The sequence below is a fragment of the Asterias rubens genome, chromosome 13 (assembly GCF_902459465.1).
Source record: "Asterias rubens chromosome 13, eAstRub1.3, whole genome shotgun sequence".
In the NCBI taxonomy this organism is placed as follows: domain Eukaryota; kingdom Metazoa; phylum Echinodermata; class Asteroidea; order Forcipulatida; family Asteriidae; genus Asterias; species Asterias rubens.
The window spans coordinates 10,111,487-10,183,020 of NC_047074.1; the positions used below are offsets into that span (position 1 = coordinate 10,111,487).

At 39.1% G+C, this 71,534-nt stretch overlaps 3 protein-coding genes across 5 annotated transcripts; 2 read left to right on the plus strand and 1 right to left on the minus strand.

Annotated features, from left to right (window-relative positions):
* Positions 1-351: 351 nt before the first annotated feature.
* Positions 352-17,982, plus strand: LOC117298400 (laccase-15-like). The gene is made up of 8 exons (XM_033781653.1): positions 352-496; positions 11,417-11,628; positions 12,777-13,200; positions 14,199-14,666; positions 15,230-15,561; positions 16,092-16,236; positions 16,862-17,001; positions 17,693-17,982. The coding sequence occupies exons 1-8, from the start codon at positions 403-405 to the stop codon at positions 17,918-17,920; spliced, it is 2,043 nt and encodes a 680-aa protein (XP_033637544.1). The 5' UTR covers positions 352-402; the 3' UTR covers positions 17,921-17,982.
* A 3,188-nt stretch (positions 17,983-21,170) lies between these two features.
* On the plus strand, positions 21,171-29,423 carry LOC117298478 (bcl-2-related ovarian killer protein homolog B-like). Its single transcript, XM_033781756.1, has 4 exons — positions 21,171-21,519; positions 23,322-24,126; positions 25,249-25,361; positions 27,680-29,423. Exons 2-3 carry the CDS (start codon positions 23,431-23,433, stop codon positions 25,357-25,359), a joined length of 807 nt encoding a protein of 268 aa, XP_033637647.1. The 5' UTR covers positions 21,171-21,519; positions 23,322-23,430; the 3' UTR covers positions 25,360-25,361; positions 27,680-29,423.
* Positions 29,424-31,491: 2,068 nt separating this feature from the next.
* LOC117298530 (aprataxin-like) lies at positions 31,492-39,338 on the minus strand. 3 transcript variants are annotated; one of them, XM_033781833.1, is made up of 7 exons: positions 39,255-39,338; positions 37,506-37,764; positions 36,901-37,019; positions 35,543-35,602; positions 34,156-34,259; positions 33,435-33,516; positions 31,492-32,423 (listed from the first exon to the last, which is right to left on the minus strand). In XM_033781833.1, exons 2-7 carry the CDS (start codon positions 37,686-37,688, stop codon positions 32,345-32,347), a joined length of 627 nt encoding a protein of 208 aa, XP_033637724.1. In that variant the 5' UTR covers positions 37,689-37,764; positions 39,255-39,338; the 3' UTR covers positions 31,492-32,344. The 3 variants fall into 3 exon arrangements, with proteins under 3 accessions (XP_033637724.1, XP_033637725.1, XP_033637726.1); XM_033781834.1 differs by lacking the exon at positions 39,255-39,338 and adding an exon at positions 38,563-38,844; XM_033781835.1 differs by lacking the exon at positions 39,255-39,338 and adding an exon at positions 38,169-38,300.
* Positions 39,339-71,534: the final 32,196 nt, after the last annotated feature.

A 71,534-nucleotide genomic window follows, 5' to 3' on the forward strand; every position in this document is an offset into this window, starting at 1 on the left:
TATGTTTCCCAGATAAACAATGAAAAACAAAATATAAGTTGTCTTTCAACACTGCATGAACTCGAACTTTTTTTCTAGGTGATTTCCTCCTGTCTGCGGCTCAGATATTTAAACAATCGTCTGTGGCTCTCAAATTGTAAACCCATTTCAGTCAGTTCTGGTTAACCGGCGCTTTACACAAACAATAATCAGAGTCCATTTTGAAATGGTGACTCGTGGGTCATGTCATGGACGAGTTAGGATATACATGTACTTACAGAAAAACACACTATAATGTGATTCTCTCATGCGTTAATTCATTGGCCTCTCCTCAATTGAGGCATATGCGCACGCGAGAGGGGTAACAATTTTGATGTGACACACACCTTACGCCCCTGTTAAAGTTTTGTTTTCTCAACGAAAATGGCGTCCTCACGCTTTGCACTCGACGCCATCTTGAAAACATCGTTGATGTACTTTATCCTGCTACGTATTGGAGTTGATTCTCGCACCGACGGTAAGTGAATTAACAATATTAACTTCTAGAGTTGGATTTGAAACTGTGCATGGTGTGGGTATATAAAGAGGGGCTAATGACGCCGTAGGGAAAGGACGTGCACTAAAAGAGCTCCGCGTCTATTGAATACAATCGGCCCAACCGTGCTCACTGAGTACTCACACTAGTAATAGCCATGCCGCCTAAACTACGAGGGGGAAAGAGGACCGGCCGTGTAGCAAGCCCTGCCGCCAAGCTTCCAGTAGCCTCGGAAGGCGAGGACAGCGACACTGTCGGTGATAACAACGACGACCACCTGGAGTTTGAAAACTTTGTGAGGTCTACCCTCTCCAAGTTAGTGGAGGGCCAGCAGCAACTCGAGGCTCGACTGGCTGCGTCAATAGAGTTTAACAGCGAGAGAATCGTTGTTCTAGAGAAGGCTAAAATGGGCCTCGAGATGTCCGTCAGCGCCCTCGAAAAGGAACTTTCTGAGGTGAAGGACCGTCTGTCCAAACAGGGAGAGGAAATCAACAAGCAGGAGAGGTTTGCAAGACAAAACAACTTTCGCGTGGTGGGAGTGACCAGGTCGGAGAGCGAAAACTGTGCAGAAAAGATTTCCAACATCTTCACTACTAAGTTCGACTGGGACTCAAACCCCCCGCGAATCGAGCGTGCCCACCGGGACGGACGGGACAACAACGGTCGACCACCCCATATACTGGTTAAGCTGCTTTCGTACCAAGATAAAGTGAGAGTAATGAAGGAATGGCGACGAGCTCTGGAGGGGTCACAGCTACACATCCTGGACGACCTCACATTGCAGGACTGGCAAGAAAAGAAACGATGGAAAACCGAGGTCAAGGCTCTTTACGATAAAGGTATAAAGCTGCGATTTTTCGCTGGTAAATGGCGATCGAGTAACGGTGAGGCCTTTCACATTTCGAGATGAAAAACCAGTCTATGTTCTCCACTTTGGTGGGGTTTTTCTTCATAAAGAAAACTGTGACTTTAGTTGAGTACAATTTTTTCCTCAGTACTGCCATTCGGGGCGATTTTAATGTTCGTTTTATGCATTTTGGAAAGGAGCTCTTGTGTATTAGTAGGTTCAATCCCAATGATCCATCTTTTGCGGGTCATTCGTCGACCTAGAAGATTTTTTTTCAGGGGGGGTTTGGAGGGAGGATTTTTTTTCATCCTCTGTTTGCGGGAAGGGTTTTTGTGTCTTGTGGGATGCAAGGGGTTTGGAGAGTGGGTGGGGTCAATGCAAAAATCCAGGGTAGCATATATTCTTTTCATATCGTCGATTCACTGTGATATCTCTATCTTGTATTTCGTTTCTTTAATTAAAGAATTGTTAGTATGCACATGAAAAGTAAGTTTATAATGATTGCCAATACACTCCTTTTTTCCTCACGTAAATACAACTGCGATGGAAAATAGTCAGTTTTCGATAGCCTCGATGAACTGCCGAGGGTTGGGAAACTTAGCCAAGAGAAGAGATGTTTTTCATTTTCTTAAAAGTAAAAAATATTCTGTTTATTGTTTACAAGATGTTCATTTTGATAAGGGCATGGAAAATCTTGTCCGGAATGAATGGGGTTTTGAGTGTTTTTTTAGTTCTTTTAGGAGTAATTCCAGGGGAGTTGCTATCCTTTTTAATAACAATTTCGAGTATAAAGTCAAGCGGTTCAAAAATGACGACAATGGTAACTTTCTAATTTTGGATTTGGAAATTGGAGAGTACAATATCTCCCTGATTGACCTGTATGGGCCAAATAATGATGACCCTGGCTTTTATGATGATATATGTACTGCCCTGAATGATTTGGATAATACTCATGCTATTTTATGTGGGGACTGGAACTTGATATTAAATGATTTCCTCGATTGTGTTAATTACATTAATTTGAATAATCCTCTGGCTAGAAACAGAGTGCTTAGTTTATGTAACGACTTTGATTTAATAGATGTTTGGCGAGTTCACAATCCAGATTTTCGTAGATACACTTGGAGACAACACCAAACTCTGAAACAATCCAGGTTGGATTATTTTTTAATTTCCTCGGAGCTTAACTCTAAAATTATTAGTAGTGATATTAAGCCAGGGTACAGAACTGATCACTCTTTGGTTGATATTAAATTGGATCTTAGCGACATGGAACGTGGTAAAGGGTATTGGAAATTTAATAATTCACTTTTGACTGATAATACTTACTCCGATTTAGTTAAAGACACTATTGGGGAGTTGGTAGATGAATATGCCGCTTGCCCTTATTTACGCTCCAGCCTAAGAAAAATGCATCCTCGTGACATTCACTTTGTTATTAATGATCAAGTTCTTTTTGAAATGTTATTGAAGAAAATTAGATCCAAGACGATCTCCTACTCCGCTTGGAAGACGAAAGAAACCAGAAAAGCAGAGTCCAAGCTTGAGAAAGAGATTAGTGTTTTTTCTGTTAAAGTTTCGGAGGGTGATCTTGAGTCGGTTGATCTTTTAAATGCTAAGCAGACCGATCTTGTTGCTCTCCGTAAAGCTAAGATGGAGGGTGTTCTAATTAGGTCTAAGACTCGTTGGATGGAGGGTGGTGAAAAACCCTCAAAGTACTTTTTAAATTTGGAGAAGCGTAATTTCGTCAACAAAGCGATGAAATGTGTTATTAATGACGCTAATTGTAAACTTACTAGTTCCAATGACATTTTACAGGAGGCTAGGAATTTCTACCAAAAACTTTATTCTACTCGGAGAGTCGATGATAATATTGATTTAAACTCTATTTTTGCTGCGGCTGACAAGAGTATTCTTTCTGACAACATGCGTGATAGCATTGAGGGGCCCCTGTCCCATGAAGAACTAATGCGAGTGTTAAAAAGGGCGAAAGGGGGGAAGTCCCCAGGCTCAGACGGTTTTAGTTTTGAATTTTATAATTTTTTTGCTCCCGACCTTTCATGGTACCTTTTACGTTCATTAAATGGTGCCTATGTTTCAGGTCAACTTTCGGTCACTCAGAAATACGGGATTATTACTCTCCTGCCAAAAGGGAACAAACCTCGGCAGTATTTGAAAAACTGGCGCCCCATTTCGCTGCTGAACACATCTTACAAAATTGCCTCGGCATGTATTGCAGAGAGAGTGAAATCCTGTCTTCCCTTTATCATTCATGAAAGTCAGAAAGGATTCATGGCAGACCGTTTTATTGGAGAAAATATTAGGTTGATGTATGATTTACTGAACCTCACTGATAATAATAGTATTCCGGGTTTACTTCTTTCTATTGACTTTGAAAAAGCATTCGATTCCATTTCTCACGATTTTATTTTTAAAGTGCTCGATAAATTTAATTTCGGTCCCTCAGTTACAAAATGGATCCGGGTACTTTACAACCAAGCCTCGTCATCAGTTTTAGTGAATGGGTTCCTTTCAGAATCATTCCAGATCGGGAGAGGTTGTAGGCAAGGAGACGGATTAAGCCCTTACTTGTTCCTTTTGTGTGCAGAAGTTTTATCCATGTTGGTATGCAATGACAAAACTCTTGAAGGTATTAAGGTTGAGGGTACAGAATTTCGAATATCCCAGTATGCGGATGATACGGTATTGTTTTTGAATGGCACCGAGAAGTCTTTGCAAGCAGCGTTTAAAATTCTTGACCTATTTGCAAGTATGTCTGGATTGAAAGTTAACATTGAGAAAACGAACGCCATTTGGGTTGGTTCTAAGAAGGGTTGTGGTGAAAAGCTTTGTGAAGAGATTAAGGTGAACTGGGTTGAGGATGAGCACATTTTTAAAATTCTTGGTATTGAGTTTTCTACTGACCTAAATTCCATGGTTTTGTTAAATTACAATAGAGTTATTTGTTCCATTCGTGGACAAATCTTCAACTGGTCTAAGAGACACTTAACCGTTCTAGGGAGAATTGCCGTTGTCAAATCTTTACTTTTGTCTAAACTTACTTACCTTGTGTTAACCATCCCCGACCCACCCTGTAATAATATTATGATCAAAGAATTAAACACTATGTTCTTTAACTTCATTTGGAAAGGACACGACCGTGTTGCTAGAAACCAAATGCTCCAAGATTATGGTCTGGGTGGGTTGCGGATGGTTGATGTCCGTGCTCATATAGACGCTTTAAAAATCACCTGGTTACGTAGACTTTACAAGGCTAACTAGTCGTCAGACTGGTCCACTTTATGTAATCATATTTTTGGCATTACTCGTTTGTTATTATTGGAAGGTGGCTCAGCAAAATGTGTGGGTACGCAAAGAATTTATAATAATTTTTGGCTCGATGTGTTCAAATCGTGGTCTAATTTTACTCGGGTCCACTTACCCAAAACTACAGTGGAGGTACTAAAGAGCACGCTTTGGTTTAATGATAAAATTAAAGTTGGTGGGAAGTGTATTTATTATAAACATTGGGAAAGCAAAGGAGTTAAGTTTATTTGTGATCTTATTGACGAGAATGGGGATTTTCTCCCTCTTGAAGATTTCAAGAACACATTTAGTGTCCACACTAACTTCCTGGAGTATAGTGGGGTGTTAAGAGCTATTAAGTCGTCCTTTAAGGACATCTTGATAGAACACTCGCATCTTAATTTTCCTTTTTTACCTTTCAACCTTGAAGTCCTTTTAAAGGACAAAAAGGGGTCACAAAGAATCTATCATGTTTTAGTCTTATCTAAACAGGTCAAAAGGAAATTTATTGACAAGTGGAACGTCAAACTTAATACCAACCTCGATTCTTCGAAGTGGTCTTTGATTTTTAACATTCCCTACTCATGTACTGTGGACAATTTAGATTAATCCATCGGATCCTGGGCACTAATTCATTTTTGTTTAAAATCAATAAGATCGACACTAATCTCTGTACATTCTGCAAAAAAGAAGAAGAGACCATTTTCCATCTTTTCTGTTCCTGCACCCATACTATTTCTTTTTGGTCCTCAGTGTTTTCATGGATAAAAGAACAGACTAATTTCTCCCTTGCAATGGATAACGAAGTCTTTCTTTTTGGTAATACCAAAAATAGCAATGTGGTTAACTTGATCCTGTTGATATGTAGATTTCATGTGTATACAATGAAAATGATCGGGAAACGCCCATCACTTTTAGTTTTAAAACGAGAGGTGAAAAAGTACTATTCAATGGAAAAAATTATGTTTTTTACTAATGGAGTAAACTTCAAGTTTTATCAGAAATGGGACTCATTTTTGATCTTAGGCCAAGGTTAACTTGCTTTTATTGTTAATGGTATTGTATATTGTACTTGTCATGTAAGAACTGTTTGTACGAATATTGAGACAAGTGACAGTGGAAAATAAATGAGAATCCCTGGGATTAAAAAAAAAAAAAAAAAAAAAAAAAATATATAAACAGGGGAGGTTTGCGCAGCGGTAGCACCAATTATATTACAGCTATCTGATAAATATCACTGTATTGGGGAGTGTCTGTCCTTACTTTAAGTTATCATTCATTATTGACAAAAGTCACTATTGTGATGCCTTTTTATAATAATGTGCTAGATCATACTTTGAGATATACATTATAGATTATATGCTTTAGCGTCCTTTTGGTAATCTTGCATTCATGTTCCAATATGTACTCTGAAACCTTATGCTTTTACATTGCAAAAAGAACGTACGTGTAGAGTTCGCGATAATTTACCATACTCTTTGAAGTATAGATTATTCAAACTCGCCAGAGTTAAAGAGTTTCAAATTAGTACATTGTATTACTTAAAGGCCCTGTGAAAACCTTTAATAGTAATATGAATAATAGTCCAGCTGCTAAGGCCCATATGTGGACAAATTGTGCACTTTGTGGTAAAAGCATGAAACTTCCTACAGATGTTACATACACCCTAAAGATCATTTTAAGACTTGGACCCATCTTGGATCTCACCCATTTTAGGGGTGGGGCTACGTTTTAAGAAAGTGGGGGGTAACAAATTTAATATGTCAGTTTTGACTATTTGAAAAACAATTCTGCTCATTTTTTTAGACTAAAATACATGATAACAGTTAAATAATTATTTGAAAATTAATAACTGTCTTGAATTCTGCCCATTTTGTGGGCGGAGTCATATTTTTAAGAAAGAAGGGGGGTAAAAAATGTAATAATGTTAATTTTAACTAAATTTGCTTTTCTCTGCTCATTTTTTTTTAGACTAAAATACATGAAAAACAATTCTGCTCATTTTTTTAGACTAAAATACATGATAACAGTTCAATAATTATTTGAAAATTAATAACTGTCTTGAATTCTGCCCATTTTGTGGGCGGAGTCATATTTTTAAGAAAGAAGGGGGGTAAAAAATGTAATAATGTTAATTTTAACTAAATTTGCTTTTCTCTGCTCATTTTTTTTTAGACTAAAATACATAAAAACAATTTAATAATTATTTAAAAATTAATAACTGTCTTGAATTCTGCCCCTTAGTGGGCGGAGTCGTATTTTTAAGAAAGTGGGGGGTAAAAAATGTAACATAATGTTAATTTTGACTAAATTTACATTTCTCTGCTCATTCTTTTAGCTTTTCGACTAAAATACATAATAACAGTAAAGTAGTTATTTAAAAATTAATAACTGTCTTTATTCCTGCCCCTTTTGTGGGGGGAGTCACATTTTTTTAAAGTGGGGATAAAATAAAACATGCCATTCTAGCCCCTTGATTGTTATACTGATACATGCAAAACCGTGTAAATACATGTATAGACATTTAATTACAAAATTTCTACATTTTCAGTATGCACTACATAGTTGTTTGCAGTAACAGCGTTTACAATTTACTCACAGCACTTCTTTGCTCCCTCTTGAGAGTAAACGATTGGGTGCTAAACAAATCGAACCAGCAGTGATGCCTTAATGTTGAGTATTCTTATACAGGTTGTGCCTCTCCAAATTCCCACAAGAGCTCATTCGAACTGATGATGTGGCCCGACTCTACCCATCAGCCCCCAAAATGCTATACAGATACCTCAACCAGCAACACCCAAGCATCAAGTTCACTGTGTTCACCATGGGACAAGGGCAGTCTGGCAATAGCTGTCTATGCCTGATCCCCACCACAAAGAAACAAGACAACACCCTCCACCACAGTTTTCAATGGAAAATAACCAACATTGACCGTTGTACACCAGTTCTTCTTTCATTACCCTAGCATCTAAACACACCCTCTTGTTCAAGGTTCCTACAACTTGCGTCTATGGTGTTCAATATATAGGACAGGATAGCCTTTGTCGGAGTTGTGAGTTGGTCTGTTGGAGTTGTGGGTTTGCCAGTCTGAGTGATTCAATGCCGCCGTTCTGCTTTCTTTTGTCATGTTGCTCGCCTGGCTGACAACACCCCAGCTAAAAACGCTCTTTGCATCGCCAGCAACTCCAGGGGAAGCCTAGCACCAGCTCCTGGCTGGAAAATATCCAGAGGCCGTCCAAGATCATCTTGGGGTAAACAACTGCCTGGCCTAGTGAAATCGACCACAAAGCTCTATAGGACGTGGACACAGGAGATCGGTGCGACTGACCTTTGCTGTCTCTGCAGTTGATTAATTGAGTCAGAGTGAAGAGAATTGGCTAGTTGGAGTGACGAGTTTAATAGTGCGGAACCGGTTCAGGAGGTACATTCAGGGAAGGTCTATCCCCGGGAACTGGATGGTGCGATCCTTTTTCATCAGGAACTTGTGCCGTCTGGACCTTGCCACTGCGTGCGCCGCTCTTCTGCTTTAGCTTTAGAGAACCATCACTGATATGGCACACTCTCTTTGGATCATCTGAATAGGGAAATTTGCCTTACTTAGGACTGGTTGCCAATCAGTCTTTGTGCAGCTAACAGCACCAGCGATGGTCCTCATGGTGCTGTTCAATTGAATATCGAGTAGGCTTGAGAGTTTCTCCAAACTGGATCACAATACTCAGCCCCCAGTGGCAGATAGCTAGCGCCGATGAGCAAAGTGTTTCGGCATTTGCTACCAAGAATTTACCAGTGAGATTGTGGATCATATTGTTTCTGGTCCCAATTTTGACAGTCACCTTCTGCAGAGGAGTTTTAAAGGCAACTGTAGGGTCACCGCAATGGTATGGACAGCTACAGTTTCAACCAGATTAACACCACCAAGCCGCCCCAAACTTAACTATAATTATGTTCCCATACCCAAGGTCAACCACATACCACTACTCACTTTCTTCCGTGTATGTTTCATCAAGCAGGCGTAAGGCCAATATACCCTCCGCTCACAAGAAACTTCATCATAAAACGAGGGATTCTTTAACCGACCACCGAATTGACTATAGTGCTGCAGAGCTCATCACTCTCATTCAGCCTTTTATCTTTGTCATCGAGAAGCCAAATGCCAACTGAACGTCTCCTGGTCTGGGGCTCTTCTTGAAAACTGTGACCATACAGTGTACCTAGGTGTCACCCTAGACCGCTGCCTCTCCTTTAAGACCCATGTTGCGAAGACCAAAGCCAAAGTCTGTGCAAGAAACAACATTGTCAGCAAACTTACTGGAACAAGATTGAGTGCCAGCCCAGACACTCTTCGATCAACAGCCTTAGCCCTTTGTTTTTCATCTGCAGAGTATGCATGCCCAGTCTGGGAAAGATCTACCCACGCTAAGAAGATTGATCAAGCCATCAATGCTACATGCCGACTCATCACTGTATGCCTCAGACCAACACCAACTGATAGCCTGTACAAACTTTCTGGTATAGCCAGACCACGAGCGAAACCCTCCATTCAGCCACACACCTGCTAAGAATAGACTCGGTCCAGGAAAAGCTTCCTCAACAAAGTCAAACCAAGTGCAGAAGCCGGGGCTCTTCGAACTGTCATGTGACATGAGAGACTTGGTAAACTTCCACCTAGAACATCCATGGACATACGTGCTTCGGAAGAACTCCCCCCTGATGCTGACTCAGGTTGGGCTGAATAGAAGTCCCTCAACAGACTTGGAACATCAACTGGCCGGTGCAACGTGTCTCTCAAGAAGTGGGGATATCGAGACTCTGAAGACGTTACCTGCATATGTAAGACAGAGCCACAAACTATGGAGCAGGAATACAGAACAGGACCTTGCAGAGTACAACGATCTTGCTAGGAACTGTGTCCAGTTCTGGCTGAAACACAATATATAGTGTGTGTGGACACGATAAGAAGAACAAGAAGCCTTGGCACCGCGAATGCATTAGAGGACATTGCAGTTACCAGCACGACACCCTTCTTCAAAACATCAGCCTCCACCTAAGTGACATTTGGCTCCTACTCTTCCTGACCAATGGATATCGACCCTCTATCCACAGCACATTTCCTAAACCCCCATTAACTTGGGTCGTACTGGTAGATTTCAATGGCCTCTCTAATGGCCTCATCAAATACCAACTCACCACTTTTCCTTTTCCCTGTACATGTTACCTATTTCAGTATTCCGACATGTATGCTACAGCTCAGTGATCATTCCAACACATCCCAACCGAATAACTACACTGTATGAGTGGATTCTTCGCCATATGTTTAACTGCAAACCTGTCTCAAAATTGCAAAAAAAAATGCTAATATAAATGTTACTTATTGTTCTCGCCTGCATGGCATGGTGCCAGATCACACTGTGCGGGTATAATGGAGTGATTTGAGAGCTTGAGTTTGCCATAGCCATAGTATACATAACCGACGATTTTACAGTACATGTATTGATGTCATAACTATGACAGAGTATCAGATTTTGCCGGCCCAGGACATACTTTTATTCCTGTATTGTTGATGAGATTGTTGACTGCTTGTGCATTCTTGGCTGTATTACACATGTGTAATTTAGCGAACCGTCGTTTACTACTCTGGCCCCGCCCACAAAAGAGGGGATAAATAAAGAAACTATTTAAACTCATGGAAAAAATGTATTCTTTTATAGTATTTCTATTCAAATAACATAAATCAGCTTAAAAAAACAATTAAAAAACACTAATAGTTCACTAAAGATAACACTTTGTTTTAAAAACGCCCACTTTTAGAAATATTGAAACTCCGCCCACAAAAGGGCATTTTTTTTTACTAATTTATGTTTTAACTTATAATTATGATTTTCAAGTTTATATTTCTGGTCAAAAGAACAACAAAAAATTTATTCTAAGTATGATTGTGCCCAATATTAATATCAAAGACCCCCCTTTTTATGCAAATGAGGCTCCGCCCCCAAATAGGAGAGACCCAAGATGGGTCCAAGTCTAAAATTGATTATTAGCCCAATACCAACCATCATAGCAAATTTCATGCTTTTACCACAAAGTGCACAATTGTTCACCTTAGCAGCTGCACTATAATAACAAATTCTTATATAGCGCATTTCATTATAACCGTATCAATGCGCTTTACAATAGTGCCTTTGGTAATTGTCAAAGGTCAGCTTTCTCACTTGCTGTATTTCCCAACATATGCAACAAAACAACAAATCGGTGCCAATTTTGACCCAGTTGTTCATCGAAGTTGCAAGAGAAAAATACAACAAAAAAACACCCTTGGTGCACAGATCCGTGTGCTTTCAGATGCCGAATGAGGGCTTCAGGCCTGAAGATTTTAATAATTTAAATGAGAAATTACCTCTTTCACAAAAACTACGTTTCCCACAGAGGGAGCCGTTTTCTCACAATGTTTTATACTATCAACAGCTCTCCGTTGCTCGTTACCAAGGAGGTTTGTTTATGTAAAAAAATATTTTGAGTAATTACCCAAAGTTTCCAGGGGTCGATTTCACAAAGAGTTATAGGATTAGTCCCAACTTAAGACTAGTCCTAGCAGATATTACAAACTTAAGGCTAGTCCAAGGCTAAGACGAGTAACTAGTCGTAACTCGAGATAAGACTAATTCAAACTCATTGTTAAGTCCTCCCCAGTGCCTTGAAAATGTTCACTTTTGAAATGTTCAAACATTTTGAAAACCCAAACTCTTTTACAGCTCACGAATGTTTCCGAACATGCGAGTGGCCACCGAACCCAATGATCTGCCGCTATGAGTTTACTGTGGAGTGGTATTACAGCATGTCCACATCGTGTTTCGACTGTCCGTACAACAGGACCGACTGCACTAGACCGCAATGTATACCCATTAATGGAGTGCCTCGTGGAATTGTCACAATCAATAGGCAGTTTCCCGGACCGAGTATTCAAGTAGGAAATCTAAAATACACGAAATATATACATTTATTTTTAAATAAAAGGTTATTATTTCTATAATTTGTGGGTAAATAAAGACAACCCTAAAAGGGGGAACAGTATTGGAAACATTTCCGCATAATTGGAATTGCAAATTTCCAGTTTGTACATCTGAATTTCTTCAAAACGGTTAAAATTATGCTCATATTTTTCGGTTCGTTTCAAAGTTAACTTCCTTTAAAGACACGGGACACTATTGGTAATTGTCAATTGGTGTGTCTCAACATATGCATAAAATAACAAACCTGTGAAAATTTGAGCTCAATTGCACAGTGGTTTAAGACCCAGACATCAGGTCCGATTTTTTTTTCTGCGATAACTACATATCTTTGATGACTTGAACAAGAAGAACTAATTTGTTGAAGAATTTTTATTTTTTTTGAAATTTATAACCCTTGTTTTTTAAGGAGTTGTAGTTCGTAAATTCAGTGACATACGTTTATATTCAGCAAAAATCACAAACCCTTATGTTAAAAAAAATACCTGGGTAGGCATATAAAAATTGTTTGAGTAAACAAATATTGCTTTTAAATTACCTGTATAAGTGACCTTTCGCACTGTAGAAAATTAAATACGGACCGAAGATTTGATGATACGGAAAAATGCTTTGAAATCTTCGACTAAAATGTCAAAAAATGCTACTTATAAAAAAAAAATACCGCCACACATCTTTAAAACAAGCCATTAATTACCAATAGTGTCCACTGCCTTTAAAAGGGACAGTTTTGTTTCTCTCATAAAATAACAGAGTTTTTAATGTAGGGCATACTTACAGATGAAGGGAAATCTCATAGATAGAGTTCTCGTGTTGGTGGGAACAAAGTAGAAGTCTCTTATAGCTCACGTTAAAATGGTGTAAAAATAGCCATTGCATTTGATACCCTTCCGTGGAAAAAACTTGTCAACATCCTTAAAAAAAAAATAGGTCGGTACAACTCTTGCATTCATTTCCATTTCCGAGCAGCGTGGGGGGGGGGGGGGTTAATATCTAGGGTGTATCAAAAGTTTGGAGAGATAGCGTTTAAATATAAGCCAATTGAAATGCTGGTACCTCTACCAAAGGTTAAAGGTTTTACCAAAAGTAACTTTTTATTAAATCACAGGTGTGTGAGTTTGACACCATCGAGGTCAAAGTCAACAATGAAATGGTCAACGCAGAAAGTATCGCCATTCACTGGCACGGCATTCACCAACGAGGAACACCCTACATGGACGGTGTTCCGCTAGTCACACAATGTCCCATACCCTATCGCTCGAGCTTCACCTACCGTTTCCAAGCCGAAACGGTCGGTACTCATTTCTGGCACGCACACGGCGGGCAAGCCCGTGCCAATGGTGCCGTGGGATCTCTTATCATACGGCAAGCCGCTCCTGCCGAAATACACAGCCAGCTGTACGATTATGATTTGCACGAACATGTGATAATCGTGCAGGATTGGATCAATCAATTGATGATTGATAGAATCACCAAGATCAACTATGGTGTCCTAGACCTCTTACCAGATTCTCTTTTGATTAATGGAAAAGGTAATGTTAACGGCGTGTCATAGGTAGTGCTTTCTGCTGTACCAGCCAAGCCTAGCCGTATTGACTGAGAGGGGTGTAATTCCGTTCCAGCCTCAAATATTATAGGTGGCTGTGGCCCCTGGAAAAAGTAGCCCACACTTTGAAGTGGCCTCAGGCCTTGTGTGTCTGGCAACTTGTATAAAAAAGTGCGTTTTTACTGTTTAAACGCAGTGGACACTATTGGTTATTACTCAAAATAAATTTTGTCAAAAAAAATTTCTTGATTACGAGTAATGGGGAGAGGTTGATAGTATAAACCATTGTGAGAAACGGCTCCCTCTGAAGTGACGTAGTTTTCGAGAAAGAAGTAATTTTCCACGAATTTGATTTCAAGACCTCAAGTTTAGAATTTGAGGTCTCGAAATCAAGCATCAGAAAGCACACAACCTCGTGTGACAACGGTGTTTTTTTGTTTCATATATCTCGCAACTTCGACGACCGATTGAGCTCAAATTTTCACAGGTTTGTTATTTGATGCATATGTTGAGATACACCAACTGTGAAGACTAGTCTTTGACAATTACCAATAGTGTCCACTGCCTTTAAAATACCCGTATGGGTTTTTGTTTATTTGTTTGTTATTTCTCTCTTTTCCTTAATGGGGTATTTCCTTAATTTTTACCAGTTGTTAGCTTGCTAATCACTGATAACAATGCACTTGTGTAAATTTTATGAAATGGGCGCAATATAAATTCAATGGGCGCACTGTAAATCAATCAGAGCATTTTCCAATGTAGAACCAAACTTTTGGAATTCACTTTCGAGACCTCAAACTAATTATTGCACATTGGGCCTCGCACTCTCTTCCAGCAGAAACGTACAAATCCCAACAATTTGACAATACTTTAACCTTAACTTCTTCCAGACCGGTGCCTTTGAATGTTTTCATTAAAGTGCGCCTTATAAATGCTGTATTGTGATGTATTTATAAATTATCATTTTTATTTTTTTGTTTAAAGGTAGATACCGCGAATTCATCGAAGCGTCTTCCAACCTGAGCGTCTATACGCCCCGAGAGGTCTTCCACGTCCAGAGGGGCAAGAGATACAGAGTTCGCACCATTGACAATGGCCTGTTGGAGTGTTTGTTGGAGATGTCCATTGACCATCACAATCTGACAATCATCGCCAGCGATGGGGCTCCCATTCAACCGGTCGAAGCCGGGGCGTACGGTATGACAACCGGTGAAAGATTTGACTTTATCTTAGACGCCAGTGCCGAGATTGGAAAGTACTGGATGCGGATTAAGGGGCGTGGCTGCCCCGGCCCCGGCTTCGAAGAACTGGCTCTTCTCGTCTATGAGGGAGCAGCGGGCCTACCTGACCCACCGGAAATAGAACAGCCTTATCCATTAGAAGTCATAGTGAACCCTTTCAATAGGAAGAGCTCTGAGTTCGTGAAGAATATAATGGACTTAAGCGCAGCAGGTAAGCACCTAGACTTGATTCAAGTCCCGCAGCAAACAACTCGTATAGCATCACGCGCTCGCCGTCAAAAAACAACAACACAAAACAAAAAACAAAAGGTTTCTGGCGATTGCACGGGATTGGGACTCGAGTCTAGTAAGTATCTAGAATTGTGTACATTATAGTATCAACTGCATCATAGAGGTGCCATCTTAAGAAGGCATCTTTAAACGCTTTGTACACCTTTAGTTTTTAGAACTGTTAGATTTTTAGAACCGCGTATAACAAAAGACAGTGACAGGACGCGACAGACTGTAAAAAGCATACACAACTACAAAAGACTCATACATCACACTGCATAGGCCCATAGCACATGACCAAAGGGGCAGAGAAGCAAAGACTGTGAAAAGGGGATTAACTACTTGAAAGGAAGGACACTTTGAGTTCATCAAATGAAATAAGGGGTTGGTAACGGCCGAGTCACTAATCGCTGGTGAAAAGGTATTCCAAAGTCGAAAGTCAAAGTCGGGGAAAACTACGAGAGGGTGAGTGAAACAAAGATATTATTGTCTCTTCTTGTCAAGTGAACGGCACTGAGCAAGTTCCTGTTCCAGAGGCAGATGAAACTCACTACATGGTTACTGATCTTGAACTGGTCAACAATAACGACTACAACCATCCCGTGTACAATCCAGCCTTTGGGGTCAAAGGTGATCTTTCAACCTTTAGAGGAGTCCCATCACCGCAGATAAACCGCGTTTCGTTCAAGCTTCCATCATCGCCGCTTCTCACGCAGTACCAAGATTTGTCTGAATTTGAAATGTGCAGCACGAAGAGTGTGTTGGCGCATCATCAGGAACGCTGTAAGAATGAGCACTGTCAGTGTACACAGGTTCTTCATGTCGAGCTCGGGAAGGTATGTTAGCAACACCAGGTGCCGATCTCACAAAGATCTAAGAATGATCTTTACTGCAAATGAAATGTAGTTGCTAAGTAAAGTGTGATGTCACAATACAAATCACTATGGTGATACTTAATTGTCTTGCGATGAATTTTATTGCTTTGTGAAATCGGCCCCTGTTAATACCGCCCGCAATAATTATATATTTTTGTTTTCCCGCCCAGCTATGGCAGAACAAACTGTGGGTAGTTTGCGAGTGATTTCATAAAAACAAAAACAAAAAAATGAAAGTTATGATTGCATGTTTAAGTGTTGAACGCTGAAAGAATCGCCTTTCACCATATATTCCTTGCGATATAGCCAGCGATGCTGACGACAGTGCAGAACAATCACAACATGCATTATCTTTCCCATGATGAAATCCCCGCAAACAGCGCCCCCTGTTGGTGATGCAACAACTGAGCAGAACAAAAAATCTCGTCCTAACGTTTTTCTATGATTTGTATTCCGAATGTGATAACTACGATTCTTTCCTTTTTCTATAGGTTGTTGAAATAGTACTTGTTGACCAGGGTAATTTTAAATTGGCTCATCCGATGCACATTCACGGCTATAGATTCCAAGTAGTGGCCCAAGGTAAGCTGGGAGAGAAGACGACACTTGACGAGGTCAAGCGACAAGATAAAGCAGGTATCCACATTTTTTACTTAGTACATCATTTGGTTTTATGACATTAAAGGGACACGTTGCCTTGGATCGGGCGGGTTAGTCTATGAAAATCATTTGAAACCGTTTTTATAGAATGCATAATATTATTGTTAGAAAGACGTTTTAAAAGTAAAATTTATATCCACACACAAAATGCCTCAACAATGCACTGTTTTCCTTTTACGTCGTGAACTAACACGGCACGCATTTTTCGCGAAGTTTTTGATTCCACAAAATGGCCGACCGTGTTAGTTCGCAAAGTAAAACGGAAACCATGCCACTTCGAGGCATATTTGTGTGGATTCGTATATTCTACTTTTAAAACATCTTTATAACCATACGCATTTTATAACAAACGGTTACAAACGCTTTTCATGGACCAACTCGCCCGATCCAAGGCAACATGTCCCTTTGTACAGGCAAAGTGTGCTTCTGGTAATGGTCAAATACCAGTATCCTCATTTTACTGTTTCCAAACATTTACAATGCGTTGCTATAGTTACTGCACTGAAACATATTGTTTGTAGTTTTCTTTCCCTCTCCTTGAAAATAATGTATACTAACTTATAAGGTCGAGTTGACTCAGATTGATTTCCTTTTTTTTCAGGCAACATCACTCGCCGCACTCATAATGTACCCCACAAGGACACAGTATTCCCGATATATGGTGGGTACGTCATTGTACGTTTCGTGGCAGATAACCCAGGATGGTGGCTGTTTCATTGTCATGTATCACCCCACGTCACGGTACGTATGTTTTGAAAAATTATTTTAGACTGGTAGACAGGCACTGGTCTAACGCGTCCAATGATGTCATTGGATAACAACAACAAAATTGGATAAACGTGCAGTGACGTAAGCTTTTCATATATGTTTTTTTTTTATTGGTCTGGGGTAATGTTTGTCAGCTTCACTTTCGGTTGGCTGCATGCACGCTGTGTGCATAATGTTTGTATGCACATACATGTACTGCGATCTTCAAACAAATCCCTTCTCACTCCCCCAGTTATCAAAACCAAGGCGTACGGTTCCCGCTCTTTTCAATATGCAGCAGTTCAGTTATGGAAAAGTCTTCCAGAGGTTGTCAAATAGGCTGAGACATCAGAACAGTTCAAAACCCTCTGGTGATGCTAACTTGCTCGCCGTTCCACCTTCCAGGTTGAAAGCTTATGGGGATAGAAGTTTCTCGGTTGCAGTCCCCCGCCTGTGGAACGGTTTGCCTCTAACCCTTTAGATCACAACCTGACATTTTCTTCATTCAAATCCAAACTCAAAACTTACCTCTTCAGTCAAGCCTACCATTATAGTTCCCTTGGTCTTATAGCGCAGGGAATACTTTGTTCTAGCATGGAGGTAGAAATATTTCTACCTCGAGTCCATGGTTCTAGATACAAGCGCTTTAAAGATGTAATTAAATTTATTTATGTATTTTTATCAGGCTGGCATGACGATGGTTATTCGAGTTGGTTCGGATAAAGACCTACCACCAGTTCCACGTAATTTCCCTCGATGTGGCGGTGACTGGCACCAAGATGATATCGGGTCCACTGTTCCTATTAAACCTGCCCCCGTCCCGAATTCTGCTTGTTATAATGGAAGATACCCGATGTTGTCACTCGCTGTGGCAGGCTGTGCTGTGTCTACCATTATCGGGATGTTGGTTTAAAGGGAAGGTACACGTTTGGTAATTAATACTCAAAACAAATATTAACTTAAAAATTACTTGGTAACGAGCATTGGGGAGCTGTTGGTAGTATAAACCATTGTGGGAAACGACTTCCTCTGAAGTAACGTAGTTTTTGAGAAAGAGGTAATTTCTCACTAAAATAATAAAAGACTTCTAGCTAGAAGTCTTTTATTCCTATCTGAAAGCACATCAATTCGTCCAACAAGGGTATTTTTTTCTTTCATCATTTTTCTCGCAACTCCGATGACCAATTGAGCTCAAATTTTTCACATGCTTGATATTTTATGCTTATGATGGGATAGACCAAGTGAGGACACTGGTCTTTGACAGTTACCAAACGTTTACCTTTCCTTTAACTGTGCTCCAACTTGTCCCTATCTGTTTCATGGACCCAAACTTCATAAAGCTGTTAAAGGCAGTGGACACTATTGGTAATTACTCAAAATATTATTCACATAAAACCTTACTTGTTGACGAGTAGTTGGGAGAGGTTGATAGTGAAGAAACGTAGTTTTCGAGAAAGAAGTTATTTTCTACGACTTTGATTTCGAGACCTCAGATTTAGATTTTGAGGTCTCGATATAATATTCTGATGAAAGCACACAAGTTTGTGTGACAAGGGTGGTTTTTTCTTCCATTATTCTCTCGCAACCCTGACGACCAATATTGAACTGACATTTTTCACAGATTTTTTATTTTGTGCATAATTATGTTGAGATGCACCAATATTGAGAAGACTGATCTTTGACAACCAATAGTGTCCAGTGTCTTTAAACAGAAATTACTGCTTAGCAAGTTTATATGCTACGCAAAAAATGGGTGTGGCACCACAGTCACAGCATTAGACGGTTGATGTACTTTTGGCTATAGATTAGTCTATATATTTTTTCTGCTAAGATTAGTCTGTGCTTAGCAAGTTTTTGCTCCTTACAGGCTTTAAGAAACTGGATGGGTTTAAAGGACAGTTGTTTCGTTTTTGATAATGTGTGTAGGTGTTTTTGGTGTGATTACCATCGTGTAATCGTGGGTAATCGTTTTTAAAAAATAAAGGCATTTGGTACAGACAAGACACAAGCGTCCACGGATTTACATTAGTGCCACGGTTTGAAGATAATGACGGAATATAATATGCTAAAGCTGAGGCGATTTATTTTTTATTTATTTTTTACTTTTTCTTCTTCTCATTTTTTAAAAAACTACAGCACCTCAGCAAGTAATATTTTAAGGGAAGCATTCTTCTACCATTATCTTCAAACTGTGAAGTTTTATGTAAATCTGTGGACATTGTGTTTTGTGTTACGAACGGTACCCAGACTCTTTAACTGTTCTTCAATGTGCCCCACCTCCTCTCTGATATGTTTGAATTAAGTAGTTAGCTTATGGGAATAATTTTTTTTTTTTAGTATAAAATAATATTAAAATAGCAACAATACGTTTTGAGAAATGCCCTAAACTATTTTTCTTAATAATATTGTTTGATAAGGTTCATAAAATGTCTCGCGGGAGGTTCAAATGTTCAGGGCCCAAGCTCATGAGCTGCTAAAAAGAATAACGAATGTATGCTTGCCAGAATGAGGTTACCAGCTAAAATAACATTTTATGTGTACAAAATGTAACTGGTATCCTGCTTAGTTGCGCTTAGCAGACATTACTATGTTATGTAGAAGAGTTTGCGGTAACACCATGTAATAATCTCTAAATGAGTTGAGGTGGTTCTGAAAAGAACCGTTGGTTTAACTCGACGTTTCGATCAGTATGCTCTGATCGTCTTCTGGAGAATGCGTTCTGGAGAGCGTCTTCTTAAAGACACTAGACACTATTGGTAGTTGTCAAAAACCAGTCATCTCACTTGGTGTATCTCAACATGCATAATATAAGAACAAGCCTGTGAGAATTTGAGCTCTCGTCGATCGAAGTTGCGAGATAATAATGAAAGAAAAAACACCCTTGTCACACGCAGTTGTGTGCTTTTATATGCTTGATTTCGAGACCTCAATTCTAAATTTGAGGTCTCGAAATAAAATTCGTGGAAAATTACTTCTTTCTTGGAAACTACGTTACTTCAGAGGGAGTCGTTTCTCACAATGTTTTATACCATCATCCTCTCCCAATTACTCGTAATCAAGTAAGGTTTTATGGTAATAATTATTTTGAGTAATTCCCAATAGTGTCCAGTGCCTTTAAAGGCAGTGAACACTATTGCACAAAATATCAAACCCGTGAAAATTTGAAATCAATTGGTCGTCGAAGTTGCGAGATTGTCACACGGGGTTGTGTGCTTTCAGATGCTTGATATCGATACCTCAAAATCAAAGTCTGACTAGGTCTCGAAATCAAATTCACATAATTTTTAGTGGAAAATTACTTCTTTCACGCAATACGTTACTTCAGGGGGAGCCGTTTCTCACAATGTTTTGTACTCAACAGCTGTCCATTGCTCCATATCAAGTCTTTTTTGTAGGCTAACAACTATTTTGAATAATTTAAATAATCTCTACTTGTAGTCGGCACAAACGTCATTTTAAGATATTTTGTAGTTGATACATTTTGCGAATAGTTTCTTAAGCCCATGCTACAGCTGACAGCATTTCTGAGTTGTTACTATAACTTGTATAATGTAGACGTTTGGATGCTGAACGATTAAAACAGGATTATCAACCAAACTTCCACCTTTTGCATTTTGGTTGTCACTGGTATTCCGCTGTCGTTTGCTTATCCTCGGAAAGTTGGTTGGTAATCCTGTTTTTATTAAAAGAAATAAATTTCATGCTTAGCAAATTGTTGTGCTTAGCAGCTCTATGAAATAGGGCCCAGGGCGTAAACCCTTACCCTAAACCCTCGGGTCTACAGGTCTGTTAGGCTTCGCCAATGTACAATAATTATACACGGGGACAGGGTTTTATTAAATCAGATTTTCATGAATCAACTATTATTATGTCCATGAAGTGACACTGACAACAAGAGAGCAAAGCCTACACCGGGATACGTTGCCTTGATGACTCAGAATGGCCGGCCGAGCGGTGTCGCACTTGGACTTGAATCACTTTTTCCTCTAAGACCTTTCTTTTGCAACTTCACAGCTCGAGTTTTTGCCAACCCAGATTGGAAAACTATGGAAAGCCGTAAGTGCAAATCAAGAAAAGGTCGCTATTTTGGGGTAACAATGTTACAAAAATTGTTGATTTTGCTTAAAACAAAACAACGTACCATGCGAGGTATTTTATTTGATTGAAAATTTGCAGAAAATGTTGATTTTTGTTAAAACATTTGTTTTTACGATTTAGTGTTTACTAACATTCAGCCGACCATGCCAACCAAGGCGGTTTGTTTATCATCAAAAGAACGGTCTATTCCAGCTCGCCCCAAAAACTTCTTGAAAATCATGAACAGCGCCACCGCTTGACTCAATTCAAGTTAGTGATCCCGCCATTCAACAACAGTCAGACGACAGTGTTCAATAGTTATTGTATGTACAGAGCAGTACACATCATATCATACTGCAGCAGTGAATGGAAGTGGGCTGTGATGTGGCCCAACCACTGACTGAACCTCTCTCTACCACACAACGAACTTTGAAGGTGGGTGTTTTACGTTATACTTTCTTAACAGTAAGCCATATTATGCTGAGACCTATGTGTCAATGATGAGAGAGGGGATACTGTAATATACCTCATGAACTAAATCGACTGTGCTAATCTTTTTTTTTTGTGTGTATGACCCAATTAATTTTGTTTGGTTTGATTGACAAACAAATCCTCGCTGTGTCTGTAAATAAATTGGATAACTTTCCGTTTGGCGCCACCACTTTTTCACTCATTTTTACAAAAAGGGATATATCAATCGGGTAAATTAGATACTATATTATTTTATTGCGAATGAAAAAGTGGTGGCGCCATACGGAAACTTTTCCAATAAATTAGTTGAACCATGGAGGGGGGACCAATTTCCTACCTCTTTTACATGATGGTCACGATATGCCGTCGGCAGGATGGTTTCGTTATGGCAACTACAATTTCATAATATTTAAGTGCTTCAAACGCTAGTTAATCACTGGCCAATGACTGGTACAGTTATTGTTTACAACATTCCAAACACACCCCTGATGTTATAGACCTTTTCGCAAATACCGGGGCGCGCGCGTAAAGCTTGGAATTAGGTGCATTGTGGTCTAGCTGGTATCCAAATTTGATCCATATATATCCCACAATGCACCTCATTCAACAGTCTGCGCTTGCGCATTGGTATTTGCGATAAGGTCTATGGACAGCTACCAATCCGCACCTCATTATCTTCAGGGTTGTTCTAAAACCCCCTCGACCCCCACGACCCTCCGACGTCCGCCCCATGTTCGAAGAATGTCCCAATTTCAAATTTATAAAATGTCACTACTCGGCCGAGTAAGAATTAAGTCCCCGATTTAGAATTCACAGTGTGTGATCCGCGACGCAAATTCCTTCCACGACTAGGCTTGACTTCAAGTCTGAGACTGCGGTAATATTTATCTGCATCAGCCACACAGAAGTGGGAGTATTTACTCTCCGCTTCCGCACGACAAGTGCACACCGCGCCGATTGGTTGGGGACCCCAAAACACGTCCGTGTTGAGCTCCGCTTAGAGCAACTAGTAGTACCATAGTACACAGGACGGGAGCGATCGGCCGGAAATGGGTCCGCCTGATCATCACGTAATGAGTTGGCCGTAATCAAACTCGGGCGGTAAACGCAGGTTTCCAGTTGGGATAATAATCTCGGAATGGCCAAGAGATACACGTGGAAATGCCGCGGTTTTTTATCTGTACATCATAATTGCCACAGGCCCGATCTCGGCAGCCAATCACGCGAAGTTTGCTTCGTGCATACTACGTGTCTTGTACGCTGTGTTGTTGTGATGTGCGAGGCATGGTACATGTAGTCGATGTCAGCATACAAAATTGTGTGCGTGATTGGCTGAGGTTGTGAACTGTGGCAATTTCGGTGTACAGAAAAAAAGATCGCACAAAAGTCGATGGTCGAGGGGGTCGGGGGTCGAGGGGGTCGTAAGGGTTTTAGAACAACCCTTATCTTCAAGAACTCCTTCATCCATATGTACCTCATAGTACCCTCCGCTCCAGCTCTACTTCTCAACATGTCCCATACATCACTCGCACAAAGTCATATGGCCACCGCTCGTTCTCATATTCTTCACCCTCACTCTGGAACAACTTGCCGCACAACATCAGAACTGCTCCAAACGAGAACATTTTCAAACATCTGCTGAAAACGTACCTGTTCACTCATTAATTTTTGTTATTATTATTATTATTATTATTATTATTATTATTAGAGGATTTTTGTACAACCAGTATTGAAGTTTCAGGCTTATTCTTTTTATTTTTACACAGACGTCTTCCATTTCCTGTTTACAAAAAGAAGAGAAGAATGTAAAGTAAGTCTTCCTAAGAACTGTGATGTGGAAGTTCAGTCGGAGTGAAGCAATAAGATCATCCCACCATGTCAAGCAATGTCAAGAAACTCGCCAAGACACGGCGCATCAGTCGCAGTAGTATGTCAGCATCCGTCTTGATTAAAGAACGCTGGCGCTCAACATCGGAACGTCTCTCGGAGGCTGCCGAGCTTGTGTCGGCATTCATCAACAGAAACACATACACCGCTGCTACTTTCCTCGGACTGGGTAAATTCGTTGATACCCCACACACTGAAGAGATGGTGGTGCAGCAGACAAGGGTGTTGTGCCGCGACTATATCTTTGCTAAACTCCGAGAGCGTTCTCTTCTTAAACACGATATCTACCCTCCCGGTCTGGAAGCGAAGGATGTCGTCTCTGCCTGCCACCCCAGGGGCCACAGTGTTTCCTGCGGGGCATGCGACGTTTCCCGAGAGCTCGTCTCCATCACTCAAGAGTTCGACAAGATGTATCCGTACCTCTTCCGCGACGTCTGTACCTACTTACGCATTAATTTCCAGACAGGCACACAGCTTCAAACGGTCTTTGTAGCGGTCGCCGCTGAACTGTTTAGACGTAACATCACATGGGCGCGGGTAGTGGCACTGTTTGCCTTTGCTGGGGCACTGGTTGTGGAATGCGTTGAAAATGGTCATGTGAGCTATGCTAACGTGGTCGTCGACTCGATGCAAAAGTTCACACGCCGGAGATTGGCAGCCTGGATTGTCAAGCAAGGAGGATGGGTTAGTACAAAACATTAATACAATGTTTTTAAATTCAATTTGCATTGAATAATTTGTATCAGTTGAAATGTGCTCAACTGCAGCGAAACATTTTCTGCCAAAACAGCCATAGGAGGTAGAAATTCACTTCGCGTTCACTTTCGCAGGAAGTATAAACCGGGCTTAACTGAAAGAACAACTTGTCATCAGCAGTTCTCGGACTTCATTCTTGAAAAGGCGCAGTAATTTCCTGAGGAAATATTGTATTGGGACTTTTTAAAGGGCACCACAACAAAAGCACGAGGCACCTCGCCAGTTCTTCTGGGTGCGATAGATGGGTTAGTTTGAAGCCTGCATGAAGTCTGGCAATGACGTACGTATATGTCGACAAAACATCATTACTGTATGAGCACCAGTTTCCTTAATGGGACTGGGCATGTTTTTTTTTGCATTCAGATGCCCCGCAAAATCATCATTTTGCTTTTACATAGTGGAAGTGAATAATTTTGAACTTCAATTTAAACTGTTAGAGCCCCATTCCTTAAAGGCAGTGCACACTATTGGTAATTACTCAAAGTAATTATTAGCATAAAACCCCTCTTGGTGACGAGTAATGGGGAGAGGTTGATGGTATAAAACATTGTGAGAAACGGCTTCCTCTGAAGTGCCATTGTTTTCGAGAAAGAAAATTTTTTCCACGAATTTGATTTCGAGACCTCAGATTTAGAACTTGAGGTCTCGAAATCAAGCATCTTAACGTACACAACTTCGTGTGACAGGGGTGTTTTTTCTTTCATTATTATCTTGCAAGTTCGATGACCGATTGAGCTCAAATTTTCACAGGTTTGTTATTTTATGCATATGTTGAGATACACCAACTGTGAAGGCTAGTCTTTTACAATTACCAATAGTGTCCACTGCCTTTAACTCTGACCAACTCAAAAAACATGCAAATTCTGACAAGTACAGGAACCTTTTAACACAAATCGGAAAACACTGCACAATGTGTTTCTGCGCCTTGAACACCCAGCAGGGTGGATATGTGCGCATTACAAGTCTTATTATTATTATTATTATTATTATTATTATTATTCATTGATAATTGATTAATAATTACATTATTTTTTTAAAATTCTTTTGCAGCCTGCCTTGGTTCATCACATCCAGAGTTATCGAGTGTCATCAGCAAGACTCTGGTTCCTCACCATCATTGGAGCAGCTACTGGAATAGCTGTCTCACTGGGCTTCCCTTAACGGTACATACCCGACCCATCAAAATCAAGCAGCTACTGGTATAGCTGTCTCACTTGGCTTCCCTTAAAGTCACCTGGAAGTGGTATTTTGTCGAAATAAAGCTTTTATCACTAAAATGTGTGAATAAACAAATAACTAAGGTTCTAAAAAATTAGTTTCCATTTTATTTACAAAATTAAAAATAGGCCGACCGGAGAGGGCGCTGTTCGTGACGTCAATCGAGGCGCGATATTTGAAGAGAAAATGTATAGTATGGCCCCGTACACTCATCTGGGTACCTGATCGGCATGATGCCTACGTACAGAACTATACGGTCACGGAGCAGACTGCACGCACTGTATGGCTGCTGTGTCCGGACGTTCTACTCGGATAACCCAGCACGGTGAATCGCATGCAGTGCCAACACAAGATAGTGACGCTTTGGCGCAAGTTGAAACAATTCCCGATTTGTTTAACGTTAGGCAAATGCCCTTTAGGTTCGTCACGTCTTTCAGGTACCATCTTCGACTTCCCACTAGCTGGAACAAATTTTGGGATGGCGTCATGTTTTAGAAAAGCACTTTTCTCTTCATGTCAAAGTGTGTGGTGTATTCCAGAGTTGCAAGTGTTTGCTGCACAGCGCTGGAAAAGACGTCGGACCGGACCACTTTGCAAACTGGCCCCATCTTTAGTTGTTTTGCTGCATACACCTGGTCAACACTGCGGGAAAAAAAGTTTTTTTCCGAAACGTATAAATTAATGACTAGGACTTGCATGTACTTGCACATAGGTGTGTTCGTTGTTCGATCGAGGCAAATGTTGCCTCGATTGACGTCACAAAAGGGGATAGGCGGAGTCAACCCCCACACAACTTTATCTATTTTTTAAGTATAAATCGTTACAAACAATTACTCAAAAAATTATTTTATTGTTCATAAACTTATACTCTAATGTTTGACCAAAAAAAAATCTATTTCCAGGTGACTTTAAATCAAGCAGCTACTGGCATAGCTGTCTAACTGTCTTAATGCTAACCACCTAAATCCATCAAAGTCATGCAGTATCGATTAGCATACATGTAGCTGTCTCACTGGGTGTCCAGCTAACCACCTACATCCATCAAAGTTATGCAGTATCGATTAGCATACATGTAGCTGTCTCACTGGGTGTCCAGCTAACCACCTAAATCCATCAAAGTCATGCAGTATCGATTAGCATACATGTAGCTGTCTCACTGGGTGTCCAGCTAACCACCTAAATCCATCAAAACCAAGCAGCTCTTGGGTGTACATGGAGTTGTCTCACAGGGCTTCCCTCAGCGGTAACCATCCCACCCATCAAAGTCAAGCAGCTACTGGAATGGCTGTCTCACTGGGCTTGCCTTAACGCTAAACGCCTGAATCCATCAAAATCAAGCAGCAACAACTAGCCTAGCTGTCTGACTGGGCTTCCTGAACGACCACCAAAACCGCCAACACCTAAAAGCAGCATATGGGAATCATAATCGTCTCACTGGGTTCCCCCAGCCCCAACCCCCAGCAATGGGTCCCCAAAAGTCGTCTGCAACTCCTACAAACAAACTCTCACTAGGGACCATTGTTTAATAAAGCTGTTCAGCAGAAAACTATGCTCAGCAAGTTGTTCTGCTTTGTTAAAAGCGACAGGGAACCAGTGACAAACAATACACATTACCTGGTATGTTGCAATGCTCTTTTGATTAATCCTCCAGAGACTTGATTCTGCTAAGCAATAATTTTCTGTGCTAAGGAATCTTTCGTGCTTTAAAGTAAAATCAAATCCTACGATGTCCATTGTGTGTTTACAAAAAGAAAATCCAAAGCTGAGAATTGTTTGATGGTGCTGCGTGCAATAGGAAACTAGAATAAATGCATTAGTAACATGCAAGGCACCTGTTCCTTTTCCTTCTTTATCGGACAAAAACTTAATATCTATTGATCATTTCAAAGAAGTACTTGGCCAGATTTTACGAAGCCGCTCACCATAAAACATGAACTTGAGTTAAAGCGCTAGGATAAATTGTCATCTTTGAGAGGGCAAGGGGCATTTTCTTTATTGCAGGGGTGCTTCCGCTAGAACATGGTAAGGTCGATGGGAAACTGGTGAAGGGGTGCTAGACATGGGGCAGTAGAGGGCCACAGCCTCCATTGCTTCTGTTTTTTTTTCATGACTGGGCAAAAAGAAACAAGTTTGATTGTTCATGTACATGCTCTGTGATTCACTGGAAGATGAGAGTATTTTAGCAGGGTAGTTACATGTACAGTGCCTTTCGCAATATACATTGCAGCAACTATTTTGATGTTTCGACTTTCATTGTCTTTAGGTAAAGTAAAGTGATACGCAGTCAACACTGAAGCATTTTCATGCAACTAGCAGGGTGCATATAATTATGTAGAGAACACCTTACAAGGCTTTAGTGTGTGTTACCATGGAGCAATAAACTGCTCCATGGTGTTGCCAAGTTATTTACATCAGAGTTAAAATGTAGTGTATACCAGGAAGCTAAGGGTTTTGTACTGTGACACTGTCCGTCTCGAGTTAAGCCTAGGTTGCAATGCTTTTTGAAATACATGTACATGTAATCCTCCAAATCCTCCAGTGGGGGAGTCGTGCATATTAAACGGCATTACAATATTATTATATGGAATTCAGAATTTCTTTTCCTTTTTGAAATAATCTTCTAGAAGGGAACATGATGTGCAATTATGGTGTTATTATGACTATACAGTAGTCTCGTCTCAAGACAGAAATTGGTGGTGTTACAGTACAAAACCCCTTGCTGCAGTGCCTTAAAAAATACGCAACAATTTAGACTTAATTTTTTTGGTGAACTCTGAATGCTTATATTGAGAGGAAGTAAATGCCAACTTTTTATTAGCAATGGAAATATTTTGTGTAGCATTTTGCTCTAACTATCAACGGGAAATCATTCACTGGATATTTTGGCTATTGTTTAATAAATTTAAAACTATTCTTCAGAAATTATAATGGTTTACAAAAATTATTGCAGGTGTACTCTCTTTAACAGTCAACAGCCAAAGGTTTATATTTTTCGAATATTCGTCCCTTTTATACAAGTTTTGTAAACTGATTTTCTAACAGTAAAGTTTTTTAGATCTTTTCAGAGTATTTTATTGCATGGTAGCTTATGTACTTGTCCGTATCGGACATGGTGGCTTATCTGCTGATTGTTTGCTAAATGTATTTAATTGTATACCAATACAAAACCAAGGGAACTACTAACTAATTAAAAGAGTAGTATAGACCCTATTCACGATGCACAGCGCACATGTACGCACCCATGATCCTGTCCGCCATATTGTGTGTCAAAACGTGCACAAAAGAATGGACTTGTCTTGCTTGAATTGCCAGTGTTTTAATTCCATCATTGGTTTACAGTTGTTCTAGGTGTCACATTTTTACATTCGTTGTTTCTTATTCTGTTATATTTTTGCGGTAATACTATATCCTGTACGCTTTGTTGATATCTTGGCCGAATAAATAATAATAAAATAATAACAACTCCCCTAAAAGGCAGAAAATGGTAGACACGCATTGTTCGTGTACACCAGCCTTTTGTGCACGCCTTGACACACAAAATGGCGGAAAGGAGACGCGCCGTGTATGTTCACTGCGCGTTGTGCATAGGGTCTTATTGTCGCTAGTGAATCACTCACTACTTCATGATTTGTGCAACTCATAATCATACATGTTAAACCAATGTTTGTGATGAGAGAGATCGGCTGTTGCCAGCTTGGGGTGCATTTTGGCGGTCGTAACCAATAACTGTTCGGTTGAACTTGCCATCGGTTAACCACTGGCCAGTGACCGAAACAGTTGTTGGTTACGACGGCCAAAACGCACCCTTGGTGTTTATTTTCACTTTGTGGGAGTTTTTTTTAAGTTCCCTAGCCTGGAAGATCATGTAATCAAACAAACGATGTGCCTTCTCTTGAAAACCCCATAATAGTTATTAGTTATGATTTTACCCTTGTACACCGATGTGTGTTAGCACTGTATGTACATGTGTATGTATACTCAGTACATTCCCAGAGTTCTGTGAAAACCTGTAGGCATATTACTTGGGTGGGATGTGAACCTATGACCTTTGCAATTATAAAGCAGTGTCTTACCAACTAGACTACCGAGATTGCCTGGTAGATAGAGGTAGTTCGAACCCTATATTTTAGCAGTGCGTATTAGCAACATCTAGTAATAGTTCTTACTCAAAAGTGGTCTGCAATGTGGTGTACACATCTAGGGCCACTGATTTTCCGTTTCAGAAAAGTGCAAATTCCGTTTGGCAAAAACATGAATTCCGTTTCAGGCACAAAAAATTCCGTTTCATGTTTTTTTAATTAGATAAAAGGTTGTTTAATACCCAGTGACATACTTATAAAAATCAATTTGAGATAAGTTGCACTGTTGACTTCGTAAAATGTTCATTTGAACTGACAAATTTCAAAAAAATACTTTTTTTTATAATTGTGGATTATTTTGTATACTGCTGTTCTAAAAAGGTTGCACTGTGACTGCAGTATCAATGCACATGATGTGATAGACTTGATTCCAAGTCTAAAACTGCAGTTGATTCTCTGCATCAGCCACATTGTAGTCTAATGACAGGAGTGTATCCACAAGAGGGCGCTGTTTCAGCATGATCAAAGACTTGGGAACAAGTCTATGGACGTGACCATTCTCCATCCACAAACAAAATGTCAGCCATTTTGTTTTCGCTTTGGCGACAGAATGTTGACAGTTTACGGTTTTATTTTAGACCTTTCCGAGATGAAAAAACATTGTATGTGTTCTTATAGATCATAGGTAAGCTAGTTTGTGTATTATTGTTGGTAAAAGAGAGGGAGAAAATGCAATTTGGGTGAACAAAAAATGTTTAAAACGTGCCGCGAATAATGCCCTTCGCTTAACCATGTTAACAACGTGTGTACATCATGTGTGTAAACATTGAGGATGGTGTGAAGTAGAACAGAATGATCCACGGTTACGATCTCGTACTTTTTAATGGTCTGATTTCTGATGCCTTTTTAGTTTAACAAAAAGAATCTTAATAAAGAATGCAATTTCAATAGTTTTGGCGTCAAGAAAAAAAAAAAAAAAAAAAAAAATCAAATTTTCTGAAATCCCGTTTTCCGTTTCAAAGGGCGGATTCCGCGAATTCCGTCCGTTTTCCGCGATCGCGGAAAATCAGTGGCCCTACACATCATCCATACAAATAAGAAATCTCTGGACAGTTATTTTAAGTATCTCAACAGTTAAACTGATCTTTCTGAGCTTTATTCAACTCTTGTAGAAACAAAATATCACAAAGGATCATTATTTGCAAAGTATACGCTTAATATATTTGATTTCAATTGTTATAATAACCTTGTTTGGGATCTGATGTAATGTAGAACAATTTTTGAGAGGAAAAATTCATTCTTCAATATTTAAAATATTGAGGACTGAATGATACTGAACTTATCATAAAATGTAACATTTAGTGTAACCAAATTATTGTATAAATTTATTTTGATAAACAAATCTGCAATGAAAATAACTTTTGTAAATATATAAAGAAATCACTTTCAAAACTTCCACCCTTGCTAAGGTTCTGAGTGCACTTATCGTCCATTTTCTATGATATTCTCAAATAAACGAAGTGTTTGTCACTCTTGGCAAGACAACATCTGATTTTGATCTCTGTTTATTTCCTAAAGTCTATTATTAGAAGGCCTGTGGTGTCTTTTTCCTGAATGTGGGCAGGAAATGGTTTCAAGAACATAACAACTTGCATGTAATGTGCTTTCAGCGGTTTATCAGTTGAACATTAAAGGGCTTCCTTTTAGGCCAATAACATTAGATCACTTGTTCCTCATCAGCGCCTGCATTGGAAGTGTCGTGGCCGATCGATTAAAGAGCACCGAATTTAAACTCTGGTGTTTCTGATCAGCAGAGCTGTGGGTTCGAATCCCCAGCTGTGACACTTGTGTCCTTAAGCAAGACACTTGACCAATTGCTTTGTCCTTTGGATGGGACGTAAAGCCGTTGGTCTCATGTGTTGTGTAACGCATGTAAAAGAACTAAGTGCACTTTATCAAAAAGAGAAGGGGTTCGCCCTGCTGTTCCTGGCTGTGGCTGCTGTATGCGCCGTAGCACCTTGTAAAACCATAATAGGTGCTACGTCATAATTGGGTCTCAGAATTCATTCCTTCAATAACTTAATGTCTTTCTGTATATTATACATTTTATACCAAGCGCCTTGAGTACCTTGTTTGGTAGATATGTTTGGTAGATAAGTGCGCTATATAAGACTTCATTATTATTATTGTTAACAATAAACATTCACTATTTTGAAGGAAAACGGTGAAAATCCTACATAAGCTACTCCCAAGCTGAAAGGTTCCATTCAGGCTGCATGGTCCATGTTTCACAGCAACCTGACATGGCCTTTCTCATCGACAGAGTGTGGGTTAAAGTCCTAAGCTCAATTTTAAAGAGCTGCTTAAGCATAAAATGTTGTCAAGCACATCAAAGCTATGCTTACCAGAATAATGTTACCCGCCAAACCATATCACATGTACAATTTGTGACTGGTATCTTGCTCATTTCTGCTAAGCAGAAAATTGTTAAGCAATATTTTTTTGCTTAGCAGCTCTATGAAATTGGCGCCAGGTCTCGACACTTACCCGGGTACAAGTTCTCAGTATTTTTCTGGGTTTCAGGATTTTCTGAAAAGCTTCCATGAGCCTCGACATTTTCAGGAAAGAAGTAGAGCAATCACCATTTATATGGAAGATATAAATAGTCCACACTGTGTTCAAACCCTGTGGTTCTGTATTTCTGGTGATGCACAGTCTGTAAACATCTTAAATTCAAGCCGGATATTAGGTCCTTTGAAAAAAAAGTAGGAATACATGTACTTGACAGCATGGCAGCACTTCTGCCAAGGCCAACAGTGAAAGAGTTTCTTCAATATGCAACAAACTCATCAGCTCTTCTTGATGTGCTTGACGATGTGTGCCTTAAGTTTGGGAATGTTTCCCAGCTCCAGCTTGCATACGTGGCATCTACAAACACAAACATCAAAGAAGTAACAACTAGTTATCGAAAATTATTTTCAATCAAGTTAATCTGAATCTAATTGAATATGTAGGGTCTTGGGAAGGGCAATGCTTTAATCAACTAAGCATCATATGAATGTGTACAAAACTCCTGCTAACACATTAAAGGAACACGGTGCCTTGGATCGGTCGAGTTGGTCCTTGAAAAGCCTTCTGTAACCGTTTGTTATAAAATCGGAATGGTTAGAAAGATGTTGTAAAAGTATGATCTACACAAAATATGCTTCGAAATTGCACGGTTTTCCTTTTACCTCGTCGAGTAACACGGTCGGCCATTTATGGGAGTCAAATTCTTGACTCCCATAAATGGCCGACCGTGTTAGTTCGCGACGTAAAATGAAAACCGTGCAATTTTGAGTGATACTTGTGTGGATCATTATATTCTACTTTTAAAACATCTTTCTAACCATATGCATTTTATACCAAACGATTTCAAACGCTTTTTATAGACCAACTCGTCCGATCCAAGGCAACGTGTTCCTTTAAGCATTTGATGTAACTTTCTTTGCCTGGTGCATAATAATATTAATGGAGTGTTTAATGAAAAGTAGAGGCCATTGCAGATTATCGCCTCAACAAAGAGGGCTTCCGTTCAATTTCTCTCAAATACTCTCAAAAAAGAAAAGTTAACCATCATGCAGTTTATAAGGATCATGCCAGCTTCACTCGGTTTTTTAGTCGTGTACTCATTTCGAGAAAAAAAATCCCAATAAAATATTTTGGTTCGTGTTTTTCCAAATAATTGTTACCATTGGTTGGATTGACCATACTTTTGACTGCACGAGGGCGCTTTCATCACATTCACAGTTTCATCTTATTTTTATTGCCAGTGTGTAGTTTTCTTGCATCAGCGACGAAATACAAAATAATAGCAACAATGTTTACGTGAATGTGTTATGTGAATTCGGATTACACCTTCACATGGTCGAAATTACGACGAGTAGGGATGTGACTTACCGAAGAGGCAGTTTGAGAAGAGCATCTGGATTCTTGCTAGATGTATCCACCTTGCCTTCCTTCTCCAACTGATCGATAACTTCTGATAAAATGAAAAGCAGCAACATGCTTGATTTAAGGACAGTATGAATGTAGAGCCGGCTGTATATTTTTGAACCTTGTAAGACATCAGCAAAGTCTGTCATGAAACAAATTGACATTGGTTCTAAACATGGCCAATTTGTTAAAAATTAAATGGACATACAACAGTTTTACAGAAATGATTGCATCTTCAATAACTCAGAGTCTGCAAACTTAAAGTTATATTCTCCACACATCACAAAGCTTGCACATAAATTCAGTGTTTTGACCTGTAAGCGAATTGAACAGTGGTCACGTCCGGCACCATCTGCAGTGGCTGCCCCTATGGCAGCATTTTGGGATAGAATTGTGACGCACTCGTGCATAAATATTTAAAAGAGGCGTCTTCAGCTTCATTTACACAGTCAACTGCAAGTGTCTCAGAAGAAGCTCATTTGCATTTTACTTCTGTGGACATGGAGGAAAGGCTTAGAAAATTACTATTGGGCTTCATCAAAGGCCTATTCACCCTTCGATCTCCTTGCTCGCAACGCACGAAAAAGACAAACAATTTAGTACAGGAGATATGCAGGACAAACTTTATTTTAACATGGCATACGAGTTTGGTGGTAGACTTGGCATTTTCATCCCCCTGTAGTACCTTTTGAATCCACAAAGTATGCTGATGTGAAGGAATTCCAGTGCTTCTTTGTTTTCAGCGACGGTGAGTCAAAATCCTGGCTGATTGCATGTAGATGTAAATGGCTGGAAAAAAAATTGACAATGACAGAAGGTATTATTTTGTTCGTTCCGACTTTGTTCTCGCCCTGCATAAGGAGTAATTACGCTTTGGGGCAAGGGGTTAAGAAGAACAAGTATAGACCGTATTGAATCTGACGTCACCATTCAAATACCTGCCCTACAATTTTATACAACATGGCATCTGTGAGCGTATGTGTGTTTGAGTGCGTGCCTGTGCCGTAGAAATCGAAAAAGGAATGCTTTATGCTGCTTGCATCATTGATGTATGCGTTGAGAGGCGCATACGGTCTGCCCTACAAGATGGCGACTTTCATAGCAACAAAGGGGCAAAATATCGCCATTATACTTTTTCTATCTGATATTCTGCCATAACCTTATGTTAGAGTAAGCCATGTTAGTCTGATGGGATTCAAACAAATATTTTGTAGTAACAGGGCGGCATGGTTGGCTTGTGCGTAAAGCGCTCGCCTCTCACCAAGGTGACCCCGGTTCGATTCACGGCCAGGGCCATATATGTGAGTTGAGTTATCGTTGGTTCTCTGTTGTGCCAGGAGGGTTTTCCAAAACATCCGGTTTTCCTCCCTCGGGAAAAATCAAACACTTTCGATATTTGGCTGTGCTCCGTGGTCATAATGGGTTGATGTGGCTGGCAGCCAAAGGCGCCCTTGCATGCCTGCTTCTCGAACACGTTGTAGCCGTGTCCTTCGCAATTCAACTCTAAGCTGCGAGTAAGGACGATTAGCCCCCAAATAATTCTTATTCTTATTATTATCACTCAGATGGGTTTTGAACCCAAAACTTTTGCATCACTAAAGCAACCAGACCACTGAGCTAGCCCGATGGCTAGAAGCAATCTGACTATTACGTGTAAGCAACGGATACTGCACTACTGCAACGATTTAATCAATGATATTTTTACACCAAAGTGTATTTCAAAAGCTGTACTGTATGGGTCAAAACAAATTTTATTCGCTGTACCCGACGCAAAAATATGCATTCTGCTCTACCAGCCAGGCTCTTTTTGAGAAAATGCACACAGGGTTCTTTTACATGCTTTACACAACACACGGGACCAGCGGCTTTATGTCCCATCGGAAGGACAAAGCATCATGGTTAAGTGTCTTGCTTAAGGACACAGGTGTCATGACATGGACTCAAACCCAAACCCTGCTGATCAGAAACGCCAGAGCTTGAGTTTGGTGCTCTTAATCGCTCGGCCATGACACGCCACGGGCCATGACAGGCCTGGCCATTAAGAAACCACTATTTTTATTTTCTCGTCTTACCTCATACTTGGAACTGCGTGATACCCAAGTCTGTAAGTGAGTCCTTCTTCACCTATGGCTCTGATAAAACAACAAATAAGAGAAAAGGAGGATTTGAAACTTTGCATAATGGAAGTACAACTAACAGAGGTTTGCGGTAAAAAACATTTGGAAATAACTCTTTTTGAGTAGTGTAGGTTCTGAAGCCAATTTGGTCCTTTTCAGTACCAGCGCTACTCAAAAAGAGATTTCAACATGGTGTTACCACAAACCTCCCTCTTAGTTAATTTGAAAGTAAAAGGTAGTACCTCATGATTGCTGTTTGTGTTTCTTGGAGGATATTTTTCTCTATATTTTTCTGGGCGAAACTGGAAAGCATGTATGGGACCGACAAATTAAAAAGAAACATGAAAATAGACGAACAAGTGTACAATTTTACAACGTACTAAAATTCGTCTCATGTAATGTGACTCTGAGTGTCCCTCCTCTTACCAACCCCACCCCCCCTCTCCCAACCCAGGTCAAAATTCCAGTTGAACCTAGTTAAACTGGGTTTAACTGGAACTAGTTGAAAACCAGTTGATAATCTAGTTAAACACAGTTAATACCAGTTGGTTTAATATGGAAAATGGACAGAAACCTACTGGTTTATAATTTCAACCTAGTTGAACTCAGTTAAACCTAGTCCAAACCAGTTGGTTAATATGGAAAATGGATGAGTTTGGTCACTATCCAGTTGAACCAGTTGACACCAGTTAACTAGGTTCAACTGGAATTTTGACCTGGGAACCCCCTTACACCACGCTACATTTGCATAATTCTATACTCAATGATTCCTAGCAGGTGCCGTGCGAGCTAGTAATGATAATAGCTAGTTGATAGAGACCCCTTGCAATACGCAAAGCTTACTCACATGTGCCTATCCTGGGTGTCATTTTGGGTGTCAAAATCGTATCCAAACATAAACAAAAGAGAGTTGACACCCTTTGGAGGCGTGTTCTGTATTGTGTAAGAAATCAATAGCTCCCCCTTGAACGCGAAATGCTACAGGTGCGCTCAGGTCACACGCACGTTTTTTGCGCACAGGAAGAGCTATTGTCCAATGATCTGCCTCCTTTTTGAGGGTGTGAAATGGGTATATAGTGCATTTTACAAAAACTGTATCAAAATGCACTTTATCAATGCCTCGGTCATTGGGCCAATAACATTAATTCAATCTTTCCAAACTCCCTGGGGAGTATACAGCCCCGGGCTGCTATGGCGATCCTAAGGCTTTTTCATACACAATCAACATCTACCTTCGCAGGTACCCATTTATACCCCTGGGTGAAGAGAAGCAATTAAAAGCATCTTGCTCAAGGACTTAATAAGCAACCTACTCTTTGATGACTTTGTCTCCAACCTCCTCCATGTGTCTAAGTAAATCCAAATGACTCGGCTTGAGGGTCTTCAACTTGGCTATCTGCTCTCGAGGTAAAACTAGGTAATGGAATCTGGCCTGGGACGGGGAACAGAAAGGAGAATCACTAAGTAAAGCAAGTTTGCATTTAACGTTTTTTGTACAGTGACATCCTCGATTTTAATTGCAAAAAAAATTACCTTTTTTTTTTTTCTCGTTTGAAATCAAGGCTGCACTGTACTACTTGACCCTAATTCTTTTTTTTTCATTTAAAAACGAGGATGTCGCTGTACAGAATACCTTTGGTTTTCTGTAACTGTCGACCCCTTGTTAATGTTTCAATCCTATATTAATGTTAGATGTAAAAGCTGTGAAAATCTCAAGGCTGTCGCATATTTGATTGCGTGGGTTTTTCCAGGAGTTTTCTCTGGGGTTCTCCTCCCACATCTTGAACTGAAATTTCTTCATATCTTCCTTTCTCTTTTGACTCTAATTAGAGCATTGGGAATATTTATAAATCCAGATCCAGATCCAGATTTGAAATCTGAGGCCTGTATTACTTCATAAAAAACTATTATTACCAACCTTAGGATACTTGTCTTTGATGATGACTATCCTGTCGTCTGTGTAGACCTGAGACGAGGGATCTTTCATTGTATCCAGTAAGCCGAGACTCCAGTGTCCCTTCTTTGCTGGGGGACCACCACTACTGCTACTACTGCTCGGAGGTCCTTCAGGACGTTTTGTCCCAGTCCGAGCTGTTGCCATCCTGACTCACTGCACTAGGCCATGAACTTCGTTCTTGTAGGGCGACGAAATTATCCTCTAGTAAGGGGCACTTCGACTATGAGGAAAATGTATATTTGTATTAGAACGTTGCATTGCAAAGGGCATCACAAAGCAACCATACGTGCAGCAATTGCCAAGTCCATGCTCTTACTTTCCCATTATGCTCAATATACCCTTGGTATTACAACATGTATGCTCTACAACTAGTAGACTTGATTCAAGTCCCGTTCTCGTGTAGGAAGACCCTAAAGCATACCCCCTCACCGTCAAAATGAAGCTATTATGGTCCCCCGCATGCGGGACAAGTTGGGGAATGCAGATCGAACTTCTACTTCTACTTTACTACTCGGCAAAGTCCCATGATGGGATATCACACCAAGAAATGGTGACCATGGCACTAAGGAGTGCACTGTGTGTGGTTTGAGGCAACCTCCATGTGGGGTTTACACTTACTCCTACCTCATATTGTTCTAGGAGTTTATACATGTAGGTAACACTGACAGATCTACCCAAACCTCAGTTCCGAACCATAAAATTAATACAGTGTTGTCCACCCTTTGAATGTGCAGGGGTACCACTTTAAGGCATTTTTTCCTTGGACATGTTGGAAAAGGTCACCCCATCGATTTGCGAAAATCTGTATTTTTTAGGGAGCATTTCTAGACCCAGTGAGTAACTGGGACGCTGTACTCCTTTTTTCAAAATTTATTGATACTATTATAGCCTTGTTGATCTTCCTGCGCATGCAACAACAAATTTGCAGCATTTGAGCTGTGCTCAACTCTGGTGAATATTCTCAAACAAAGTTGTGACATCAAATCACATTTGCTTCGAAAAACGAGGAGTTACACACTCAGTTACTTAATACCACGATGAGTATATTGGTCTGGCGGATAGCGAGGGTCCTAGTATTTAGTAATTGCCGTCAACTCGCTTGGTGCCGTCAACACGCCGTCAACACCACCAATATAACTTGTTTTATAAACTGAAAATTCACAAAAGAGGCATAGAACTGAAAAGTATCAGCAAAAAGAAATTTTTAAGTAGTTTTAGATCACATTTTTCTTTTCGGTAATTTTTACGACTTTAAATTGTATTTTTTCTCGTAATTTTATCGCGAAGCAGCAAAAGCGCCGGCCGCCATCTCTTATTTCTAACTGCTTGTACAAAGACAACAGAGGGCGCTTTCGTGAATATGGAATAGTCTTGGCCCAAGACGTCAGTTATCGGTAAAGTATAGTGCGTTATGTACTGCGCTACGTGTTAATTGACCGCTGACGTCTTGGATCAAGACTAATTCATATCTGCCGTCTGCGGTGTCGTGTTTGACGGCTAGATCATGACGGCACAAGTGAGTTGACGGCGAGTAGACGTCAATTTTGGAGTTGACGGCAAGTTGTAAAGACCGAACTTGACCAAAGTAATGACAGGTAATAACAATTATCCTTATTTTGTAACGCAACGACACACCATAGAGGAATACGAACATGTTCTTATAATTCCTCCATTGTTTCACGACTTTCCTAGAGCAAGGAACGAACTTACCGAGAGATTTAGCTGTTTGAATGTTACAGTACTGATGACACTCCGCTAAATGTAAACACATGCTGCACTCGCATCCTGCTGCTCTATGGGGCGCCGTTTGTCAATTTATTGTTTAGTGTTTTTGTGACATGCTTTTTACCATTGTAACAATGTATCCATAGAAATTGCTGTCATTTTGTTTTGAGGTGCACATACGCTAAATGTACAATAAAAGCTTATAAATTATGGTTTACATGTTACAAACAATGAAATGATAATTCTTCATTATAAAACATGGTTTATAATTATATTTAAAAAAACATGATTTGATTTATAATTATATAAAAACCATGATTTGTAAATCATGAAAATTTAAGCAACTGCATAGCATACATAGGCACACGACGTCTTACAGACGTAGAAATACATCAAATTAACGTAATTGACGTATGTAAGACGTCTTAAATACGTCGTGTGCCCACAAACACACGGTGGGTAACTATAGTGTACGTGTAATAGGATCCGAAGTAGTAGACGTCAGCTGAACAGTAATACATAGACTCGCTACAGTACTATGACCTATAATTTGTTTGTGTTTACCGCCAAAGAGTGGTGCCCAAAAGAGTTTGTGGCCTTTCTACACCGATGAAGTACACATGTCCGGATGGCACGAGCATAATTCTGGTAATGAATGCAAGTTGTATCTTCATTTTTCCCTCCTTTTTTGTCTGTTAAAAACACTAAACTACACCTTCGGTGTTATGTTCATCTCTGCCCCCTAAGTTACGCCTTTTTGGTATAGCGCCCTCTCGTGCTGCGCTAGTGCTCTTTGCCAGTAAGTTTTCTGTAGAATTAGTTTTCGTCAAACCACTCAGTAGAAAGTGTCTCTTTTTCACCTTGTAGGCCTTTTTTGGACTTGTTGTAGTGAAGATTAGTGGTAAGCTTGGATTATATTTGTAATGGGGTTTTAGATTAATTTTCAGTAAAGGTTGTCTAATTAGCATGTATTTTTCAGTCATGTTTTCCCGCCGTATCATTTTCCGCCTTCTAGTCGTTCTCTCATTCACGTAGTTTTTGGTCCTTGGTATTTCATTTTTTGGCAAGGCCATTGTGATTTAGCTAATGGGTAATTCGGAGAAGTAGCCGTGCAGGCCCCCTGCTTAGTGATGTTTACTCTTTCTGGAAGTTCTGGGTCCTTTTTATGGTTGTATATCCATAGAGTAAGGTATAACTATATTTATGTGTGGGAGTTGTAAGGTTCAGACTTGGTTTTTGTGCGTAACAGGGCCTGCCTAAAAACATCCTCTCGCCATTTTTATTTTGACGCTATGAATATTCATGAGCTGTTTTCCTTATTTGGGCCTTGCCTGCTTATGACTGGACACTCGCTGTGTGTACGTGTATTGAGTGCATTAAATAAATTATGCATTGTTTTTTATTTGTTTTTTTTTTATTTGAGGAGAGGTTTATTGTAGTTGGGGACATCTTGAGCCGCAGAGAGAACAATTCTGTAAGGGTAATTTCATGCTTGGGAAATTGTTATTTCTTTAATTAATTGGTTTTTTGGTGATCTTTTTTAGTTATTTGTTATTCCGGATGTTGTTATTGTGCTATTAATCTTTATTCAGTTTGTACTTAAATCTATTGCTCTGTACTTATAGTTGTTGTACTTTCTGCATTAAACTTTCAGTTTTACCGTTTTGTGGTACACTACAATTGGTTATCTGTTTGGAGTAGAGGGCGCCCCGGCACCCCAAGTCCTTCACATTCGGTAATTGTCAAAAACCAGTCTTCTCACTTGGTGTATCTCAACATGTGCACTGTCGCAGAGTGGACCCTTGCGTCACTCTACTCAGACCAATATCATACATAAAGCCCAGACACAAGAATGGAACACAGTGACACCAGATCAGAAATAATAAAAAAACTACAATTTAATAGAAGTACCCCACAATAATTTAACTTTAACAATCTTCCAGTTTTGCACCTTAACATTCTCCACAGCTTAGGGCAATCCGTACAATATGAGTTTCATGCATAAGTAAATAAGTTTACATTCAGACTTTAATACAATGAAAGTTCACCTAAATAAATAAACAAACAGCAGAAAGGCGACATAGAGTTTGTAGTACGGCTGATTGAGTCTCGAGAATAAGTTCGCTCAGAAGAGTGGACCCCCATCATCTTGTCACCATCGGTAGCCCCACGTAAGTCTTCCCGCTGAAGGTTGACCACGCCCCAGAGGACCGTTACGACCAAGAGTGGTTTAGGGTCACGGGAACTCCTGTAAATGTTACATTATAGGAAGCCCTTTACTACAAACAATTCTATTTAAACCCGGTAAAGCTACGCCTTCACAAATTTCACAATGGCCATACCCAAAAGATCAATTAAACAACAACAATAGAATCTTTTAGGCAAACAATAATCAACTCTTTAGGCAAACAATAGTCAATGGCTGCATGCATTTTAGAACAAGGGACATTTAGTGAATAACCCATGGCCTGATTAAATCTCAGTAAAATTAGTTTAAAGTTACTCACAATGCCTTTGGCTTCGACACCGCTTATCCTTGGGTCCGAGATTCCCGGTAGGATTTGCGTTGCTGATGGGCCTTATAAAACACCCGCCGGGCCCCTACCCGTGCTAGACGGGTCGACACGACACAGCCTCAACGCTGACCTAGCTGTCCGCTGGTTCACACCCAAACAGTACCCTTCTCAGCACCCGCAACGCAAATCTCAACCACAATATAAAATTTCTTTGGTTTTAAAGTGCACTCTACGATCATAGAAAAGCAGCCCAAATGCATGACGGGACATTCCAACCATAGCGAACCAAACAATTATTGCCCCTCCTATGTTATGCCTATAACAATGCACATTAACTATCAGCCATTTAAAGAAGTAATTTTCCCACATACTGTTACATGCACGAAATAACAAACCTGTGGAAATTTAAACTCAATTGGTCTTTGAAGTTGCGAGATAAAAATGGAAGAAAAAAACACCCTTGTCTTACGAGAATTGTGTGCTTTCGATGCTTGATTTCGAGACCTCAAATTTTGATGAGCCTCATTAAGTGGAAAATTACTTCTTTCTTGAATACTACGATACTTTAGAGGGAGCCATTTCTCACCGTGTTTTATAATATGAACACTTTCTATTGCTCGTTGCCAAGTAAGTTCATGTGCTAACACTTATTTTGAGTAATAGGCCGTGTCCGAAACGGCGACTTCGGCTACAGCTACGGCTAGATCGCGCGCGTCTGCCTATTCTTTAACACTGGTAGACGCGCTGATCTAGACGTAGCTGTAGCCGAAGTCGTCGTTTCGGACACGGCCATATTACCAATAGTACCCCCACTGCCTTTAGGCCTAAGCTAAGTAAGACCTGCAAACGAAGCTAATAGTTGTGAGGGCAATCCAGAGGGCGCCCCGTCGACGCAAGAAAAATAAAATAATGTGGACCTGGCTCATCAGCAAAAATCCTTCCCATGAAATAATTCCCGCGTTTTTTTTTTTGTGTTTTTTTTTCTGTTTCTCCTTATTTGTAGCTCCCATCCATCCAGTTTTCCAGTTTTGCGTGGGTCCAGCTATACTTATGGTTCTTTCCCGTAGGCTCGGGCGTTTCGTTTATAAGTTTAATATTTTCCTGTCCCGTAATTTTTATAAGCGTTACCTATAGTAAAGCCTTTCTTAGTTAGTAATAATAATAATAATAATAATAATAATAATAATAATAATAATAATAATAATAATAATCTAGATGAAATAGGGACAAATGTGAGAGTAGATCTGTTACAGAAGGCAGCGCTTTTGGGAACAGCGAGGATCCTGAGAAAGACCCTTGAGATCTAAGGCTACGGGACGTAGCCCGACTCAAGGAGTTACCGGCACAAAGGAAAATGAGATCTTTCTTTTGCATGCTGTGATAAAATGAAATAATAATAATAATAATAATAATAATAATAATAATAATAATAATAATTATGGAATTGGTTAAAGAGTGGAGAACTAAAGAAGGAAACAGAGGGCTTGATTACTGCGGCGCAAGACCAGTCTCTAAGGACAAATGTAATGAAGGCAAGGATAGAGAAAGCAAACGTCTCTCCTATGTGTAGAATGTGCAATAAAGCAGAGGAGACTGTATTTCATATTGTTAGCGAATGCAGTAAGATGGCCCAGACGGAGTACAAAGGAAGACATGACAAGCTGGCCAAGGTGATTCACTGGGATCTGTGTAAGAAGTATGGTGTCAAAGTGCTTGCGAAATGGTACAACCATGTTCCGGAGAAAGTTGTAGAGACCGACCAGGTCAAGATCCTATGGGACTTTAACATTCAGACCGATCATGTTATACAACATAGGCGTCCGGATGTTGTGCTATTAGATAAGACGAAGAAGATGTGTCATCTCATTGACATAGCTGTGCCAGGTGATACAAGGGTAGCTTCGAAGGAGATGGAAAAGATCGAGAAGTACCAGGACCTGGCCAGGGAACTTCGTAAGATTTGGCAGGTAAAGGTAAAAGTAGTCCCCGTGGTGGTTGGAGCACTTGGCACCATTCCCAAAGCACTGGGGAAACATCTAGATGAAATAGGGACAAATGTGAGGGTAGATCTGTTACAGAAGGCAGCGCTTTTGGGAACAGCGAGGATCCTGAGAAAGACCCTTGAGATCTAAGGCTACGGGACGTAGCCCGACTCGAGGAGTTACCGGCACAAAGGAAAATGAGATCTTTCTTTTGCATGCTGTGATAAAATGAAATAATAATAATAATAATAATAGTATTAACAAAGATAAATTTATGAAGCGCAAAAACAATGGCAAAAAGAGTCCACCTCAAGGCGCTGGAAAAGAAAAACAATAAAAGTCTGGACCAGACAAAATTTAGACACTGAGTTGATTGTTTCTGCTATAGCAATATTGTTCTTGTGCAACCTGAATAATTAAATAACCCTTGACGCTCCTGCCAAGAAAAATTAGAATTAAAACCAACGCAACCTTCCCTTCCTGATATAGAGCCGGCATTGTTTCCATGGTTTGTCAGTCCTTAAAGGAACACATTGCCTTGGATCGGTCGAGTTGGTCTTTGAAAAGCGTTTCTGTAACCGTTTGTTGTCAAATGTATATGGTTAGAAAGATATTGTAAAAGTAGAATACAATGATCTACACAAATATGCCTCAAAATTGCGTGGTTTTCTTTTTACCCTGTCGACTAACACGGTCGGCCATTTATGGTTGACTCCCATAAATGGCCGACCGTGATAGTTCGCGACGTAAAAGGAAAACCGTGCAAATTCGAGTGATACTTGTGTGGATCATTATATTCTACTTCTAAAACAACTTTCTAACCATATGCATTTCATAACAAATTGTTTCAAACGCTTTTAATAGACCAACTCGTCCCATCCAAGGCAACGTGTTCCTTTAACGGAGTAAAAGTAGAGTGTTCTTTTGCTAAAATAATTGAATCATGTGGTTTGGCGACTGCCGAAAGGCCCCGGCATCTCTCATGTCAGTTTCAGGTTTTCAATCTATAAATATATATAGGCTATTTGCCAAGCCCAACCTTGTGGGGTGTCGTGGCCGAGTGGATAAGAGCACCGAACTCGAGCTCTAATGCTTCTGTTTAGCAGAGTGTGGGTTCGAATCCAGGTCGTGACACTTGTGTCCCTGAGCAAGACACTTAACTATAATTGCTTCTCTCCACCCAGGGGTAAATGGGTACTTGTGAGGGCAGAGATGGTTCTTGTGATTGGTTTAGCCATGTAGCGCATATAATTGTCGCACAGGCTGTATACTCCCCAGGGAGCTGAGATGGTTTAAAGAATGATTTAAGGCCCAGTGACCAGGGATAGTAATGTCGGAAGCACTTTGAGACACCCCGTGAAAAGCTCTATATAAAAACCGTGTATTATTATTATTATTATTAACCTTGACGCTGCCGCATAGAAAGCTATAACACTTAGCTCAATAAAACCACCGCTCTCCCTGCCTGGTATGGCCGGAAAAGTTTCATTGGTGTCCTTTGTCATTTCCGTAATTAAGCGTTTTGCTGAAAATTTAATTTAATCATTTATGTTGGCAATAGCCGCACGGCACCCGAGAGTTAATTTTTCTGAAGGCCTACCTACTTGGCGCGGAAATTTAAAGGCAGTGGACACTATTGGTAATTACTCAAAATAATTATCGGCATAAAACCTTACTTGGTAACGAGTAATGGGGAGAGGTTGAATACATTGAAATTGAAAATTAGATGAGAGCAAAAAACACGTCTCCCCTGCAGGTTGGCAATAATAATTGTGAGGTTTGAAATATGTTGTGATTTATGTGTATCTTGGTAAGCTGCAACTAGGGCGTTAAGATTCAAACACCGAGTGATGGGATCATAGTACACAAGAAAGAATACAAATAGCACAAAATTTAGTTGCGATGCCAGAAATTAGTGTTTTTGAATACCCTTTTGTCGTAAATGTTGATACTTGCTTTATGGTGTCTATACGTGACAATACCCATGCCCGGTGTCAAGCTAAAGACCACGATTTTGGCAATGAAAAAGAAAAGAGCAACGATACATTGGAACTCAGATTTGATCAAAAAGTGATATCGTCAGACATTTTCTGTGTGATAATTTACTCAGAGTTGCATTGTAATTAGTAAATGCGATCAATATTCACAATGCACAAACTGTATTAGGTGTCAGTGTCGGTGAAAGACTTGTCCTATATATTTCTTAATTGGTGAGAAAAAGCATCAAGGTCAAGGTTGCCTATAGAAAAAAGAAACGACACAACGGAGTCTATTTTTAACCCCTTCCATCTAATCAGTCTCTTTCTTGCAGCAAGTAACACGTTGTAATATCTGAGTAAACCGTTTTAATAAAAAAAAAAAAAAAAACTGGCTTCGACGATAAGGTCACTTTTTGAGCTTTCTGGCATCTCTGAGCCATCATCAGCTATGGGAGATTGTGTGTGTGTTTTTATTTTATGGTCACTAACATATCACGTTTTTCAACCCCTAGAAACACATCGGTGGAATAATTACAATTAAAACTAACAGTGTAGTAAACAAAATTTCTATAACATCTGGACACTTATGCTGAGAAAAACCGCACTTACATATTATTAGGTTGTCATGTCTGACTTAAAGCCATTTGACCCTTTCGGTACAGAACAAAAAAAGTCCACAGATTTACGAATAACTTAAAGAGTTTACAGAAGGTAGTGGTGAAAGACTTCTCTTGAAATATTATTCCATGAAATGCTTTACTTTTTGAGAAAACAGTAAAACAATATAAATTCTCGACAGCGAGAATTACGGATTTATTTTAAACACATGTCATGACACGGCGAAACGCACGGATGCAAGGGTAGGTTTTCCCGTTATTTTCTCCCGTAGCAAAGCACGGATTTCTTTGAAAATAGCATTCTGAAGTTAAAGACACATTGGACACTATTGGTAATTGTCAAAGACCAGTCTTCTCACTTGGTGTATCTCAACATATGCATAAAACAACGAATCTGTGAAAATTTGAGCTCAATTGGTCGTCGAAGTTGCGAGATAATAATGAAAGAAAAAACATCCTTGTCACACGAAGTTGTGTGCGTTTAAATGCTTGATTTCGAGACCTCAAGTTCTAAACTTGAGGTCTCGAAGTCAAATTCGAGGAAAATTACTTCTTTCTCGAAAACTACGTAACTTCAGAGGGAGCTGTTTCTCACAATGTTTTATACTACCAACCTCTCCCCATTACTCGTTCAAGAAATGTTTTATGATGATAATTATTTTGAGTAATTACCAATAGTGTCCATTGCCTTTAAATTCTAAATCTGAGGTCTCGAAATCAAATTCGAGGAAAATTACCTCTTTCTCGAAAACTATGTCACTTCAGAGGGAGCTGTTTTATACCATCAACCTCTTCCCATTACCCGTCACCAAGGAACGTTTATGCTAATAACTATTTTGAGTAACATTTTGAGTAATAACCAATAGTGTCCATGCATTTAAGTAATAATTTCGAGGAACGAAAAAATGTTGTATTTGTTTTACTTTGTACGTTTTGTTTTGTTGCTCGGTATTGTGTCAGTAAATCCAGTCAATCTGTCATAAATACTGACTTGACTTTGAAAAAAATTGCAACATAATTGATTTCAATTACTGATATAGGTTCTATAGACGCCCAAGTTTAACATATCAAAAATCCTCCAAAATACAAGTGTCGGAAAGCCTTCAAATTTGCATAATTCTGTTAATTAGTTTCCACCATTGGCTGAAATGGAAACCTAGCAAGCTCAAAATGGTGTCGATACCCATGTTTTCATGGTCAAGGAGTCTTACGAAGAGAGGAGTAACCTTTAAAAAGTGTCGGAAAGCCTTCAAATTTGCATAACTATGTTAAACTTGTTGAAATCAATTCTGTTGCATTTTTTTCCCAGGTCTAGCTGAAGTATGACTGGACTATAAGTAACTGAGTTCGTAATTTTTTACATACAAAATTATTGCGTACTCAAGATTGTACACTATTCCGTACTGGCCACAACGTCTTCCAATTTTATGATAATTTATAATAATTTATTTTTAATAATAAATTCTTAGGACAAAAAGCGTGACGTTATTGACTGACAATTACACCGTAATAATAAGAGCCTAGGCTCTTTAGTCAATAGTGATGCAGGTTTATATTCATGCAAAGCCTCAATTAAAATGCCTAAACGAACACCCAACATTCGCACCTGGTTCAATTCAGCAAAGGTATTGAGATGCTTTATGCAGATAGAATCCTATACCACTCAAACCAATGCTGAAACTATTGCAGCATTCCTCACAAAATACAAAAGTAAACAGAAAATGTTATTTATTGAATGTGCTTTATTAAAGATTATTACAAAATGTGCTGATATCGTTACAATACTGAGAATTACTTTGTAAAATACATTGTGCTTAATATTAATAAGGGAATCGATGTGTGGTGAAGAGGTTTTCAACTAGTGGTTTAATGATCCCAATGAGGCCTGGTTCTTGATAATTTTACCGAGACGAAGTCGTGGTAAATTATCAAGAACCAGGCCTCGGCGGGTTTAAACCACTAGTTGAAAACCGATTCAACACACTTTGATTCCCATTCATAAATACCTGGGCGGTCAAAAACATCAACACTCTTTGGTCAAAAAGTAAAATAAATGCAAAAATTATAATTGTTCAGTGATTTCTTTCAACACAACACCCCTCCAGCTATGAAATGGTAAAGCCCTCCGCCACGTTCGGGTAAACAACTTCTTATAAGGGAATGCTGTGCCCGTCGCACGTATCGCGTGATGTGGCACAACTGTTTCAGCCGTTGCTCTCGACCAATAGGAATGAAGAAACTGTCTTATACGAACAGGTGCAAGCTCGCTTGTCACGCCCATGTTTCAACACTTTTTACTGGTCATAAACAAAGGTTTATACACACCCACGTGAAGCGCTCTCCACCAATAGGAATAGCGAAACTGTCTGAGCTATTTATGAATAAGTCGATTAACGAAAAGTTACACCTTCGTTTGAAAGGATTGTACATTGAATGTAAAAAATAAATATCAGAAAATATTTTCAACTGTTTGAAGTGTTGTGGTATTGCTGGTGTAATGGCTCAAGCAGAGTTTAATAAAATGTGGTAAACGTTTACATGAAAGATGCGATAAACAAAAATCAAATTCGTAGCTTAATGTTGAATATCCGTGTTTTGGATCCGGAGTCTAAGAATCTAAACAATAAACTGTTAGAGTGTTATACTATAAACTTCTACTGGTAAACCTTTTGAATAATCTCAAATTTTGTCCAGTAATCAAATAAATCAAAACATATTTATAATGATATAGTTTCTATAGTGTTTAATCAAGATTACCCTTAAAAAGAAATACCAAGCTGTTGTTAAAACAACAGAAGTGAGTGTTTATCTTGGAAAATACACTTGTCTAAAAGTGGCAACATGACATACATTAACAAAGTAGTTAAACACTTCTTTGAATTTTAACTTTTATGTTGATTGCCAGTTCTCAAGACTTGCTGATCTTCTTACATTTTTATCAAAGAAACAAATGTTCGTTTTCATATTAAATCAACAGTGATTAGTTCGACTCAAACCGTTTACGTAGTAACGTCGTTTGTTTCACCTAGAAATTGGTAAAGTTATAAATAACCTGACAATCTCTACATCAGTTTCAGCAGTATTGTGTGATTCCCGTAAAAGAAAAGTTTTGAAAACACCGAACATAATTTATCAACCATTAAATACCAACAAAATATAATTATTATTCATGACCGAGCTAGTTTTGTAATTGTCAAAGACCATTCAATTGGCATAGTCAACATTGTGCATAAAATATATCACAAAGGAGCGAAAAGGCCATTTATGGGAGTCAAACTTTTGACTCCCATAAATGGCCGACGGTGTTTGTCGACGAATAAAAGGAAAACCACGCAATTTAGAGTGATACTTGTTTGGATCATTGTATTATACTTTAAAATATATTTCTAATCATGTGCATTTTATAACAAACGGTTACAAACGCTTTTGAAAGACCAACTCGACCGATCCAAGGCAACGTGTTCCTTTCAATTAAGGGTTTTATTAAGTCGCCAGACACACAAGGCCTGATGAAGGCCACTACAAGGTGTGGGCTACAATTATTTGTTTTTTTCCAGAGGCCGTTGCCACCTACATAGGGCTGAAACAGAGTTATCCCTTTTACAGTCCATACGGATATAGGCTTGGGTATCATCAATCAGAAGCCTGGCCGGTAGAGCAGAAAGCACTACCTCCCTAATTTTACGTAGCAAGTGTCACGACCGGGATTCGAACCCACACTCTGCTGATCAAAAACCAGAGCTTGAATCCGGTGCTCTTAACCGCTCGGCCATGACGCGGTACAAAGTTGAATTTTAAAAGTGAAAGCATGGTGAGATTTTAAGCACCTCCCGAAAGATATTAACTTGTAACGTTGAACCCTATTATTTCAGCCTGCTTATCATAAAAGTTTAAGTTTGAATTTATTGTTTGAAAATTCGTGCTAACTTTTGACTTTTACAGACTGGGATGGGTTCTATCAATATGTTGTTGCAATTTTGAACAGAATTTAATCGGAGACAGTATAAGATACAAGAGTGCAAAGATGCTTTTTTTTTATTTAGAGTATCATCTGTAAAAATTAGTCGAAAACTAACGCCTTCGCATTTAATTAGTATGAGCATTGAGCCAGATAAAAGCCTTGAAAAGCTATTGTGTCCATTTTATCCTTACAACAAAATATTCGAGAGCCGATTATTGTTCCCAATGGGAGCTTGTACTTTTATACAATCATAACCAAAAGGGTAAACAAATGTGCATAAATATTAAGCTATCTTTTAAAAATTGAACTACGATTCCAGTTGTTTACTGCAAGAATCTTGAAAAATTGGTTTTCAGAAACTCGGGCGGTGCAGTGACTAGAGGGTTAGCTTACACCGGAGTTTGCACGTAGCCTGGAACTTTTGTCGAATCCGGGAATAAAGACAACCATTTTTAAAATTCAGTTTTTGGTAATGTAGGCCCAACCAAGTCTTAAAAATCACACATTGGAGGAAATGGATTTTAGTTACACATCCACCCTTACTTTTCTTTTTAATCTGCAAATTAAGGTAAAACCATTGTTAACCACCTACGTTCCTCCGCGGTTCCGGTCAGCTCATAAGCTGGACCTTACAATGGCCGACCGGTCGCTCCGCGGAGCCCCCGGAATATTCATGTTTATTGACATGTAAATGAGCCGTCGTGGCCGTGGACATGCCCGGTTGCTACGGGTTCTTTTGTTACAAAAATCCGCGGACTCCCGCAGAATGCACGCGGAATGGAACAGCTTGGAGGTTTTGACAAGGCGCCTAAAGTGCAACCTTTTTGATGAAATGAAATGTTGAGGGCGTGGGTGGATGTATGTTCACATTAATGGTTTGTCCAGTTGGCACATTTTCCCCCTTATTTGTTTCCTAGCCTTAATTGAACTTTGGATTGAAATCATTTATACATGGCTCAGTGAACTTACATTCAACCTCAGCTAGAGACCAAAAAGTAACAAACCAGTTGTGTGCGTTTAGATGGTTGATTTCGAGACCTCAAGTTCTAAACTTGAGGTCATGAAATCAAATTTGTGGAAAATTTCTTCTTTCTCGAAAACTATGGCACTTCAGAGGGAGCCGTTTGTCACAATGTGTTATACTATCAACCTCTCCCCATTACTCGTCACCAAGAAAGGTTTTATGCTAATTATTTTGAGTAATTACCAATAGTGTCCACTGCCTTTAACTGAAAATCTCCAGTTAGTCCAATCTAGGAAGTTTGCTTCCGCAGGTCATTGCACGGAGAGAAATTACTTAAAGCTGGTTATTATGGGTCACCATTATTTTTTCGCGCATTTAAAGATGATCCTAACTAAAAAATTAAAAAACACGCATACTGTCTACAATATTGTGTAAGAAAAGAAGGACAAAAACTTAGTATTGTTTGACAATCATTAATTAGTAAGGATTTCTTAAGGTAAAAGAAACCATTCTTTTAAACAATATTTTACAGAACATCCAGACCTTGTCCTTATCGACCATTGAAGTGGCCGTGAGTCAAACGTTGACTTTCCACATTTGCTATTAAGTTTCAAATTTAAATTTCAACTTTCGATAGTCTTTGAATAAATAAAAACGTATACGACTGCCAATTTTTGAATTCTTCAGAATATTCAAATAAAAAATGTACATAGTTTGTTTCTTACATGTTACAAAAGTCAAAGAATCTAAAGTGCAACCTTTTTGATGAAATGAAATGTTGAGGGTGTGGGCGGATGTATGTTCACATTAATGGTTTGTCTAGTTGGCACATTTTCCCCCTTATTTGTTTCCTAGCCTTAATTGAACTTTGGATTGAAATCATTTATACATGGCTCAGTGAACTTACATTCAACCTCAGCTAGAGACCAAAAAGTAACAAACCAGCTTGGCTGAGGTGGAGCTGTGACGTTATAGGTCAGAGTAGATCCTGGCACCCCTTGGACTGCCACCTCGAAGCGACCGTTATCGTAGGTGATCACGACTGGTACTCCGATGTAGTTTACGCCACGCTTAGACTGAACGCCTATCCACACATTAGATGATGATCCCACTTTATAGAAGTAAGCTTCATCAGTGTACAGCCCTGCATCAAAGCAATACATAATAATCACGGTATTAGGAGCAGTGTCATCGAATTAAAAATGATAAACGAATTTCATAATATTTTTTTTTTTTCAAAGAGTTCCGATGAATTTTCCATCGTGTATGTGTACATCCCATATTATGTTCACACAAGCGTTTTTGATTATTTTAAATTAAAAAGGAACCCAGCTGAAGATGTTGTGGCTATCGCTTTGTTTTGGGCCTGTTTGAGTGGCATTTTATTTGTTAACTATTAAAGGAACACGTTGCCTTGGATCGGACGAGTTGGTCTATAAAAAGCGTGTGTAACCCGTTTGTTATAAAATGCATATGGTTGGTAAGATGTTGTAAAATTAGAATACAATGATCCACACACATTTTCCTCGAAATTGCGTGGTTTTCCTTTTACTTTGCGAACTAACACAGTCGGCCATTTATGGGAGTCAAAATTTTGACTCCCATAAATGGCCGACGGTGTTTGTCGACGTGTGACAGGTATAAAACAGGCCCCCCTTATTTTTTTGGTTTAATCAACTTTAGTTTCCTCCTTTAACTAATTCTTTTGTTAATCGAGCGCCCTCAACGTCAGGTTTTCGGGTGCTCCGATAATTCCTATGAAGACAGACAGCCGTGATATCTGTATTTCGCTTGTCTTCATATTTCAGGTAAATTTCCCCTTTTTGTATTATATATTTCTATTTCTAAAGTTGTTTAAGTTGTTTATCTAAGCTTGCTTTTCATAATACATGAGTTTGAAAAGTTGATGTCTAGTAGAATCTGCCATTTATGCTCTAGTTTGGTTTTCGTTTTGTAAATAATTATTATTGCATAGCATTTCAAGATGGCGCGGCCCAGAAAGCCGTGGCGGGAACCGCTATTGTGTTTAAATCGTGTTCTCATATGAAGTGTTTTGATTATTTATTTGCTCTTGTGCATTCATTTATTTTAAGTAACGTTGATAAGATTTATTGTTCAGTGTTTAGGTTATTTGATAATTCCTATGAAGACAGACAGCCGTGATAACTGTATTTCGCTTGTCTTCATATTTCAGATATATAATAAAACAGAGAAGCCGATTCCTCAGAAGTATTATTCTCAACGACCCATTATTTAAATGCGTGTCACAGACGAATAAAAGGAAAACCACGCAATTTCGAGTGATACTTGTGTGGATCATTGTATTCTACTTTAAAATATCTTTCTAATCATATGCATTTTATAACAAACGGTTACAAACGCTTTTGAAAGACCAACTCGACCGATCCAAGGCAACGTGTTCCTTTAAATTAAGGTTTTTTTATGCAAGTCGCCAGACACACAAGGCCTGATGAAGGCCACTACAAGGTGTGGGCTACAAATATTGTTTTCCAGGGGCCGTTGCCACCTACAATAGGGCTGAAACAGAGTTATTCCTTTTACAGTCCATACGGATATAGGCTTGGGTATCATCAATCAGAAGCCTGGCCGGTAGAGCAGAAAGCACTACCTCCCTAATTTTACGTAGCAAGTGTCACGACCGGGATTCGAACCCACACTCTGCTGATCAAAAACCAGAGCTGGAATCCGGTGCTCTTAACCGCTCGGCCATGACACAGCACAAAGTTGAATTTTAAAAGTGAAAGGTGAGATTTTAAGCACCTCCCGAAGGATATAAACTTGTAACTTTGAACCCTATTATTTCAGCCTGCTTCACGATCATAAAAGTTTAAGTTTGAATTTATTGTTTGAAAAGATTCGTGCTAACTTTTGACTTTTACAGACTGGGATGGGTTCTATCAATATGTTGTTGCAATTTTGAACAGAATTTAGTCGGAGACAGTATAAGATACAAGAGCGCAAAGATGCTTTTTTTTTTTTTTTTTTTACTTCTTGTTTTTATTTAGAGTATCATCTGTAAAAATTAATGTACTTACCTACTGCGTGCAAAGCTTCCTCGAGACCAGGGCCATTGTGGGAAAAATACACCCATAAACCATTATCACTGCTGGCTGTGAACCCAAGTCGTACTGGTGACGTCATCGGCAACTGAAGCTCCATCATGGTGCCCCAACTAACCTGATACGTATTTTGAGCACAGAGTGAAGTTCCTTTCAATGTTGTACCTGAAACAAAAGGGAGTAAAGGACTGGATAATCCATCATGGAATAAAGTAAAAGAGTAGACCTTTGTGTAAGTCAGACTTTAACTTTTTTGTTATCAAACTCTCAGTTTCAAAACGACGTACAATCCAATGGTCAAAGTCGGTCAAATTTCATTGAGTGCATACATCCACAAATAGTTTGTTTTGCACGGGGTTTTGTTGAGCATTGTAAAAAGTGTTTGGTAAAACTTCTACTTTTGTTTAGGAAAGGACACGTATGGCTTTCTGCTTCATGTTAAACAATTGTCCAACTGAGGAATTCTTTTATTTACTCCGCCCTGTGCATTTTTATCCAATATTGGGTTAAAAAAAATAGTGTTATTAACGACAAACAACCATGACACAAAATTTGTGTACAAACCTGACCCAGCACAAGGCATGATAATGTGATATCAATAACGTAACACGACAGATTTAGACAACTTATTTTCCCCAAATGAAGCTCAGTCATCGTAAATAATATTGTTTCAATAAACAAGCAGCATCTGGATTTTGCTCCTGAACATTTCTTTCAAGAACCATTTTAATAAGGGTTTACTAAAGTCATTTAAAAGTAATATTACTCACTCTGTGACGGTGGCTCTTTGCGACAGTTTGATCTGAAATTGGAGAATGCTCTTTTCTGTAAAGCAGGCAAGTTTTCTCCATCAACTGCAGAGATCATTGTAGAACACATTTCTCCATTCAGGGGCAGGACGTAGAAAATCACGGCCAAAGTGAGTGCCAGAATAAGGGAAACAATCTTACGGGAACATGTCTTCACTATCGAATCCATGCTTGATAGAAGTCGCCGCAGACCGAATTGATAGTGATTCTGCAATACAAGCTCAAGACGTACTAGCGGTTTCTTGTTGTGGTGTGTTTAGGTAGCTACATTCTCAGTTGCCTCAAGAAACAGTGCGGTGCCCATAGCAACCGGTATTACCACTCACAAGTTTACACTTCGAAAAATGCGCATGCGTGAACACGCCTCGTTTGGAATTTGCCATCAAAGTTCAAAAATGGCGGCTATTGTACAATACGGGTAAAATCGGTTTTCTCCCAAGTATTATTGTTATAAATATTACATTTTGGTTATTTATTCGGCCAAGATTTCATCAGCAAACGCTGAAAGAAGTAGCATTTAAACATTTAACAGTACAAGAAACAGCGAATGTATGCTTTTACAATATCTGGTGACACCTATAGAACAATAATAGTCATAAACCAATATTAAAAGGAAAACCGTAACCCTGACAAAAAAAAGTGTTAATCAAGTCAGACAGGACAACCCTAATCTGTTTGCATTCGACTATGTTAGCGTTTGTAGTCAACTTAAATTTGCAAATATATAATTTGTTGGGGGTCAACAAAATAAATCTTCATTTTCTCAGCATACTGTCCAGATTTTATTGAAATTTTGTTTACCTAAATGTAAGTTTTAATTGCAATCTTCCCACCAATGTGTTTCTTGGGTTAGCAAAACGTGATGTTAAGTGACAACCAAACAAAAAAATAAAAACACCTTAACTAATAGCTGATGGCTGGCTCAGAGGTGCACGGAAGCTCAAAAACCTGACCTTAAAGAGCAGTGGACACTATTGGTACTCAAAATAATTATTAGCATAAAACCTAACTTGGTTACAAGTAATGAGGAGAGGTTGATAGTATAAAACATTGTGAGAAACGGCTCCCTCTGAAGTGACGTAGTTTTTGAGAAAGAAGTAAATTTCCACGAATTTGATTTCGAGACCTCAGATTTAGAATTTGAGGTCTCGAAATCAAGCATCTGAAAGCACACAACTTTGTGTGACAAAGTTGTTTTTTCGTTTATTATTATCTCGCAACTTCGACGACCGATTGAGTTCAAATTTTCACAGGTTTGTTATTATATGCATATGTTGAGATACACCAAGTGAGAAGACTGGTCTTTGACAATTACCAATAGTGTCCACTGTCTTTAATGTCGAAACCAGTAAAAGAAGTCTGAGATTAATTAGAAACACGTTTTTGATGCAAGGGACTGGTGGAAGGGAGATTAAAAATAGACTCCATTGTGACTTGTGGCAACCTTGGCCACTCGTCGCTGCCTGTAGTCACGTTTTTGGCTACGTACTTGTTTTTCCCACTAATTAAGCAATCTAGGGCAAGTCTTTCACCGACATTTGAAACCAAATTCAGGTTGGGCATTGTAAATAGATATTGCATTTGCTTATAATGCAATCATGGGTGAGTCGTCACACAAAATGGCTGACGATACCACTCTTTAATCAAATCTGAGTTCCATTGTATCTTCGTTCATTTTCCTTGCAGCTTTTAAAACTGCTAACAAATTAGGTGTTAAAATTTATTTCTCGCTTCGCAAAAATTACACTGCTATTATTTCGACACCATATATGGGTTAATTTGATTCTTTCTTGTGTATTTATAACATAACACCCATAGTGTCAATTCTAACACCACAGCTTTTTGCAGCATATCAAGAAATACATGTTACAGTGCAGTTCAAACCTTCACAGTCATTGCTACCATGCAGGCAGGGGAGACGTAATATTTTTTTCTCTCAACTATCTAAGAATTTGTGCAACAATGTTTTTTTTCTCTCATTAATCTCTTGCATCTTTGATGACCAATCAATTCAAAACGTTCACAGGTTTGTTATTTTGTAATAGGTTGGGATACACCGAAGTCGAATATTGGTCTGTGACTGTTGTCAAAGGTATCCAGTGCCGTTAGTTAAAAAAATCGACGACACAATGGAGTCTATTGTTAATTAGTCTTTCTTCCGTCAGTCCCTTATTGCAGCAAAAAAACGTGTCTCTGATTTATCTGAGCCAACTATTTTTGGTGATATGCCATTTGGATATTGATTAGGGGTATAATATTGTAGCGACGAGTTCTTAAAAGGCCGTTTAAGACCGGCAGGGTCGAGGCCGCGTGACAACGGCCCGAGCCACATGGCCACGACCCTTGCACAGCCACAACCTCTTTGGTTAAAAGACGTAATAAAGTAGGAAACTCTGAAAGAATTTATCTGTTTTCCGACGTCGATGTTTGTACATGTGATGCATTTTTATAGAGGCAGTTTTCGGATTATGCATTTTTGCGCGTAATGCATCCTCGTATCCATGGCTAAAATGGCGCATGGGGCAGAACTCGGGGGTATACTGAGTATACAGAGCTATCACACATCGGTGTAAGGGTAAAACCAACTTTTTAAGAATAATAAAATATTCTTTATCCCCGACAAAAAAAATTACAAAATATATCAAAACGTCGGTCCATTGACAATTATGTTTGTCTTATGACAAAATAGTTTGCTACTGAAACGTTTCTGAATGACAGACACCCTCTGCCAAATATGGCATGATGAAAGCAAATTGCAAGAAATTGTTCGACCCGAATAATTATTTCCATTGCAAAAAAATGATCATGAAATACGATCAATCAATAAATTAATAAATTAAATGTTAATTGTATAGAGCGCCAAAACAACAAGTTTTCTCGAAGGCACCGAGGCATATGACAAGTTATAGTAAGTCTGCTTGAATAGGTGAGCTACGAGTGTATTGAATGAATGTATAAAAGAGCTGGCAATTATCATTTGTATAGGAAGCTTATTCCACACTTTGAGGCCGTGTACTCTCTGCAAAAGTGTAATAACATTGGCCCTCAACCATAGAGTTATATATAAGAACTAGAGGGTGCACGAGTGATGCTTCGTGCACAAACGCCACAGGACCGCAAGATGACAAGCACGCCATTCTGCACGCGCGTTGAATATGAACGCTCACGCGATGCTGTTTGTTCAACTTACAAAATGGCCGCACAAACACACGCTGTGAGATGCCAGTTTTGTCAACTTAGGAAATGGCCGCCTGGGCGCATAGACCTTATCGCTAATACCAATGCGCGGGCGCAAACTGTTGAATGAGGTGCATTGTGGGATATATATGGATCAAATTTGGATACCAGCAAGACCACAATGCACCTAATTCCAAGCTTTACGCGCGCGCCCCGGTATTTGCGAAAAGGTCTATAGACCTTGAGGTGCATTGTGGTCTAGCTGGTATCCAAATTTGATCCATATATATCCCACAATGCACCTCATTCAACAGTCTGCGCTTGCGCATTGGTATTTGCGATAAGGTCTATGCCGGGGCGCGTATTTAGGCCAGTGCGCCCTCTAGTTCTTATATATAACTCTATGCCCTCAACAAATTAGTGTCGCACCCTGCTGATCTAACACCCGTCTGAAACAGTTAGAAAGATCGACTGTTGCAGTCGGTCGGAACGACTATGGAGCGCCTTGGTTTCAGACGTCGTTCTTGTCATGAGCCGTACCAATGTGAATGTTATGTTTAGTTCGACTGTGTGAAACCAACATTTATTCGGGTCGACCAAGAGTCGCTCCTAATCTATTTGGTTCGGCGCGACTCTAGAGCGCCTGTGTCTAAAACGGGTGTCAGTCACCGTAAGCATTTCTCGAGTGATGGGATTGGTTAACTGTATACTATAGTTCCCCGTGTAAATGACTAATCACGCGCAGTATGTTTTAGAAGAACGTGCCGTTTACGTAATGTTATCGGTGACTAGTGGTGCCCACTGCACCGCATAAGTCATGTTTGCATGCTTTTAATTGACCCAGCTCCGCCCATTTCAAGAAACTTTACAACAACAAACTCTGATATTCTTGAAACTGTGTGCCAAGTTCATATTATAACCCGTAATGCGAAATGGACAAATAATAACAACTAAGCCCGGAGCGGGTGCGTTGGACGACAACTCTTGACTTGAAAATTGCAAACCATTACCAGGACCCGAGTTTGGACTAAAGAAGGTTTTCAGCAGAATCGCGAGATCAAAGGTATGGCATATAAACAAGATGAAGAGTGTCAAAGAATTGGGAAAATTTTCAGCTCGACGCCACCACTTTCTCGATTTTTTTTGTTTGCAACTTGGATGTGTTTTATTAATTGGGTAAATATAGAAAGTGTAGAAGTTTTCATGGGAACCGGTTTTAACTTGTGCAATTCTGCATTTTTGTATCGATGTATATAACATGCGGTAACCCTTTTGTTAGGTAAGTTTAAAATTCAGTACAATTTGAGCAAATTTAGTGCGGATAAATTGATGGCGTTCAACGGGAAAGTTGCAGAGAATTGTCACTTGTGAGTTATGGAAGGTTGCATGGACTGCAGCTAACGTACACAGATTTCGCCGGGCAGGTTTTCAACTTAAACGCACACGTTGTTTTTAAAAGCACTAGACACGTCAAGAAATTGTCAAAGACAAGTATTCTCACTTTGTGTAAAATGTCATGTATATGCGAAATGGAGGAAATTTGTGAACTTTGTTGTTCAATAGGACATCGTAAGTTGTAAGAAAATAATTGAAAGATAAAACACCAATAATTATTGCACAAAGTTGCGAGCTTTCAGATCCTGAAATGCATTACATGCGCTACATCAGAGGGAGCCGTTTCTCACAATATTCCCGCCATATTTCCATGAATTACCAAACAAGTCCAGTGCCTTTAACCAACGCACATACCTTCGGATGGGACGGAAAGCCGTTGGTTCCATGTGTTGTGTAACGCATGTAAAAGAACCCAGTGCACTTATCGAAAAGAGAAGGGGTTCGCCCCGGTGTTCCTGGCTGTGGCTGCTGTATGCGCCGTAGCACCTTGTTAAACCCTTACAAGGTGCTAAATAATTGGGTCTCAGAATTCATCACTGCAATAACTTAGCTTTCTGAAAGTTTGTATATACACTCAGCGCATTGAGTACCTTGTTTGGTAGATACGTGCGTTGTATAAGACTTCGATATTATTATTGTTACCGGTATTTTCAAGTTGAGCATCATGATAGTAGGCCATAAGAAATACCACTACTAGGATGTTTTTTCGGGTATAATCCACTTGTTGCTGAGACCAATGTTATTCAAACTGATGCTTTAATAACTCCACTACAAATCAGCTTTTCCCTCCAAGTTTGCAAATCTAATCCGCATTCTCGGAATGACCAAACTGTATTACATTATCTACCCACTTAATAACGAGGATAATGTTGGAAGTTTCTAAAAGCTTGAGCAATCTTACGCAAAGTGCTTTTATAGAGTCACCATCAGGGATTATCAGTCACCTATCTATTTATTCGTGTACTATAATAAAAGCTTGCCGTAGCAGGCACCGGTGATCACGAATAGGGCCGGTGACAAAACCAACCCAGAGTTGTGCATTGACCAGTTGATAATGATGGTCATTTGAAAACCAGCAACAAAAAAACATCAGGATCGTTTGCAACTCTCGGACGGTTAAAAAGCTAATGGTGGACATACGCGTGTATTTTCCAGTGTGGACAACATGTAACCTAGGTATGTAAGAATACGGATACGGACACAAGTAGCTTCAGTACGACAGGTAGGTAATAGACATGGCACTTAACACAGTTTGGGCATGGAGGTTCCTTCATCCATGGTTATTATAAACAGCATAGAAAAAGGACCAATAATTCAATAATTCAATAATTCAATATACGTTTATTTCATACTCTTGTTGAGAACAAAAAAACAATTGTGAGAATTAGACAGTACATAGAAATTTAACAAATCTAAATTGTATTAAATTATACAGAAAAACAATATAAACTAAAAGCAAATAATAAATTAATAACTAGGAATTAACTATGTACAATACAGGAGCGAGAGCATGAGGCTGTTAGTTAAGCCGTGGCTTATAGACAACAGCCTTTATACAGACAAGAAAACAAACAAACAAACAAACAAACAAACAAATAACCACGGAAGGAGTTAGAACGAATATCCACAGGCACAGACCAATTACCCTGGCGATCACCTGAAGTCCTGGGCCCAATTTCATAGAGCTGCTAAGAACACACATTTGCTTAGCATGAAAAGTCTTCCTTGATAAAGACAGGGTTACCAACCAAATTTTCATTTGTTCCATATTGCTTGTTACTGGTTACAGCTGTAGTGTGCTTATTCTGAAAATCACGTGGATGGTTGGTAATCCTGTTTTTATCAAGACAAAAATGTCATGCTTAGCAAATTGTTGTGCTTAGCAGCTCTATGAAGTTGGGCCCAGCACAGATGTATTGCCACCGTTTATTTATATACATGTACACGTATTTATGCACTTTTTTCTTCAGGCCCTTTTTGTTAGCCTGGAGGCACTTGTATTTATACTGCTTGAGCACCAATCAACCACCCTTAGCTTTACGTCTAAACTTATTAATACAGACGTTAAACCAACGTAAACCCCTAGAAAATCGATTGTGATCGTAAGCTGTTCTTCCATGGGCTGTTTGCCTTAGTAGGCCTATTTATTGCTTGACAGCCTGGTTGAAAAACAAAACTTCGCTGCTGTCAAACCATGAGTTTCCTTGGATTTGAACGTTCATTATAATGAAACGATTTCTTACGGATTCCTACAGCCAGAAAGAAGTTTACTAAACCGGCAGGCAGCTTTTTTTATGTGGCCATTACTTGACGTTTGTTCTTATCAGAAATGTTTTATGAAATGCAACATACTTTGAATTTACTACATACAAAAATATTAATTTCAGTTTTTACCCATACACCGATGTGTGTTAGCACTGTATACTCAGTACTTTCCCGTGTCCTGTGAAAAAAAATATCACAGGCATGTTACTCGAGGTGGGATTCGAACCCACGACCCTTGCAATTCTAGAGTAGTGTCTTACCAACTAGACTGCCGAGTTTGCCCGGTAATAATTTTTCACAGGACTCGGGAAAGTACTGAGTATACAGTGCTAACAGACATCGGTGTATGGGTAAAAACCAAAATTAATATTCTTTATCCCCGATGCAAATTATCATAATTTTGTATAATACAAAAATGCAACCATGCTTGTTGGCTTTTTAATCACAGGTGCTGGCGGCGATTATCACCTGAGGGACGTTCAATTTCCTTACTTGGTCCTTTCTCTATATATACAGGTTGACCTCAGAAAGATGGCCGCATAGGGTCACTGATGAAGTTGTTTCTTGAAATGACTGTCATTTTTAAGGACTACTCGTTGCATACCGTCTTTTTATTTAGGTATTACAATTTTAAAAAGTTCACAGATTTACAAAAAATTTACGGGGTTTACAGAAGGTAATGGTGAAAGACTTCTCTTGAAATATTGTTCCACGAAATGCTTCACTTTTTGAGAAAACATTAAAATAATATCAATTCTACGGATTTATTGTAAACACATGTCATGACACGGCGACAAAACGCATAAATTAAAAAAATTAATAGGAGACTTTCTAACGCAGACATACCGAGTAAATTTCCATTGTTTACGTAGTTCTGAACATGCGCATAATTCTGAGAACAATGGATTTACCCGGTAAGTCTGCTGCCCTCTATCGTCCCAGAAAGTCTCCCATTGGTGGACGACGTTACGACCCTTAGGGCAGAGTATTCATGCGAAAGTCAAACTATTTGACTTTGTTCAACAAATGTATTTGTTGCTTGTGTTTAAGAAGGCATAGTTCTCCAAACTTTCGCGTTTTCTGCCCTGAAATTTCTGTCCAGAATGCAGTTTAAAGAATTTTCCAGATAGCAGACCAATACAAGTTCTTAACACGTGTATTTTAAGAACTTCTTACAAAAACAATTTGCGATGCGTTCTTTTGTGCTTTACTTTGTCCCTGTTATAAACTTAACAATTCCCTGTAGGGGACTTTGTACACAAGTTTTCATGTGGAGCACCCCAGTCCATTAGGGAATCATTTTATTTCTCTGTTTTGTTTCGTCCTTGGTATCGAGGACACCCTTTTCACACTCGGGGCCTTCAACCTTTTTACTTTGTTTGTACTCACAAACAAACAACGAAAATGCAAAAAGGAGGAAAACATAGAAAACATATCAAGCAACGACTTAACCATAAACCCCACTTATGCATTGTGTTGAGCCAATCGCAACCTTTTTTCTTATTCATGTTATATTTGAATTTATTTATTATTATAACTTTCTTATCATTGACCACTTTGCAGGTGCATCGTCATTTGTTCTTTTCCATTACGTCATATTTTTATTTTAGTTAATTAAGAGTTGTTGTTGTTTGTAAGTTGGTTTGTTTGTCATTGTACGTCCTCTGTTTGTCACTGGAGTTACACGGTGTGTATTACATTCAATACCTTTCTCATAATCGAGTACACAAATGTACATAGCGCCCTTTTTTATGGAAGAAGTTATTTAAATCATGTAACTTTATTACTGTAGATGGTTAGAAACTGCACGCTGCATTTTATTGTAGCCGATGCAGTTAGAGAAAAAGGAGTGCGTTTTACGAGTGAACAGATTTGCCAAGTGTCATTGGCATCATTTGCGCGTGTGTAATACATTTCTTTGCGTCTTGAAGAGTCTATAGGTCTTGGTGGGTCTTTGGATCTTGAATGGCAAACTCCGTCTAACAAAAAAACAGAGCCCCGATAATGAGATGTCATCACCTTTTGTGGCCTAGTGTAGAGGGCGCACTGCTTTGAGCAAGTTTCGGGTGGCGACTAGACTTGACTAGACCGACTAGACTAACCAGACTAACCAGAAATTATAGAGCACTGGGAGATAGACTATCCAACTATGCACTGGAACATGATCGATTTTTGTCTATTCGAGTTTTACGTCAAAGTTTCTGGTCCAGTCTAGTCCCTCACCCGAACTTGCTCATTGCTGGTTCTGCGTTAAAATATTTGTATAGACCATTATTTGCCGTAATGCGGGAACGCAACACACACACACTTTTCTCAATGCACTTTGGCACGCATAGCAATTAATAACAGATTATATAATTAAAGACAATAATTACATCTAAGTTATAAAGTTGTAAATCATCCGTTACAGATATAATGCCAACAACTCCGAACAAAAACAGGTAAGTCGCACCTGGTTCAATTCATCAAAGGTCTTGAGATGCTTTGTGCAGAATATAGAATCCTATAGGCCTAACACTCATATCAAGCTGACACTCATGCAACATTCCTGACATAATACACAAAATAAAACAAATGTGATTTATTATGTGCTTTATTAACGATTACAAAGTGTGCTGATATCGTTACAATTACTGAGAATTACTTTGTAAAATGCATTGTACTTAATTAAATCGATTAATGAAAAAGTTACAATGATTGTATTTTGAAAGTATGAAATAAAGATCAGAACACAGTTTTTACTGCTTGAAGTAATTACAATATTTGTTATATCACGATGTTGGCGTAATGCTCGAGCAAGGTTTTAATAATGTGGTAAACATCGCGAAAGATGCGATTAACAAAAATCACATTCGTTGGTTAATTTTGAATATCCATGTTTTTCGAATCCGGAGTCTACGAATCGTAACAATTAAATAACTTTTTAGAATGTTACACTGTTAGTACTACTGGTAAATTGTTAGAATAATCTAAAAAATCTCCCCAGTAATCGAACAATTTACAAAATGAATATACTTTCTAGATGTTAATCAAAATTATCCTTATCACCCCTACAGAAGTAATTATTCATCTTGGAAACTACACTTATATAAGATACATTTACAAGGTAGTTAAAGGCAGTGGACACTATTGGTAATTACTCAAAATAGTTATTAGCATAAAACCTTTCTTGATTACGAGTAATGGGGAGAGGTTGATAGTATAAAACATTGTGAGAAACGGCTCCCTCTGAAGTGCCATAGTTTTCGAGAAAGAAGTAATTTTTCCACGAATTTGATTTCGAGACCTCATATTTAGAACTTGAGGTCTCGAAATCAACCATCTATGAAACGCATACAACTTCGTGTGACAATGGTTATTTTTCTTTAATTAATATCTCGCAGCTTCGATGACCGATTGAGCTCAAATTTTCACAGGTTTGTTATTTTATGCATATGTTGAGATACAGCAACCGTGAAGGCTAGTCGTTAACAATTACCAATAGTGTCCACTGCCTTTAAGAACTCATTGAATCTTAACTCATACTAGCGATAAGTCGACTGCCAATCCTCTACAGACTATATTTTGATCTTCCAACATTATTATTAAAGAAAACATATTCGTTTTAATATCATTGGTTACTTCGACACATCCCGCTCACGTGCTATACCGTCGCTTGTTTCACCTTGTTGCCTGTTGGTAAACATACAAATAATTCGACAATTTCATTGTGATCGATACCTGCAAGAGACGTTAAAGACAGTGTACACTATTGGTAATTGTCAAAGACTAGTCTTCTCACTTGTTGTATCTCAACATGTGCATTTAATAACAACCCTATGAAAATTTGAGCTCAATCGGCCATCGAACTTGTGAGATAATAATGAAAGAAAAAACACCCTTGTCACACGAAGTTGTGTGCGTTTAGATGGTTGATTTCGAGACCTCAAGTTCTAAACTTGAGGTCATGAAATCAAATTTGTGGAAAATTTCTTCTTTCTCGAAAACTATGGCACTTCAGAGGGAGCCGTTTGTCACAATGTGTTATACTATCAACCTCTCCCCATTACTCGTCACCAAGAAAGGTTTTATGCTAATTATTTTGAGTAATTACCAATAGTGTCCACTGCCTTTAACTGAAAATCTCCAGTTAGTCCAATCTAGGAAGTTTGCTTCCGCAGGTCATTGCACGGAGAGAAATTACTTAAAGCTGGTTATTATGGGTCACCATTATTTTTTCGCGCATTTAAAGATGATCCTAACTAAAAAATAAAAAAACACGCATACTGTCTACAATATTGTGTAAGAAAAGAAGGAGAAAAACTTAGTATTGTTTGACAATCATTAATTAGTAAGGATTTCTTAAGGTAAAAGAAACCATTCTTTTAAACAATATTTTACAGAACATCCAGACCTTGTCCTTATCGACCATTGAAGTGGCCGTGAGTCAAACGTTGACTTTCCACATTTGCTATAAAGTTTCAAATTTAAATTTCAACTTTCGATAGTTTTTGAATAAATAAAAACTAATACGACTGCCAATTTTTGAATTCTTCAGAATATTCAAATAAAAAATGTACATAGTTTGTTTCTTACATGTTACAAAAGTCAAAGAATCTAAAGTGCAACCTTTTTGATGAAATGAAATGTTGAGGGCGTGGGCGGATGTATGTTCACATTAATGGTTTGTCCAGTTGGGACATTTTCCCCCTTATGTGTTTCCTAGCCTAACAGATTGAACTTTGGATTGAAATCATTTATACATGGCTCAGTGAACTTCCATTCAACCTCAGCATAAGAGTAAAAGCTAATAAACCAGCTGGGCTGAGGTGGAGCTGTGACGTCATAGGTCAGAGTAGATTCTGGCACCCCTTGGACTGCCACCTCGAAGCGACCGTTATCGTAGGTGATCACTACTGGTACTCCGATGTAGTTTACGCCACTCTTAGACTGAACGATTAGCCACTGATAAGGTGATGTTTCCCTTTTGTAGAAGTGAGCTACATCAGTGTACAGCCCTGCATCAAAGCAATACATAATAATCACGGTATTAGGAACAGTGTCATCGAATTAAAAATGATAATCGAATTTCATAATATTGTTTTTTTTTTTCAAAGAGTTCCGATGAATTGTCCATAATGTATGTGTATCATCCCATAATATGTTCACACAAGCGTTTTTGATTATTTTAAATTAAAAAGGAACCCAACTGAAGATGTTGTGGCTATCGCTTTGTTTTGGGCCTGTTTGAGTGGCATTTTATTTGTTAACTATTAAAGGAACACGTTGCCTTGGATCGGACGAGTTGGTCTATAAAAAGCGTGTGTAACCCATTTGTTATAAAATGCATATGGTTGGTAAGATGTTGTACAATTTGAATACAATGATCCACACACATTTGCCTCGAAATTGCATGGTTTTCCTTTTACTTTGCGAACTAACACAGTCGGCCATTATGGGAGTCAAAATTTTGACTCCCATAAATGGCCGACGGTGTTTGTCGACGAATAAAAGGAAAACCACGCAATTTTGAGTGATACTTGTGTGGATCATTGTATTCTACTTTAAAATATCTTTCTAATCAAATGCATTTTATAACAAACGGTTACAAACGCTTTTGAAAGACCAACTCGACCGATCCAAGGCAACGTGTTCCTTTAAATTAAGGTTTTTTTTATGCAGTCGCCAGACACACAAGGCCTGATGAAGGCCACTAAAAGGTGTGGGCTACAATTATTTTTTTCCAGAGGCCGTTGCCATCTACTCCTAGGGCTGAAACAGAGTTATCCCTTTTACAGTCCATACGGATATAGGCTTGGGTATCATCAATCAGAAGCCTGGCCGGTAGAGCAGAAAGCACTACCTCCCTAATTTTACGTAGCAAGTGTCACGACCGGGATTCGAACCCACACTCTGCTGATCAAAAACCAGAGCTTGAATCCGGTGCTCTTAACCGCTCGGCCATGACACGGCACAAAGTTGAATTTTAAAAGTGAAAGCATGGTGAGATTTTAAGCACCTCCCGAAAGATATTAACTTGTAACTTCGAACCCTATTATTTCAGCCTTTGAATTTATTGTTTGAAAAGATTCGTGCTAACTTTTGACTTTTAAAGACTGGGATGGGTTCTATCAATATGTTGTTGCAATTTTGAACAGAATTTAATCGGAGACAGTATAAGATACAAGAGCGCAAATATGTTTTTTTTTGTTTTTACTTCTTGTTTTTATTTAGAGTATCATCTGTAAAAATTAATGTACTTACCTACTGCGTGCAAAGCTTCCTCGCGACCAGGGCCAGTGTGGGAAAAAAACACCCATAAACTATAATCACTGCTGGCTGTGAACCCAAGTCGTACTGGTGACGTCATCGGCAGCTGAAGCTCCATCGTGGTGGTGCCGATAACCTGATACGTATTTTGAGCACAGAGTGAAGTTCCTTTCAATGTTGTACCTGAAACAAAAGGGAGTAAAGGCCTGGATAATCCATCATGGAATAAAGTAAAAGAGTAGACCTTTGTGTAAGTCAGACTTTAATTTTTTTTTTATCAACCTCTCAGTTTCAAAACGACGTACAATCCAATGGTCAAAGTCGGTCAAATTTCATTGAGTGCATACATCCACAAATAGTTTGTTTTGCACGGGGTTTTGTTGAGCATTGTAAAAAGTGTTTGGTAAAACTTTCTACTTTTGTTTAGGAAAGGACACATATGGCTTTCTGCTTCATGTTAAACAATTGTCCAACTGAGGAATTCTTTTATTTACTCCGCCCTGTGCATTTTTATCCAATATTGGGTTACAAAAAATAGTGTTATTAATGACAAACAACCATGACACAACATTTGTGTACAAACCTTACCCAGCACAAAGCATGATAATGTGATATCAATAACGTAACAAGACAGATTTAGACAACTTATTTTCGTAAATGAAGCTCAGTCGTCGTAAATAATATTGTTTCAATAAACAAGCAGCATCTGGTTTTTGCTCCTGAACATTTCTTTCAAGAACCATTTTAATAAGGGTTTACTAAAGTCATTTAAAAGTAATATTACTCACTCTGTGACGGTGGCTCTTTGCGACAGTTTGATCTGAAATTGGAGAATGCTCTTTTCTGTAAAGCAGGCAAGTTTTCTCCATCAACTGCAGAGATCATTGTAGAACACATTTCTCCATTTAGTGGCAGGACGTAGAAATCCACGGCCAAAGTGAGTGCCAGAATAAGGGAAACAATCTTACGGGAACATGTCTTCACTATCGAATCCATGCTTGATAGAAGTCGCCGCAGACCGAATTGATAGTGATTCTGCAATACAAGCTCAAGACGTACTAGCGGTTTCTTGTTGTGGTGTGTTTAGGTAGCTACATTTTCAGTTGCCTCGAGAAACAGTGCGGTGCCCATAGCAACCGGTATTACCACTCACAAGTTTACACTTCGAAAAATGCGCATGCGTGAACACGCCTCGTTTGGAATTTGCCATCAAAGTTCAAAAAAGGCGGAAACTGTACAATACGAGTAAAATCGGTTTTCTCCCAAGTATTATTGTTATAAATATTACATTTTGGTTATTTTTTTTGCCAAGATTTCATCAGCAAACGCTGAAAGAAGTAGCTTGTAAAAACTTAACAGTACAAGAAACAGCGAATGTATACTTTTACAATATCTGGCGATGACACCTATAGATAAATAAGTCATAAACCAATATTATAAGGAAAACCGTAACCCTGACAAAAAAAAAGTGTTAATCAAGTCAGACAGGACAACCCTAATCTGTTTGCATTCGACTATGTTAGCGTTTGTAGTCAACTTAAATTTGCAAATATATATTTCCAGACGGATGTTGGGGGTCAACAAAATAAATCTTAATTTTCTCAGCATACTTTCCAGATTTTATTGAAATTTTGTTTACTTAAATGTAAGTTTTGATTGCAATCTTCCCACCAATGTGTTTCTTGGGTTTGCAAAACGTGATGTTAAGTGACAACCAAACAACAAAATAAAAACACCTTAACTAATAGCTGATGGCTCAGAGGTGCACGGAAGCTCAAAAACCTGACCTTAAAGAGCAGTGGACACTATTGGTACTCAAAATAATTATTAGCATAAAACCTAACTTGGTTACAAGTAATGAGGAGAGGTTGATAGTATAAACATTGTGAGAAACGGCTCCCTCTGAAGTGACGTAGTTTTTGAGAAAGAAGTAAATTTCCACGAATTTGATTTCGAGACCTCAGATTTAGAATTTGAGGTCTCGAAATCAAGCATCTGAAAGCACACAACTTCGTGTGACAAAGGTGTTTTTTCTTTCATTATTATCTCGCAACTTCGACGACCGATTGAGTTCAAATTTTCACCGGGTTGTTATGTTATGCATATGTTGAGATACACCAAGTGAGAAGACTGGTCTTTGACAATTACCAATAGTGTCCACTGTCTTTAATGTCGAAACCAGTAAAAAAGAAATCTGAGATTAATTAGAAACACGTTTTTGATGCAAGGGACTGGTGGAAGGGAGATTAAAAATAGACTCCATTGTGACTTGTGGCAACCTTGGCCACTCGTCGCTGCCTGCAGTCACGTTTTTGGCTACGTACTTGTTTTTCCCACTAATTAAGCAATCTAGGGCAAGTCTTTCACCGACATTTGAAACCAAATTCAGGTTGGGCATTGTAAATAGATATTGCATTTGCTTATAATGCAATCATGGGTGAGTCGTCACACAAAATGGCTGACGATACCACTCTTTAATCAAATCTGAGTTCCAATGTATCTTCGTTCATTTTCCTTGCAGCTTTTAAAACTGCTAACAAATTAGGTGTTAAAATTTACACCATTGGTTGTAAAAAAAAAAAAAAACTCATTTCTCGCATCGCAAAAATTACACTGCTGTTATTTCGACACCATATAAGGGTTAATTTGATTCTTTCTTGTGTATATATAAGGTAACACCCATAGTGTCAATTCTAACACCACAGCTTTTTGCAGCATATCAAGAAATACATGTTACAGTGCAGTTCAAACCTTCACAGTCATTGCTACCATGCAGGCAGGGGAGACGTAATATTTGTTTCTCTCAACTATCTAAGAATTTGTGCAACAATGTTTTTTTTCTCTCATTAATCTCTTGCATCTTTGATGACCAATCAATTCAAAACGTTCACAGGTTTGTTATTTTGTAATAGGTTGGGATACACCGAAGTCGAATATTGGTCTGTGACTGTTGTCAAAGGTATCCAGTGCCGTTAGTTAAAAAAATCGACGCCACAATGGAGTCTATTGTTATTTAGTCTTTCTTCCGTCAGTCCCTTATTGCAGCAAAAAAACGTGTCTCTGATTTATCTGAGCCAACTATTTTTGGTGATATGCCATTTGGATATTGATTAGGGGTATAATATTGTAGCGACGAGTTCTTAAAAGGCCGTTTAAGACCGGCAGGGTCGAGGCCGCGTGACAACGGCCCGAGCCGCATGGCCACGACCCTTGCACAGCCCCAACCTCTTTGGTTAAAAGACGTAATAAAGTAGGAAACTCTGAAAGAATT

Excerpts from the sequence above, each read along its gene's own strand:
- LOC117298400 (XM_033781653.1), top strand. The coding sequence starts at position 403 with ATGGCGTCCTCACGCTTTGCACTCGACGCCATCTTGAAAACATCGTTG. Across the intron at positions 14,667-15,229 it reads AATGGACTTAAGCGCAGCAG|TGAACGGCACTGAGCAAGTT; the intron begins GTAAGCACCTAG and ends CTTCTTGTCAAG. Across the intron at positions 16,237-16,861 it reads CAAGCGACAAGATAAAGCAG|GCAACATCACTCGCCGCACT; the intron begins GTATCCACATTT and ends CTTTTTTTTCAG.
- LOC117298478 (XM_033781756.1), top strand. The coding sequence starts at position 23,431 with ATGTCAAGCAATGTCAAGAAACTCGCCAAGACACGGCGCATCAGTCGC. Across the intron at positions 24,127-25,248 it reads TTGTCAAGCAAGGAGGATGG|CCTGCCTTGGTTCATCACAT; the intron begins GTTAGTACAAAA and ends ATTCTTTTGCAG.
- LOC117298530 (XM_033781833.1), bottom strand. The coding sequence starts at position 37,688 with ATGGCAACAGCTCGGACTGGGACAAAACGTCCTGAAGGACCTCCGAGC. Across the intron at positions 37,020-37,505 it reads TCAAAGACAAGTATCCTAAG|GCCAGATTCCATTACCTAGT; the intron begins GTTGGTAATAAT and ends TCCCCGTCCCAG. Across the intron at positions 33,517-34,155 it reads ATACTTTGTGGATTCAAAAG|AAGTTATCGATCAGTTGGAG; the intron begins GTACTACAGGGG and ends TCATTTTATCAG.